This window comes from Amblyomma maculatum, chromosome 1, assembly GCF_055883805.1.
Source record: "Amblyomma maculatum isolate TAMU_Amacu chromosome 1, ASM5588380v1, whole genome shotgun sequence".
Lineage (NCBI taxonomy): Eukaryota > Metazoa > Arthropoda > Arachnida > Ixodida > Ixodidae > Amblyomma > Amblyomma maculatum.
In genome coordinates, this window is record NC_139344.1 from 237,690,551 (window position 1) to 237,762,639 (window position 72,089).

The 72,089-nt window shown below is 46.1% G+C and overlaps 2 protein-coding genes across 3 annotated transcripts; both read left to right on the forward strand.

Annotated features, from left to right (window-relative positions):
• Positions 1-5,285: 5,285 nt before the first annotated feature.
• On the forward strand, positions 5,286-11,857 carry LOC146205980 (uncharacterized). Its single transcript, XM_084608278.1, has 4 exons — positions 5,286-5,300; positions 9,963-10,090; positions 10,166-10,301; positions 11,393-11,857. Exons 1-4 carry the CDS (start codon positions 5,286-5,288, stop codon positions 11,546-11,548), a joined length of 435 nt encoding a protein of 144 aa, XP_084464404.1. The 3' UTR covers positions 11,549-11,857.
• Positions 11,858-12,812: 955 nt separating this feature from the next.
• Dus2 (Dihydrouridine synthase 2) lies at positions 12,813-54,546 on the forward strand. Of its 2 annotated transcripts, none has more exons than XM_084590636.1 (13): positions 12,813-13,098; positions 13,185-13,230; positions 13,487-13,578; positions 13,678-13,721; positions 14,005-14,065; positions 14,139-14,177; positions 15,236-15,393; positions 45,268-45,433; positions 45,514-45,635; positions 45,714-45,878; positions 45,938-46,025; positions 46,080-46,147; positions 54,413-54,546. In XM_084590636.1, exons 1-13 carry the CDS (start codon positions 12,982-12,984, stop codon positions 54,525-54,527), a joined length of 1,281 nt encoding a protein of 426 aa, XP_084446762.1. In that variant the 5' UTR covers positions 12,813-12,981; the 3' UTR covers positions 54,528-54,546. The 2 variants fall into 2 exon arrangements, with proteins under 2 accessions (XP_084446762.1, XP_084446761.1); XM_084590635.1 differs by having other exon boundaries at positions 12,815-13,098; positions 14,139-14,252.
• The last annotated feature ends 17,543 nt before the right edge of the window (positions 54,547-72,089 follow it).

Here is a 72,089-nt window from a genome sequence, read left to right on the forward strand (position 1 = left end):
AGTTCCAGGAATTGGAGGGTCTTGAATGAGTCCCGTCGGATCGAGATAGTGCATGTCGAAAGTAGAAGACAGACCAAGATAATGAGTCTTCAAGGTATACTGCGCACACACAAAACAAAGACGAGAAAGGTACACAACAAGCGCAGGTGTTGCGCTTTTTGTGTACCTTTCTCCTCCTTGTTTTGTGTGCGCGCAGTATACCTTGAAGATATGTCTGACCGACTCGCCCAACAACGCACTCTTTCAAGAGAATGAGGATGGAAGGATGTTTTGGCTCCGTGCGGTCGCATTTTTTTCCCACAACGTTGTTTGCTCCAGGGCATAAAATATGTAAGAAGAAAATTAAAAGGGGTAATAAATGAAATAAAAAAGGTTGGCTCTTCTTTGGTCGATGTTTTCCACCTCCTCCAGTTTCAAGGATACGAAGCATCAGCATTACTCCTAAAAAATGTGATTGGGGATCCAAACAAGCAAAACAAAGCATAGTAAAATTTATTGCATATCGTAGTAATAGCAATGTACTGCACATAACATTCAGGGTAATTCAAAATAACAGATACATTTACACATGCTTCTGTGTAATTAGAAAGAGAAAAAAAACATTAAACATTGATTACCAACACTGCATGCATCGCTTGGCACTAAGAAATGGGGAGGCAAGGATATTCCTTCCCGCTAAATAAAAAAATATATATATTACATTTGATCTTGAATAAATATGCAACTTAGAGCACCCTCTTAAGTTTCAGCACTTTCATTCTTCCCTGCTTAGCGTTGCGCTTACAGTTCTGGGCCTTAACATAGAAGTGCTTCCTGGTAAGAACATACAATTTGATAATTTTGCTTGAGAGGGACATACTGTGATTTTTTTTTTTTTTTTTTTTTGCGCTGGAGTTCATTTGTTCGGTGAAGTTAGGCCCTCACATTAACATGTCAGCAGCGTAACACATCTGGCCATAAACGAGAGATCACGCTGGCAGCCGCGAACAAACAGGAACGCTGCCGCACCGTCCATACACCGCGCGCGAACCTGCACACGCGCGCGATCGCGTGAATGCATCGCCAAGCTGACCGCAGCGCCACCGCGGCCTTCGCGGCAGCGCATGAACCAGAGGATCGCGCTTTCTCGGCGGATACGCCGGCGCTGGCGCCACCTGCCCCTTCTAACCACCATAATGGAAGGGAACAAAATGTAGCGCACCAAGACAAGGACAGAGAAAGAAGACACTCACAGCGCTAACTTCCAACTAATGTTTATTCAAGGAAGAAAGCATGGTTTTATACCACCGCGTATCACATGCGCCAAAGAACATGCGCTAGCAAGTCATGTCACTCAGATACGCAATCTCCTTTGGCAACAACGCGACGGAAGGGTTACTAATACAATCATCTTTCAAAAGAGTAATCCATTCAGCTTCAACTATTTCACGCGTTAACCGGTTTTTGTGCACTTTTAAAACCATACTTTTTTTCAGGAGAGGAATACAATTGCAAACACGGCAATGAGCCGACAAACCTTTACCACACCTGTTACTGACATCCCGGCCATGCTCACGAAGCCTATCATTGAGGCATCTGCCCGTTTGACCAATATATTGCTTGCCACAGGATAGGGGTATTTGATAGACTACATTTTGGATGCAATTAACAAATTTTTCTTTATGTTTCTTTGTGCAGTCTATCACCTTCTTGGCTTCTGACGAAGTTTTAGTGCATAGCTGATTCGGAGCCAAAAAAGCCACTCTAACTCCCGATCGCTGCGCAACTTTTTTCAGATTATGGGACAGCCTATGAATGTAAGGGATGACGGCAATTTTTTCTTTCTTACACGGGGCCTGTTGACTGACATCCGCTTTTTTCTGGCATACTTTCTTCAAAACGCCTTCCGATCCGCCATCCTAAGCGATTTATTTTTAGCCCGGCTGGACAGGTCTTTTGCTGTTACAGTAACTGATACCAATGTTATTAGGATTTTTAGATACGTTGACGACTACCTCATTGTACTTAACAGAAATGACGGTTCCTTCATGGATGACGCTTTTAATGTCCTTGCGCTGTTTCGTAACCATTTCAAACCTCTAGAATTAACATTTGAATTACCTGAAACAGGTGGTATTCAATTCCTAGATATTAACTTCATACTTCATCATGATCGGACGTGCTGGATGTTTAAACCTCGTGGCGAAAAACCATTTTTACCTTTCAATTCATCGCACTCTAAACTTGTGAAACGTTCCATTGCTCGCCTTTCATTTGTTAATTCTCTGAAGAGATCTTGCCCGTACCTCATGCATGACAGTTTTTCACAACAGTGTAAGCGTCTAGAATGTGCCGGGTACCCTTCCCATCTTCTTGTGTCCGTGGCCGAAGGCGTTTTGAAGAAAGTATGCCAGAAAAAAGCGGATGTCAGTCAACAGGCCCCGTGTAAGAAAGAAAAAATTGCCGTCATCCCTTACATTCATAGGCTGTCCCATAATCTGAAAAAAGTTGCGCAGCGATCGGGAGTTAGAGTGGCTTTTTCGGCTCCGAATAAGTTGTCAGCTATGCACTAAAACTTCGTCAGAAGCCAAGAAGGTGATAGACTGCACAAAGAAACATAAAGAAAAATTTGTTAATTGCATCCAAAATGTAGTCTATCAAATACCCCTATCCTGTGGCAAGCAATATATTGGTCAAACGGGCAGATGCCTCAATGATAGGCTTCGTGAGCATGGCCGGGATGTCAGTAACAGGTGTGGTAAAGGTTTGTCGGCTCATTGCCGTGTTTGCAATTGTATTCCTCTCCTGAAAAAAAGTATGGTTTTAAAAGTGCACAAAAACCGGTTAACGCGTGAAATAGTTGAAGCTGAATGGATTACTCTTTTGAAAGATGATTGTATTAGTAACCCTTCCGTCGCGTTGTTGCCAAAGGAGATTGCGTATCTGAGTGACATGACTTGCTAGCGCATGTTCTTTGGCGCATGTGATACGCGGTGGTATAAAACCATGCTTTCTTCCTTGAATAAACATTAGTTGGAAGTTAGCGCTGTGTGTGTCTTCTTTCTCTGTCCTTGTCTTGGTGCGCTACATTTTGTTCCCTTCGATAATGTACCAACAAGCCCAAGTATCTACCATAATGGAGTTTTCAGACGGCCAGTTCAGCCACCATGGGCGCTCAAAGCATCATGGGCCGGTGAGCTACCGAGTGCAGAACTACAACTTTTAGCCAAAACTAATGCAAAGATAAACGTTGTTCTACCGTAAATAATGTCCTAAGATTGAATATTGTGACTATAAATTGCAAAAAGAGAGAGAAACAATGCCAGTGTGAGATTTATCCAATATAAGCGATGGCCCTTTCTCCTATTGGCTTAGTTTTGAGCAGCACAAATACCAATATTTCGCACTTAATAGGCAAACTTTGAAATAAAAAATGTTATGAAAATATTTATCGTTGTGCCATCACTTAAGGAAGTTTTTAGTGGCATTTCGGGAAACAGAAACCATTTATTGGCGACGTCTGCTTTTGCGCCTTCGCTACTATGGCTTTCGCGGTCTATGTACGCACCTTCAGATGATGATGATAACAAAAAAGAAACATTGCAGTAACGCCACTCCACGTACTCGAGCAAAACCGACTGTCCCGCAACAAGTAGCACACCGGCCCATGATTCTTAGCGCGCCCATGGTGGCTGAAGTGCAGCGCCCTCAGCTTTCCCTCTAGTTAGTGTAAGGAACTCTACGGGTTGGGGGTGAAAACTAGGCTTAGCGCCCATAGGAATACTAGGACCCGAAAAATTTCAAAGCAATTTTCTAATTTTACGGCGCACCTATGATCTCGGTATTCGGTACAGAGCAACCATGAACATCCTAGAACAGATCACGAAAGTATGAAATCTCATTAACGAGGCGAAGTATTTTTAAAATACCGCGAAACGTATGCGGGTGCGAGTTGAGAGCGCGACCCATAGAAACACGTGTAAACACACCTTACCGCAACATTTATTCGGTTCAGCAGCGTTGAACCCTTCTCATTTTTGGTGAACGTCTTGTATCACGCCCCGACATCATGTTGCATGGCACACTATATTCCCTTGCGAGTACTGCAAGTCTGACGACTTGCGGGACCGTTCACAGCACGATAAACTGACCGCGCACATTTGCAGACGACAATGCACCACCGGCGCTGTCGCTAGCAGACGCTCCGGAGCTGGAGGCGGCCGCGGTGGGTATCGCCAGCTGCGATGTCGTCTGCTGCAATGCGCGAATCTCGTTCGGTCCATATTGTCATATGGCGTTTCACAACTGCTTTTTAAATGTAATTCTGTCTAGGACGTATCACTGGAGTGACAGTATTATCAAGCTTATTTACCCTATGCGGCAGCATATCAGACGGTAAGCAAGACTGCGCGATTCGCTACTCCCAGCTTGCCTTTTGGCGGTGTCTGGATTCATAACACAGGTTATTCGGGGAGTTTTAACAGTAGAGTGCCTCCGTAATGACGCACCATACTTTATCACACATTTCTTCACAGCGCTGGTCATTTAACGACCGGCCACCCTTTCTGATGTTCTGCGAAATGAGAAAAATGTTCTGGTAAGTTGTGTTTACACGTATTTCTACGGGTCGCCCTCTCAACTCGCACGCCCACATGTTTTGCGGTATTTTAAAAATACTTCGCCTCGGTAATGAGATTTCATATTTTGACGATCTGCTCTAGGATGTTCATAATTGCTTTGTACCGTATAACGACATCACAGGTGCCCCATGAAATGAGAAAACTGCTTTGAAATATTTCGATTCCATGTATTCCTATGGACGCTAACCCTAATTTTCACCCCCAGTCGGCTGCGGTGCCGCGAGCGCCCCCTTTGTTTGTAAACACGGTGTTGGTTATAGACCAACACCGTGTTTACAAACAAAGGGGGCGCTCGCGGTGTTGGTTATAGACGGGTGATGCTACATTCACACCAAATCGGTCTAGGGGCGGGGCCTCCGCTTTTCACGTGTTCAATGACGTCATGGCATTGGCAAAAAATACATACAATAAAAAAGCGCGTCCCCGTGTTCTTTTCGGCCGTCGATCCGCGCGCGCGCTTCTAGATCTCTATCCATTCCACTGTTTCCTAGCGACCATGAGTGACGCTCCTGAACGTCACAAGCTCATTTTGCGACGCTACCTCAGCAACATACATGAGGAAGGAGGCTACTGAGATTGATACTTGAAATGCGAAGAAGATTGTAAAAAGTTGGAGAGATCTCGGCTGACAACGTGAAGTAGCTGTGCGGATTTCATGAGAGTTCGATGCGTCACCCAAAGGTAAGTTCCTTTCACAGTGTCGGCGCTTGTAGCCAGTAATATATGTATGTGTATACGCATGCAAGCATCACTCGATTTTTCTTGTGCCATTTAGCTGCAGCACGGCAGCATTATAAGGAGAACTGTGCAATGCTGTAATGTGAACATTATACAGTAACTAAGAGCAATAATTTCGGTTTTCGTTTGTAGCAAGGATTGCGCAAAATTTATTTGCGTGCGCGCGAAAGAGAGAGAGAGAGAGAGAGTGTGTGCGCGCGTGTGTGTTTGTTTGTATGCGCGCGCGGGAGTCCTGATAAATGAGTGCCTCTTTACATGTTCTCCATAATTCATCATATGACCGAAAAATCCTTATGGACGTGCCTTTCCGGGTAGAGAAAGAAGTTGTAAAAATCTTCATCCTCGGCGAAGAATACTGGAAGAGTGACAACGCGGTATGTGCAACACACTGAAATTGATGATGGTTATACCTAGCTGATTTTCTTTTTTTTTTTTTTCATTCAACTAGCGTTAGGAATTTAGCCTTTCAACTGTAACCGCCTGTAACTAACTACATATACAAATCTGCATGCACATGCATATATATAGATTCAAGAATGATATCAGGGGCCCTATATATATATATATACATATATATACATATATATATATATATATATATATATATATATATATATATATATATATATATATATATATATATATATATATATATATATATATGTGTGTGTGTGTGTGTGTGTGTGTGTGTGTGTGTGTGTGTGTGTGTGTGTGTGTGTGTGTGTGTGTGTGTGTGTGTGTGTGTGTGTGTGTGTGTGTGTGTGTGTGTGTGTGTGTGTGTGTGTGTGTGTGTGTGTGTGTGCGCGTGCATATACACTCGGTATTTCGCGGTAGTTCGGAAGTACTCGGTATTTCTTTGTTGAAGCGCGCGCGGAGAAAATATTAAAAATGGTGTTGACGGCAGCTTAATGATGTTAATTGAATTTTGTTACAATATATATGTTGTAAAAGCGGTGTTATGCATATATTCATCGGCGGCAAAAATTTGCAGGACACTAGAAAATATTTTGTTTTCTGTAAAGTGCCGCATATATGTTGTGACATATTTGCGGGTCCAACTGTTATGTGTTTGACACCAGTTATATACATTCGTCTTCGATTCCATGACGCGCCCTGAAAAGTTTCGTCCCCGTTAGTACAACGAACAGAGCTTGATGCGAGGGCATCGACCGCGTCAACATTCCATGACCATAAACAGTTAAGAAAGAATAAACAGAAACCTCTGAGGTTGCAGTGTCTGAGCCAGCAGTTCCTACAGGGCCTTCAGAAATGCATAGAAAAATTGTGGAAGGTTAGGAAAAGTGCAGTTCAATTCTTTATCATTGTCATGACGAAGAAGTTAACTCCGAAATGAATTATTTTTTTACTATGCTTTCAGAAGGCTAGCCAGTTCTGTGCCAGAGAGTTCTGGCTTGCATTTACAAAGTTCACCAGTAAAGGAATGTTAATCTCTGAAGCCTCTCCCTAAACGAAGGCACCTGCACGACAAATGACACCATTACAATCATTGGCTTAGAAAGGCAAAGTTTTGCCCTATTTCTCATTTCACCAAATAAACTTCAACAAGACGTTGCGGGCTAGTTGGTTCATTGCAAGGGGGAACAGCGCAATCTACACACGGACAAAAGGGGAGGACGAAACGCATACACCAAATAATTCAGCAGGTATTTTTTTTTTAATTTTTAATGACGGATATAGGACGATGCCTCAGTAACCTGCGATTCATTGATAATGGTGCAAAGTAACTCAGGGGACGAATTTAGACAGGTAAGGAAGAGCAATAGGACTAAAATTTTATATGGAGAAAACGAAAGTAACACTTAACAGGCTAGGATCGCAAATAGGAGTTTACGATAGGTAGCAAGGACCTCGAAGTGGTTAGGAAATATGTCATAAATACAGGTATAGCAACCGCCTGTCTCTTCGATGGCAGTCAAATAACTAGAAGAATAAAATTGACTGGGAGTACATTTGGCAGGTACTAGCTCTCAGATCATGAATGGCAGCTGCCCAGTAGTATATCTCAAAAAGTAAATAGTATATCTGACAGCTGTATCTTTTTGGTACTGCCTATTGGGCAGCAATGAGAAGGCTAATAAAATGGTTTCAACATAACTTTTAGACAATGCAGACAGAAAACGATACATTTAACACTAAGAGACAGTAAGCGAGCAGAGAGAGTGGTCAGGAATAAACGTGAGTTATTAATATTCTAGTTGAAACCAAGAAGAAATGGACATGGCAGGGCATTTAATATTCAGGCAAGCTAGCCGATGGTTGCTATAGGGTAATTGACTGCATTTCAAGAGCAGGCAAACGTCACAGAGGGAGGCAGAAAGGTGGGTGAATGAGATCAGGAAGTTTGTGAGGACTAGGCGGGTGCAGCTGGCTCAAGACACGGTTAATTAGCTGATGTATATGGCAGAGGCCTTTGCCCTGCCGTGGGTACGGTCAACCTGATGGCAATGGTGTGCATTGAAAAGCACTCATAATAATTAAAAAAAAAAAAAAAGAGTGTTTACCATGTTATGCCATTATTGCTATGCATACATCTGAGTCACACCCACTGTATGCCGTGTGCAGATTATCCTTTCTTTAGCTGGTTTGTACAGACAGTGCAGACTATATATCTGGAAATAAAAGCATGTTTCTCATGTATTTTTTATTGCATGCATAGTGCATCTCTGTTTGTCTTTTAATTCCTGCACATGGCTTCGTTTTTTTGTTCTTCTTTGTAATGAAATTGCGTTCATTCCAATGTAAATAATGTGCATAATAAATAAACTTAATTGAATTTTCAATCACTTCGAAGTCTTCCCTGCATATCATGCCGTCTTCGAGAAAATGAATGTATCGATTGCTTTTACTTGCATATAAAAGTTGATGCATGGTGTGAAAGCTACAGGTACTGTATGTTCTGCTAAATTTATGAAGGGCATGGGGTTATGCTTTCAGTTCTGAGATTTTTTTTTTTTTTTTTAACTATATCAAGCAGAAATCTTCACCATTTAGGGTATAGTTTATGGAAAAATAGTCAGCTGGTTCCAGCTAGAGCCAGTTAGGTCTAGAATAGCCCCAAGAGCTTAACTAGCTGTTAAAGATTTTTGTCCAGTTAAAAAAATTGAATTTTTTAAAATTACAACGGTATGATCGAATGAGAGCAGGCATAATAAAAATGCAGCTTTGATGAATGCTGCTGTGAGAGACATGGTAAACATTACTGTTATAATTAGCTTATTTTCTTTATTTCTTTTTCTTACCGGTTTAATTATTATTGTTAATTAAGTGGAAGCAAAACATTTTTCTCGCCCCAGGATATGGTATTGAAGACTGCATGAAACACCTGAGCTGCAGCTAGAAGAAAATATGATGAGCACAGCATAAGAACGGACAAGGGGTATTAGGTATAGGACCGTATATACATATGTATAAAATGAAATAAATTAAGATCCCGAGAGTAAAATGGATGTGCCATTTTATTAGCAGCATATAATTAAGTTGCGTAATATGTACGTATAGATCGATAAGCCTATAATTTTGATGATCGACGTAGCTCCGCAAATGCACGGTTCGAATGATCACAATTAAAGGTATCGTTCAAGAACAATATCTCTAAGCTCACATCGAGTGCACATAGTAAGTTTGTTTAATCATCACTCACATTCCTGTTGCCGCAGCTATATTATAGTGTGAAACTCAACGAGATTCGTGCGCTCTTTAGGCGAAGATTTGCAAAAAAAAAAAAAAAAGTGAATAAATAGCTGGAAAGACTGCTTATGCTAGCATAAGGAATTTTAGGTTCCCGCTGCTGGCTTGCCACAACGAGTACAGGGTACACAAGCGGCCGTCATGGCTCAAAAGTTGAAGCAGGCGGGCGACGCTTTCCACGCAGCCGCCGCGCCGGAGCAAAGCTTTTTTTTTTTTTTTTTTTGTGTGTGTGTTTTTTTTTTGCCGACGCCATGACGTTTTTGGTCACGTGAAAACCAGAGGCCCCGCCCCTAGACCGATTTGGTGTGAATGTAGCATCACCCGTTATAGACCAACACCGCGAGCGCCCCCTTAAACACGGTGTTGGTTATAGACCAACACCGTGTCCAACACCGTGTTTACAAACAAAGGGGGCGCTCGCGGCGCCACAGCCGACTGGGGGTGAAAAATACGCTTAGCGTCCATAGGAATACATGGAATCGAAATATTTCAAAGCAGTTTTCTGATTTCATGGGGTACCTGTGATGTCTCTCTGCTGCGGCACTCTGCTGCGGCGAGAATCGCATCATGTGAAAGGCCGTTTCACATGATGCGATTCTAGCCGCAGCAGAGTGCGATTTCAGCCGCACAGCGACAGAAGGGCCCGCCACTTCCGTCGCAGAGCGGCTGCGGCAGACTTCCAACATGTTGGTCGCACGCCGCTCCCGTCGCAGCGATCGTTGCGAACGAGACAGCCGCCAGCCCATTGAGAAAGAGATTGGTAAAGAGCGGTCACTCGGCGAAAACGCCCCAGGAAATGACGCGCGACTTTTTGCGCTGCCGCCGATTGATGGATGGCGGCACCAACGTGCGCGGACGCGCGCGCGACGGCACTCGCTGCAGCGGCAGCAGCGGTAGCCCGCCGGAGCAGACGACAAGAAGGTGTCGAAGGGAGCGATAGTGTGTCCGTGCCTCGCCGCGCTTGTGCGGCACAGACATCTCGTGGGCTGCTGCGCGGAACGACAGCGGTTGGAAACGACGGCAAGGTGAGCCACGTTTTTTGCTTAACTACGCTGCATTTCAAGCAGTTTACGCTGACCATGCCGGCCGGTGCCAATAAGTTTCGCAGCCCGCCGGAGCAGACGACAAGAAGGTGTCGAAGGGAGCGATAGTGTGCCCGTGCCTCGCCGCGCTTGTGCGGCACAGACATCTCGTGGGCTGCTGCGCGGAACGACAGCGGTTGGAAACGACGGCAAGGTGAGCCACGTTTTTTGCTTAACTACGCTGCATTTCAAGCAGTTTACGCTGACCATGCCGGCCGGTGCCAATAAGTTTCGCAGCTCGTGAACAGGCGCGCCGGCTGTTCAGGCGCAGTTCGTTACGCCGTAACTCTGGCGGTTCCCAACCACGGCGAGGTGTAATATGTTGTGTTCGCGGGAAGCAGCTTCATTTCGAACAGTTTAGCTCGTCACGCTTGACAAAGTGGCATGTGAAGGCACCAAGGGACGCCGTTGCTCCAAAATGGCGTGTTCGCCGGCCGGTGCGGCCATGCTGACGCAGTTTGCCGAACGGCTATAGTTTTGCTAAGTGTCGCGTTTAGCAGAGCAACGGTAAAGTGAGAAGCGTTTCATTCTTGACTTTCTTGTTAAATTACGCAGTATTTCAGGCAGTTTAGCTCGGTACGGCGCTCTGCGCTTCACAAAGTCGCACGTGAACAGCAGCAAACAGGCATGACAAGGCGCTCGCCAATATGGCTCGCCGGCCGCGATGACATGTGACATGGCGTGAGGTTTTGCGAACGGCTAGTTTTGCGTGGTGTCGCGTTTAACAGGGCAACCGCAAGGTGAAAAATGTTTCATTCTTGTAAAACTGCGGGGCATTTCGGGCAGTTTAGCTCAGCGCGGTGGTCTGCGCTTCACAAAGTCTCGTATGAAAGGCAAGCCAACATGGCGTGCTCGCCGGCCGCGGTTTTGCGAACGGCTAGTTTTGCGTGGTGGCGCGTTACATTTAACGGGACAACGTTAAAGTGAAAAATGTTTTATTATGCGGCAAGCTTCATTGCTTCAGCTGTTCAGTGCTCTTGAAGAATATTGTTAGATTAGTGGCTGTTATTTCACGCTCTGTAGAAATGCATTTTCAGATAGGTTAGGTTAGCCTGCATTTCCTGACCTCTACGTTGCAAGAGTAGCTTTTGTATCAATTTTACGAATGACACCTTTTCTGTTCTGGACCATAACTGCTGCTGACCAAGTTTTCAGTACCCACCCACATGCACAGGTGTGTGCGCGGTGCAGTGGCCTTACATTTCATTGCAACCTTCTGCATAATGTTCATTCCTTTTCCAACAGCACTGCATGCACCCACGGACTGCAGCCGAAGCACGGCAGATGCGACGAGTGAATGGTGTGGCCTTCCCTCAAGCGTCAGTACTCCTCTCTGCCCTGGACAATACAAGTTACCCTTGCCAAGGTAGCCACTACTGGGACTGTGTAGTTTATGTATAATGCCTGGTTTGTTACATATCATTTGCAATAATTCGGAAATCAGTTATGCTATTTTTTGTCGCTACCTAAGTGCTGTTTCTCACCTTGTGTATATTTATTTTTCTGTATTGTGCACATCGCCTAATGTGTGTCAAGTATTGTCAATGCATCCGTCTATAGGGTGTTGAATATTTGGGGGCTGGGATTTAAAAAATTCCTTTGCAAAATCTACTGCCCCATTCGAGCTGAAATAACGTTCACAAAGTAGCAAAATATCGTCTACGTTATCTGATAAGTGATTCAACATCGGTACGTGCCTAGATTTTCCGAAATCGAGGAAAAACTGCTCTCGGCGGCGTGCACAATTTTCGCAGAAGAGAGTCGAAAAGCTATTTTGACATGATGCGTCATCTGTCGGGCAGCGAGGCAAGCGCGCCAACGGCCGGGATGGAGCTTGTCTCACTGCTCGACAGATGACGTATCATGTCAAAATAGCTTTTCGACTCTCTTCTGCGAAAATTGTGCACGCCGCCGAGAGCAGTTTTTCCTCGATTTCGGAAAATCTAGGCAAGTACCAATGTTGAATCACTTATCGGATAACGTAGACGATATTTTGCTACTTTGTGAACGTTATTTCAGCTGGAATGGGGTAGTAGATTTTGCATAGGAATTTTTTAAATTCCAGCCCCCAAATATTCAAGACCCTGTACATCTGTTGAATCTCGTGTTTTATATGCAGCAAAATAAATTCATTTCACAAAGCACTTGGCGTCTTTTCTGCAACACTGTTTTGCAAAGGCTGTGGCGCAGCTGCGTTGATGGCCAGTTTAGAGAACTGGGAATCTATTTTTCCTGTTGTTATGCATGCTGAAAATAAATAGAAACATTAGCAGATTATTTAAAACCAAAATAATGCGCCAAAAGGGCAGGGAAGGGCGCAGCGCATGGCTAGCATTTAAATCGCGCGCCCTTCAGCAAGACCGGAAGTAGTTGCCGCCGGCCGGTTGGTGCACTACAGTCAAACGGGCCGCTCTTTACCAATCTCTTTCTCTATGGCCAGCCTATGGAATTCAGCCTGATGTGACTGTTGTACGTAGTTGCGTACAAAACGAAAAAGTTAAAAATGTCTATTTTGCATAAAGTGTTTATATTTTGATAAAAAATATAAATTAAATCCTACATTTAATCTTACGCGTGTTCTACCTGTATTGTTCGTAAAATATGATGGTGCCGCCGCTCGTGCCGCATCCCGCATCGACAGAAATCGCTGGTGCCGCAAGCCCGCAAGCATTTGCGCCGCAACGACGCTGCGACTGGGCCGAAATTTTTCGTGCGCGTCGCACCATGTGTCTCTTGCGAGCTGATTACGCGTGCTAGAGTTGCACTATTATGGTTTACCATGATAAAGACTGTTTTAAATTCACGGTGATTGTTGACACAGAGGCAAAACAAACATGACATTAAGTATTGATTATGAGAACAAAGTTATACTGGCGCCCATGGTTAGGATAGGAACTTTGCCCATGCGGCTTCTTGCTTTGCATTATGGAGCCGACCTTGTTTACACGGAGGTACTTTGCTCGCTATGTCGCCGTTCGTGCTGGCAAAATTACCTTGTTTCTATAAGTTCGAGTTTAATTGACACGTCTTTTCTTAGGAGCTCATCGACTACCGGCTACTGAAGTGTCAGCGCATCGATAATAGTGAGTACTATACCTTCGCATTATACTTGCCAGTGTTTTGAGGCCTGCACTCCACTCTTAGTTTTATACTCGCGTTGACGACGGTGCAAGTACAATACAATGATTGCGAGTACAATACAATCGCTTATTCATTCGTTGCACCAGAACGCTTAAAGCGTCAGTGGTAGTGCTGATTGGCTCCCAGTGTAAAATGCACATGCTTTCAGTGCGGAGCCGGGCATGCTCACGTATTACTGTTTGCTCTTAAATTTTATAGAGGTACTAGGCACCGTGGACTTTGTCGACGATGATCACCAAATCGTGTTCAGGACATGTGAGAAAGAGAAAGGCCGCAACATCTTGCAGATAGTGAGTATTCGGCTGCTCAAAGTGGCATTACTACCATGGCTGCACGGCAGCTAAATAATGAGCATGTTTTAAATAATGCTATTTCTTACTGCCTTTTAGGGAACCTGCAATCCTGAACGGGCTGTGCAGGTTGCGAAGTTGGTGTGAGTATAGCACTTTCATTGGACTAGGATCACCACATGGGAGATCCTTTACTAATTTTGTTTAAATATACGGATTTGCCCCCTAAATCAGATTTTTTCGCGGAATATTGGGCATATGTTGTGATCCGTTGACCATGGTTATAGCGTAACAGTGCACAGCACGGAAGACAAAACAGTGCTATTGTATACTGTCTGTTGGTAACTATGGTAATCTCAAACCAAGTCGCCCGACAACTGGTTTTTGTCTGTTCGGTTGTATTGCTGACACAGAAATCTTTTTCAGTGAGAGAGACGTGGCCGGGATAGACGTGAACATGGGCTGTCCAAAGGAATTTTCCATTAAGGTCCTGTCAGTAGCATGAGAAACTATTAGTTAGAGTGTGGTTGGCAGATTTAGATTTTCCCAATTTTTTGCAGGGTGGAATGGGTGCAGCTCTGCTTACACAAGCTGAAAAGGTGAAAGACATCTTGACAGCCCTTGTTCAAAGCACTGACTTGCCTGTAACATGCAAGATTCGAGTTCTTGAGAAGGTACAGTGCTGACACACAGTGTCTTGAATTTTCATCTTTTGGACATCCTTCCTGCTATACAGTGGTCTTTTATTACAGAGGGACTGGGAACTTGTGGTCATATATCTTCTTTTAGAACGCAAGTGAGCACAGCGCTCCAATGTCTGTCGATTGCAGAGTTGCCTTTGCGTCACTGATTAGTTTTGTATTTTGCTATCGACATGCCGTTCTCTTTTCCCTTGCCCTCTGCATAATTGTGTCGGTCGCTGACTGTGCCGTCACTTTATCCGTCGCAGCCTGGTTCCAAGTGTTAGAAGTTCTCCTAGTCCTGGAGATCCCATTTCCCGGTTTGGCACCATGTTGTAGGAGCAGGCAATGACGACACGGAGACACTTTCTTGGAAATACATGACAAAACTTTTTGACCCTTTACAGGGGTCAATCAAGGGTATATAGCATATGGCTTCTGTCTTTCAATCCGCAAAGCATAGTGAACGTGATCCGCAGGCGAGCCTGTCTGTCTGTCTGTCTCGGAGGGCAAGTTCCCCTTTATGTCTAGACTTTCAGGCACCAGACCATGAGGTAGGCAGCAGAGGGGTCGGTTGTGAAGCATTATCTTACTCCTGCTCGGCTCCCACGCCGCGCTGCGCACAGGAGAAGGTAACACCCCCCTCACACACACAATGCAAAAAGAAGAGGGGTGAAGGCGATCACTGCACAGGCACAAACTTTCACCACAAAAGGAAAGAAAACTCAACACCATGCTTTCAAATTGTAGCTTGTGCAAGACAATAGAAATCTTGAACATTATCTTTTCTGTTAGAAAACAATACACCAAAGATACTGTGGCTGACAAGCTGCGTGTTCGCCCTATAAATTATACTGTCTTAATTTCGTGCACTTACTAACGTAAAATAAGATTGAGGATTTCATCACAAATGCTCAGGTTTTGTCATTGTGTTGAACATAGATTTTTCTTTTTGACCACTGTTTTTATTTATACAGCTTGCAGACACACTGGCTCTGGGCAAACTGATCGAATCTACTGGTGTAAAAGCTATTGCTGTCCATGGGCGTACAAAAGAAGAACGACCGCAGCATGCTAACAGAAATGCAGTTATTAAGGCACTGGCTGGGCACGTGGGCATTCCTGTCATTGCAAAGTAAGTTTGGTAAACTGATAAGTAATGCTTTTTTGAAATATTGCCAGAGTTCTGTATCTCTTCATAGATGTGTTTTAGCTGTATACTAGTGATCTTAACCTTGTGTCACCACATGGGCTGCATTTGCAATTTTGTTTCTCATGGGCAAATGCTTATAAACGGATGGAAAATATAGGGTATAAAGGAAGCTCCAGCTTAACCGGCAAAGTTTAACTGAGAACTTAGATTTGGGGAGGTGGAAATTACTGCTGCTTAATTTGCCCCCAAAGTATGTCTTGCGTCTAGCTTTTAATGTGCGGTGAGAAACCAGTTAGTGTAAAGCTATCAACAGTGATAAGAGGTGAGCACAGATGGAAATAAAGCTGAGATGCAATGGTATAGCTCTTTGGGAACAGTTGAGTTGAAATATCTTGTGCCAGTGGGTTGCATAACAAGCTTCATGGGCCACGTGTTTGGGACTCCTCCTGTATAACGGTTTGGTACTGGTCAGATCAGTGAAGTCTGTTGTGTACCAGAGCTGTGCTTTATTCCCAGTGCTTCCTAGCCGACTGTATTTAGTATTTAAGGAGCCACTTCAACATGGTAACTTCGTTTTTATTGTAATGGTGGAGCAGTTTAAAAGTTTAAGATCTGTGAGCTGCAGTTGTCTAGGGTTCTTGTTTTAACTGGCAGACATATTTGAAATGAGCGAGAACAACACAAAGTAATGTTTCGGGTCCTGTTTGCAAATTTTTTCTTCAATAGCCTTTGTACAGGCACACATACTAGAAGTAGTTTCGTGCCTCCCTTCCTCTGTTCCATTTATTCAGACGTGCAGTAATTCCCAGTGAGGTGTTTTTGGTACCAAACTTGTGTGGGGAGAGATGGCCATAGCGTTTGACATTTAGGCTTATATTGTTGCATGACAATATTATGAGCACAGTCATCTCACTCACTCACTTGTGTCTGCGAGTGTGAGCAAAAGTGAGATTTGAGTTGTTTCCTTTTGGGTGATGTTGAGAGAAAAGTAGATTGATGGTAAAACGCAAAACTTCCTTAAAGGGGTCATGACAGCTAACAACTGAGCATAAACTGATTATTGCATTTCACTCCTCACACGGTAAATTATAAATCTTCGAAATTTGATTCGAAATTTGAGCTCATTCCGTGCAGTAGATAATTTTAAAATTAAGTTTTATTATTATCGGAATCGGCTTTCTGGTCTGGCAACCATTGGCCGCTGACGTCACGTCAACGCTGACGTCCCCATGTCGTCTGCTATTCGTGGTGCCGGCTGCACTCTTGCATGCACGTCGTGAATGGTGGTCACAGAGGTTTTTTTTCTTTTTTTTCAGCAAAAATATTTTATTCACTTATTCTCTTTTCTTTGAGAAGCCTTCACTATAATATGTGACCTTAGAGATCCTCAGACTTGTTTTAGGCTTCGTTTAGAGATTGCTGAGGAGGCCAAAATCGACGGGCTCATGCTGTATAATTTAGGCATGTAATTAGAAGCGTATTATTCTTATGTTATGAGAGTTGGCTTGTTTTAGCAACAAGCGCTCCTGCTTATAAAAAGGTACTTGTCCAATGTTTCCTTAGGCCGTGTACATGTGTCGCGAAAGTGAACAGGGGATAGCGTTATGTTCCTGATTGTTGAGCTATTGCCGTTGTTCCTTGGGTCCAAAAACTAAAAGTAAATCTCAAACAAGCATACCTTGACGCGAGAGCATACTTTACGACATTAGAGGAGCAGCTAAAGCTTTTGAACGAATTGCTACCTCGTGACCTGATGTTACATGCTCGTGTTAGCAAGACTTAATTATTTTCGGCTGGTAAAGCATTTTTGCAAAGCTATGTTCAGTCTGGCCATGCCCAGCACACGAAAGCATGTGCCACCGCCGCCGCTTCTGTCCCGTCATCGCAAAACCAGATGCGATTTAATTGCTGTTCAGTGCATGCCCGCACCGAACAAGAGCCTCCCAGTCTCCGCCGTCTCCATCTCACCTTCCCCGCAGCCGCGCGCGATTGCGGCGGACTCCTGAGCCTCAACTTCTGTTTTTCTATTGCTTCTCCAGCAAATCACTCGTGAGTGCTTCAACGTATTTAGTGTGTGAATCCTAAATTCCCGCAGGAATGCACTGATTTGCGGATTGCGACTGCGCCCCCAGCGTATTTGTTTACATCGCTTTTGCAATGACTGAATGTATGCTGCTCATTCGCATGGCATAAAATGCAAGCTGAGCTGGCAATACCAAAACGATCCACTTCTTTTCGCATCAGTTGCACATTTATTTGTTCACAAGCTACAACTGCGCTGCAAGAAGCGCCGTGGATGCTATGTCCCCTGCCTGCGTTGGGTATACACACAAGTGGCGCTGACAGCTGCCGGCTGCGCTCACTAGACAAGGTCATATATATTGACGCTTCCCGCTCAATGTACACTTGCTTTGTGTTGTAAGCAGTCGTCGATTTGGGGTCGCTACTGCCAGAACTACACTCGATGGCCGCATGCAACCGTTAAGCTTGTGAATGCGCGTTCAGTAATCACCGAAACTCTAGACCCAAACCCCGCATACTCGCGCTAGGCCTACTCGTCGCTGAACGAGCTGGCAGTTCGGCGCCGGCTAACATTTCTGGTGAAGGTCATTGCTGATGACGAGGGGGAACATATAAAGTGTGGTCTCATGTTTTCCTTTTTTTGACACTGCTAAGCTACAGACAAGCACAGCTGTTCAGGCCTTTCACTCATCAGGTGTCAAGTCCTCGCTCGGCCTCCGATCCCACCAAAACAGATCGGACGACCGTCCGCTAATCAGTTCTGTCGGCGTCACGGGGCCGAAAACCTCACACTACAGTGATAGGTGACCGTTGGCTGTGCTGGCGTCGTTGCCGGAGTAATGAAAGATCAGTGCGTCGGCAAGCTAAGGAACCGTGCAGCCCACTGACTGTGAGCAGGCCTTATGCTGAAGAAAACATACCTTACTCTATATCGCTTTCGTGCGGTAATATCTTCATCAAGCACTTCTGCATGAGGGACAACCACTGTATCAGTTGTCCCAAGAAAAAAAATAAAAGACGTCCTTTGATGTTGCAGCCTGCATTGCAGATGACGCTCTGCCGCGTATCCTCTGTGACATCACATGAGCATTTCAATGTGGCGGTCGCTCTTGGTGGGAGGAGCTTCCGAATTCCGATTTCTATCGCGTTTGTTTGTAATATACGCTAAAACTTTGCTAGTAGGATCACAGACCTGTATATTATTCACAGAAGAATAAAACGGCAACACATTGAACGACTCTGTCATTGTCTCTTTAAGTTCGTTTCGCTGAATCCTTTTACTCGAGGACAGTTCTACAGTGCATTCCACTTATAACGATGCCAGAAATAGCGATACAGTGAAACCTCGTTATAACGAACAGTTAAAAAATCAGAAAATAGTTCGCTCTATCCATAATTCGTAATATAAAATTTCGTAGAAAATACACGCAAGAGCAGCGAAATTCAATCAGAGAAGGCACAGCAACTTGGAGGGTGCCTACTTGGGTCACGTCCATTTATTTACGCGCAAAGAACTGCATTATCACGGCCTGCTTTTTTGTGTTGATCGCGTTCCGTATCACGCCCTGTTCCACAGTTTGCAAACACTCAACAAGGGCAAACCCACTGCAATAGCACTGCAATAGCACTGCAGTGGCAGCGCAGTAAATCCAATGCAGCAAGCGCTTCTTGTGAAGTCGGAATGTTCTCATCGTCTGCAGGGTCAGCCTGAGCTTCGTCTGCGGGATGTTCAGAAACTTCCACAGCGATTTCGGCGTCCGCCAGTACAGCCGTGGTCGCCGTGATGTCTTCGCCGCCTACAAAGTCCTCTACAGTCATTGTTGCGGGCATGTCACCAACCGCATGTCAATATCCGTTTTATGCCGAACCGCGTTCGCTATGGGAAGTTAAAAATACATGTGTTTGACAAAATAATTTCGGAAGAGTTCGATATATTCAATAATTTGTAATATGCGTGTTTGTTATATCGAGGTTTGACTGTATATCACTTATAACGATCAAATTCTTGAGATTTATCATTTTTCCTATTGCCCCTATGTAAAAATAAACCAGATATAACTATTATCGGCGGTACATCGGATATGATAGCTTTATCGCCACCCGGTAGGTGTTTACCATGACAGTTTGACTGAATATTCAATAAAAGTTCAAATATTAAGAAGGCAATGACGTGAATACTTGACATATGCGGCAAAAACGGAAGGAAATGAGCACTATCATTATCGCAATCGCAGCCGCGCAAAGGGTGCTGCTGTGACCGTATTGTCATCGCCATAGCCGATTCTGCATCCGTGGAAGATTGCGGCGACCACATTGACGGACAGCGCGATAGCTCATGAGACGAATTGGCAGATTCATCGGGATTTTTGGCAGGGTTTCAAGGTTGGAAGCCTCTTGAAAAAATATGGATATTCGCACTCTACGATTTTAACAATCATCAAGGCTAGGGATGTCCTTCAGTTCATCCAGTTGCTAATCGGTCTTGTGCACGCAAAAAGGACTGCCGCCGGCGTAGTATGCGCTACTGGAAGCGATGCTCACAGCGATTATGAAGCTTCAGCTGCTGCTCAAGTGAATGCGAATTTCTGACTTTAAGTATGCTTAAGCTCTTTTATCGCTATTGATGTATACTGTAATAAAGTGTTTAGTGCTCTTTACGATGACTAGCTTTGTTCAACCCGATTTACTCATCGCTAGTAAGTAGGCAAGCTTACATGCATGGGAAAATACGTGGGTGGGCTTTTTTTTTCACCGGTCCAGGTATAATGATAATCGGTTATAACGATTGGATTTTCAGGTTTTCTTAATAAGTGGACTGCACTGTATTGTAAAGGTGACAGTTTGTTTACTATGGACACAGAAACAAGCGATGAGGAAACAGCCAAGTGACTGGTGTACAGAAAACCAGATGGAATTAGTATTGCAATTTAGAGTTCATCCAGTAATGATTATGGAAAACACCTCCCAAATGAGAAATTTTAACGTTGGAGGCACTTAGATCGCTCTTAAAGAGGTCCTGCAACATAATTTGTGCTCATTGTCTTGCTTTTTTGTTGCAGTTGGTGATTTCGGCGATGGTATTACCATCGCTTAAAAACACGCATATTGCAGTACTTAATATTTTAATTTGCTTGAGAACCAAAATCATGGTACTGATAGTGTTGGCACACAGTGGTGGTTATTTGCCGTGGTTATGACATCCACTGGAGAGCTTTTGACGATTGAATGAATAGCAAATGCACTGCCAACTGTGCCCATTAGGAAAAATATGTTATGTTGCATTAAGGACCTGTCACACTAGCGCGACACGACGCCGACACACACCCGACAACGACACCGACGGTTGGCCAACTCGTCGGCCGACCGTGTCTGCGGCCGACCAAGCTGTCACACTAGGCCGACGACGACGTCAACACGACCGAAAACCAAATGTCTTCCCAGTGTGACAGGCTTTGAGGCCGGGGACACCGACAAAACCAGTCTGCCGACTGTCGGTGACCGAGTCTACCCGAGATCGGCCGCCGAGCAAAAACTTTCTCGAAACGCAAAGCCAACTCAGTGCATCACGTCGACGGCGAATACTTTTCAGCACTAATATACGTAAAAAAGTAAAATCAATATATAATCCCTGACCGAAATGCGAGCATGAGCCGCCAAAATACTCGGGGCTGCCGAATGCGTGTGGAATATCAACGGCAGCGTTTTCTTTTCGGGGCGAGTGAATTCGGTGCGCATAGATTTGCGGCGCGCGTCGGGACCGTGAGCAATCTTTTCGCGTTCCCGAACTGCACAGAATAGTGGTGCAAAATGAACATAGTATGTGACAAAGAAATGACGAAAAGAAGCGATTATTTTCCTGAAGCCAGCAGAGATGCCGATCCTCCTGCGCACTTCGATCGTTGTGTTTACAGTCATAACGTCTAGCCGCTGCGTCGCTACTTCGCAAGCCAATTTAAACGCTACGTTATGCATCACGCAATAAATTTTTGTTCCATAATTGAATGTGTTTCAAAAATTGTGTGCGCAAAAAAGCGCGGAACTTGTGTAACTGATGTAACTGATTTGCTCGTTTTTCTTCTGGTCCCTTTTTTTAACTTTCTACTTTTTTCTCTTGGTTTTTGTCTTAAATGTTCGTACTACTTTTTTCCTCTTTTACTCCTGACTGACTGTTTTCATTGCTTTAACACAATGACGAGGCCTTACATCAAATAATGCTTTGCAATGTTTTTGCACATTTTTTGTGCAATTTTGATTTATTTTGCACAGTTTCAGTGTCCGTGGCTGTTTTGACATCTGCATACTATATCGACGTCCTTGTCTGTTTTGACATCAGATTGACTTTTTTGGCTCAAATTAGTTGATTACTTCACATCAATGAAATTTTGCACACACACATTTTTTCACCCTCTACCTCATACAACAATTTTTTTACTCATTAATCAAGTCGTTTCTCGACAGTGACGGTGTGACATCCACACGGATGCACAAATCGTGTCCATACTCATGAGACTATAAAACCTTAATTAGTCCTTAATAAACAAAAACCGTGCAAGTGTAAAGGCATCCATACCGCACATCCTATTTGCGCGCACCGCTCGTATGCTTTTTTTGCCTTCAGATGCCTACGTGGCTTTTGAAGTGACGTCATGCCCTGCTCATTGGCTAACTCTGTTGTCCGTGCAAAAAAAATGAGTCCTCCCTTGCCTTTGCTGGGCTTCTTCGATTGATGCAGCTCGCGGTCATGGTGCTTGCGGTCACCGTGCTTGCATTTTCCTGCCAAGCAGGAAAGCCCGTCATGATCGCGTGTGAGCGGTGTTGGCTGGCAAGCATTTGCGGCCTCCAAGCGAAGAGGGGCTGTTCGAAAGCACGTAAATATGACGTCATCTGTTAGTGTCTTTGGCGGCGTTGTCTGCTAGGAACTGGGTGCGTTTCAGGCTGGCTGAGGTCTGGTGGGCGGAGCTTCGTGCCTTGTCAGAGAGAAAAAAAAAAAGAAAAAACGCGAGGTAGGCTGAAAAGCGTAAGAAAAAGCCCACTCTGCATCATCATTTTCTTTTTTGTGTGTCCTTGTCGTTCGTGAGTGCATCGTTCAGTGTAGTCTCGTCTCATCTCTGCTAGTCGCTGCTAACTTTCTAGGATGTCACCGCCAGTGAAGAAGCGGAAGTTTCTTTTGCTAGAAGAAAAAAAGCTTGTATTATCTCTGAAGCGAAAAGTGGGAAGAAGGCGAATATTGCCACAGATTTTGGCATCGCTTTGAGTTGTTATCAACGATACTGAAGAGTAAAGAAAGCATTGGCAAGGCACTTGCGTCAGGCACTTCAGCTCAACACAAGGTGACGCAGGCCAACATATGAGGAGTTTGATAAGGCTGCCTACGCCTGGTTCGTCGAAATGCGAGCCAAGAACAAGCATTGTTCAGCAGAAAACCCTCAATTATGCCTACTTGCTAGGTCTGGATGACTTTAAGGCCAGCACAGGTTGGCTCAATCACTTCAAAGCGAGGCACAACATCGTGGAAAAAGTTTTGTGCGGTGAAGCAAGTTCCGCGGACACTGGCGGCACATCGGAATGGGTGGTAGACAACGTGGCTAATATTATGAGCGGCTACGTGCTGTCCGATATTTACAACGTGGACGAGACGAGCCTCTTTTGTGAGATGCTGCCAGCGAGGATGCTAAATTTTAAAGGGCAGCGTTGCCAGGGTGGCAAGCACAGCAAGAAAAGGGTGACTGTGCTGCTGCGCACAAACATGAATGGATCGGACAAGCGTCCCCCGTTAGTTATTGGCAAAAGTGCAAAATTGCGCTGCTTCAAGGGAAACAGAAGCCTTCCCATCAAGTACGTCGTTAGCGACATACTTAATGGGAAGGCTTCTGTTCTTGACGGGTAGTCGTGGATGACCCATACCATATTTGCTGACTGGCTTACGGCATTTGACTGTGACGTGAACAGGCAGAACTGAAAGGTTTGTTTGCTCTTTGACAATTCATCTGCCCACTGCATTGACGATGTCAAACTGTCAAGCGTCGAAGTGCGATTTTTTCCACCGAACTGCACTTTGATCATTCAGCCACTGGATATCAAGGCATCATCCGAAGCGTGAAGTGAGCTTATCGGGAGAGGATGATTCAGCAGATTCCCTTGAACCTCGAAACTGGCAGGGAGACAAAGATGGCCCTATTCATGGCTCTTCAGATGATGGCTGCTGCGTAGAATGTGACCCGGTCCACCTTGATCTACAACTGCTTCCAGCACGCAGAGTTTGTTGACCAGGAGGCGACCAGCACAGCTACAGCCGCGGAAGATGACGTTTCATCATCGTCGACTCCGGGGATCGGTACGGCCTCGGAAATCCCTCCAGGATGTAGGAAACATCCCTGGCGATATCGAGCTGGGCGATTTCCTCAACTCTAACGCGGATGTGCTTGTCTACGAAGAGCTAAGTGATGAGGACATCATTAAAAGTGTTGGCGAGCCGGAAGAGCCGCCGTCCGATGCTGAAGACGACTCCGCCCAGGATTCACCCGCCTTGGCAATCTCGTCGCAGGTGATGGATGCCTTCGATATTATTAGGAAGTTCCTGGGCTCTAACGATGATGACGTGATGGCTCTCTTAACAGAGTGTGAGAGTCGTGTGTCGCGTGACGCCGCTGCTGGCAGTGAAACGCAAGCAGACAAAGCTTACGGACTTCTGGAAATAAAAATTTTTTTTGCTCAAGTTGTCTGTAAATTATAGACAACAAAATTCTGCGACAACGAAATTTTTCGTACGCCTTGCTGATTTTGTTGTAGCGGGATTCTACTGTATTTTGAAACAGTTATAGTGAAAACTTGTTAATTCGAACCTCGATAATTCGTATTTTGAGATAATTCGAACTACACTACTTGGTCCGGCCAAGCCCCATAGAGATCTGTGTATGAAAAGCCCATTAACACTTTCCTGTCCACGGGAAAAGTAGTGGTTTTTGGGTGGTGTCATTAAACATTTTTTTTTACCAAAAACTTGTGTGGTATAGAAGTGTCTAGTATCAAATTGTAGAGGAGGAAATTCTCTTTGCAATGAAAATAGGTGAAATGAATATCTTTATGTAAGAATTGCCAAAAAAATGAAAACAATTACAAAAAGTAGTGAAAAATAAATGCACAAAAACAAAATGTCTTCACAAAAAAAACATCAAAAGAAATCTGAAATATATATACGTTTTGTAGGTCAGGGACCGGTCTAATAATGTATATTTTAACTGTCTAGATACAGTAGTAATGAAGTTATGAAAGAAAGTTACACCTAGTGGCCGTCGTGCTACCGCGCGAACGGCTCTTGAGTAGCGCCGAGTGGTACTCCGGTGCACAAAGCCGAGGTGGGCCCCTGGCTCTCTGTTTGCCGAAAACACATTCTGCACTGTCGGTGGCAAGTATTCCTGCCCGAATGACGTTGAGACCCTGCAGATAACAGTTATGACTTTAAGAACACTGATTTCTACCCATCAGCATGCAGCAAAAGCAAAACTTTGCGAAAGAAAACGATGCTTACCAGGGTATGGCCGTTGACATTCCTGGTCGGTTTGACGCAGTTTTGCTGTCGGTGCTGAAATCTGAAGAGCTGAAGTCATCTTCAGAATCACTGTTGCTGTTAGCATCCATAGATGAGCACTCAGATGCGTTGGTATCCGTGGAAACTGGCCGCTTCTGAGCAGCAGCAGCGCGCGACGTCAACGCCATTTTGCAAGCAAGGAGCGCCGGTTGCGTCACTCGGAAACTATAGGAACTGCCGTGACGTGGCGAAAAAAAAAAAACCGAATGTGAAATTGAAAAGAGTCTCCATTTCTCACTGGATACCGCCACTTGTCAAAGAGCGCTTCGGAAACGGGAAAATTTGAATTGTGAAACCATCGATAATGGGCTATCAATGGGAATAGGCGCGAACAGGAAAGTGTTAATTCGAACGTGCGTCGGTTTCACTACGGATAATTCGAACTATGTGCTGCCGCGTTTGGGTGGCTTGGCACACAGATGTGGCTCCCTCCCAAAAAAAGACATCTCCCTCCGCGAAAGAGTGGCATAGTTCAAGGCTGCGCACATCCGAAACAGGGACAGATGAAACCAGGTAAAACCATGGAAGAGTGGGTAAAGCCTAAATGACGCCGTGGCGACCGTCGGTGCCGTAGGGTACGGGTTGGTGGCTGCCTACTCTCTTCCGCGCAACCTTCAAAACTTGCAACTAAATACTCGTTAATTCGAGCCCTGTTAAATCTCAAATACAGATAAATTGTCGGCGCGGTCGCAGCCATCATCATCATCATCATCAGCCTGAATATACCCACTGCAGGGCGAAGGCCTCTCCCATATTTCTCCAATTGACCCGGTTCTGTGCTAGCTGCATCCACTTGACCCCTGCGAACTTCTTAATCTCATCCACCCACCTAATTTTCTGCTGCCCCCTACTACGCTTTCCTTCCCTTGGAATCCAGTTTGTTACCCTAAGCGACCATCGGTTATCCTTTCTTCGTACTACATGTCCTGCCCATGCCCATTTCTTCTTGATTTCTACTGGAATGCCACTAACTTGAGTTATTTCTCTGACCCACTTTGCACGCTTTCTAAGCGGTCGCAGCCAATGCCTATGGACGAGTGCTACAAATTATGCGGAATTTTTTTTGCAAGTCGTTCATTCATCCACTCATCAATCAATGGAAGCACGCGGTCAGTTGTGATCATGTCGGCTTTTAGCAGCGTTCGCTTCATATGGCGTCTGCTGTTATCGCGCATTCAAATGATTGAGTTGCAGTAGATGGCCCCCGCTCCAATCGCCCATGGTATGATAAGGCAAATGTACTGAAAACGAGGCTTGCACAGCAGGACAAGCGCTGGCCTTCTGCTAAGTTCGCTCCCCCCCCTCCCCCATTCTAGAGCTAACGTCAAACGCTAAACACACCGTGATGTTATCACTGCGTAGCATCTTGGTGCACTGGAAAGAAATGCGTTGTGGACCTTGATGGTGCAAAATGGAGGGAATCGCTAACGACTGACGCCTTTTTTTGTTTCAAATTCTTAGGCGAAAATAGGGGGTGGGTGGGTTCATTATGCGAGTGAGTTTGTTACGCGAGTAAATGCAGTACATTTACCGTAATGCATATGGTTCTTGTCAGTTTTTTCTAGGCTATTTGATAATTCGAACGTCAGATAATTCGAAATTTTCCCCGGTCCTGTAAAGTTAGAATTAACGAGCTTTTACTGTACTATGGACATTAAAGAGATGTTGGGTTGCATGTCGAAGAGAAAAAAGTAAACTGATGAGTTCAGTTCTTTAATATCTTTGCTATAATTGGTACAAGAGCTCAAATTCGGCATACAGGATCAATTTTGTTGAGGTATTGTTGTCAGGCTAGCTTTTATGCTGATGCTGATGTATGTAGGGGGATTGTTATATTATGTACCGAGCAGCCTGCTTTTGAACCCTCTCTACTTCGTCTATGGCATTGTTATTCTAAGTGATCCTCTTTAAAATGGTTTTTTCGAAGTTAATATAGAAATTCGCCTTGAACCTTTTGCACTGCACTATTCAGTGGTAGTTGATCCGAGACACTCCCTTGTTCTGTACAAACAACACCAGTATGTCCTGGTTCTCGAAAATCTTAAAAACATTGAACTTGAAAATTATATTTTCTTACCCGTAATATGCTTGATGCCAGATTTCAATCTTGGCATTTCGATGGAGGCGGCAAAACGTAAGGCGCCAGAGCATTGCCATGGTGGTGCAGTAGTTCGGGCGCTTGACTACTGTGCTCAAGGTTTTTGATGTAGGCGAAAAGCTAGACGCCTTTGTGCTGTACGATGTCAGTGCATGCTAATGAACCACAGGTGGTCGAAATATCCGGAGCCCTCCATTACGGCATCTCTCATGACCTGAGTCACTTTGGGATGTAAAACCCCAAAAACCAAAACCATACAGTAAGGTACCACATTACTGTGCAGTATCGGTGCATGTTAGCACTACTGGTGGTTGAAAAGTATCTGGACAAGTGCCTCTCATTGGGTCGCTTTGAGGCGGCATAATGTACGGCGCCAGAGTACTGTGCAATGTTAGTGCGCCTTAACATCAGGTGGTCTAAAACTATCCAGACCCCTTCACTACAGCGCCCCTCATCGGATCGCTTTGGGACTTGAATTACCATAAACCATGCTGTTTTAATGCTTGAAAGTCCTTGAAAAATCTTTGCACAAAAATGTAAATCACAGTTTAGGGCAAGAAAATTTCATGTCACTTAATAAGAAAGGAAGTATTTTTTTGGAGAGTATATTTCTTCAGTTTTGCTAGTCTGGTGGAAGCGACCTTAAAACTGGCTGCTGCCATGTTGCACTTCCTTTGTTTTGATGTTTCACTGGATGTGCACACTTCAGTTTGCTAAGCATTTGTGTAGTTCCTTGCATGTGGATGCGACTATGCTGCAGTGTAGAAGAATGCCCCAAAAGTAAATTTTTAAGTGTGTAGCTCGGTAATAGCAATTAAAAGGACTGGGTGACACTGAATGCTACAAATCCACATAGAGCGAAATGCAGAGCATGCGGCATACATATGCTTTGACCTTGCCATAAAAAACGCATGGAAAAAAAAAAAAAAAAAAAAAAAATCTGTGGGAGACACTTTAAGGTTAACTCCAGCAATTTTTCGATGCTTACTGATATTAATGAAATTTGCATCAGACGTTCTTCTCAATATCAACAGTCTGTGTTCCAAAAAGCACAGTTGAGGACGGTTTAGTTTTCACACAACATAATTTTAAAGACAGCGCACTGGGACACTCACCGCGCTGCTGGGCAGGAAATTTTTACGGCCAACACTGTGCTTGATGATGTCACAGTCATGCAGGGGTTTTCAAGCAGACGACGGCGACAATGCAACAGTCCTGCCGTACACGGCTTGTACGGTGTGGCGTCGCCTGTACAATCCTATGAGGTGCTGCTGGCACAGGGCAAGCCGATGGCGGCACTACTTGGAAACAGCCTGAAACAATGCAGGCACAACCGACAGCTTGCTTGCAAACAGCATAGATCTTGGAATCACTGTCTTGTAGTTTCAGCTCACACTTTAATGCATTCCTTTGCAGCGATGGGTGGTAGCTAGTGTTGTGTTGTTGGCTGCATAAGTTATTCTACGAAAAGCAACATGCTGAGTTACCACCAATTTGCCGGAAAAAAAAAAGCTTCGCAGCAAACTGAATCGTGCAATCCGGGGCCCCCTCTACACCTGAGAATGCATGTATACTCGGAACATTTCACGCGGGCCTGCTACTAACACAGGATGGTTCTGATAGAAGAGTTTGGCCTCGCGAGTACTAAGTGATTACAGTCGAACCCGGATATATTTCGAACACGAAGGGGGTCGCGAAATAGTTTGATATATCGATAATTCGATATACAGAAATCGGCTTGAAGCGCCACTTGTGATCGTGAAAAATAATACGGTATTTGTCGCGTAGTCAACCCACTCGCATAATGAACCCACTCCCCACTCCCCATTCCCCTCCCCCCCCCCTATTTCTCCACTTAACCCGGTTCTCTCCCCATTCCCCTCCCCCCCCCCATTTCTCCACTTAACCCGGTTCTGTGCTAGCTGCATCCACTTGACCCCTGCGAACTTCTTAATCTCATCTGCCCACCTAACTTTCTGCCGCCCCCTGCTACGATTTCCTTCCCTTGGAATCCAGTTTGTTACCCTCAGCGACCATATGTTATCCTCTCTTCGCACTACATGTCCCGCCCATGTCCATTTCGTCTTCTTAATTTCCACTAGAATGTCGGTAACTTGAGTTATTTCTCTGACCCACTCTGCACGCTTTCTATCTCTTAATGTTACCCCTACCATTTTTTGTTCCATAGCCCTCTGGGTTGTCCTAAACTTAAGTAGAACTCTCTTGGTTAGCCTCCACGTTTCAGCCCCATAGGTGAGTACAGGCAAGATGCAACTGTTGTATACTTTCCTCTTGAGCGATACCGGTAAGCTGCTAGTCATAATCTGCGAGTGCTTGCCAAATGCGCTCCAACCCAATCTTATTCTTCTTGTTATTTCCTTTTTATGGTCCGGATCTGCGGTTACTATCTGTCCTAAGTAGACATATTCGCCTACTACTTCCAGTATTTCGCTACCTAATGTAAACTGCTGTTCCTTCCCGAGGCCGTTCAACATTACCTTAGTCTTCTGCATATTGATTTTCAAGCCTACCTTTCTTACAAGCCTACAGGCCTTAAAATATGGTAGACATGCTCTTTGCTGCAGGAAGATTGACTGTACTACACTTGCATAGAATATGTTTTGTTCCGCTTTTTCCTTCACTCCGTGTTCTCCATTGTGCTGTCTGCTACGAATCTACTAACTTTCCCAACTTTTTTGCTAATCAGAGAGCCTGGAGCTTTGCAGTAAAAGACATCAGCTGCGATGTTTCAAGAGTGTATTAGGCTAGGCTTTTTTTTTTCTGTAGGCTTAAGTGGATCTGTGGAAAACTGTAAAATCATTCCTTCTGCTGAGCCTTGGCCAGGCAGCTGTTGGAAGAAGATTCAGTTTAGCCCCACAAGTTTCTGAATCCAAGGACAGTCTGAATTCAATCCGAGGCTTAGCGGCCGCTTTCAGTGGAGGTGAAAAAGCACCTGGTACCGTACGATGTCAGTGCATGTTAAAGAACCTCAGTCGGTTGAATAAACTGGAGCCCTCTACAGAGTCTCTCAACCTGAGTCGCATTGCGATGTCAAACCCTCTAAATTAAACCATGATGCTGTGTGAAACTATCTAATAGCAGGTAGACTGACTTTCGTTGAGCACAATAAAAATAATGCTTATATTTTTGCTGACATGCTTATTTGTTGAAATATTATAACATATAGGTGGTATGCACTAGCGCCCACATGGCACCCAACCACACTGCCGGCTGCCGTTTTTGCGGTGCATGTAGAAGACGAACTTTTGCTAGTCCTGCTCCAAAAGTGTGCTTTCACTGTCTTACGGCAAGGCTCAGTGACATTCATGTTATTGCTTAGAATCAGGATGCATTGGAAATCGCACCTGTAATTGTTGCAGGCGATAGCTGCATGAAAATGAGTCATAAGCATTGTTTAAACGCCATTTAAGGTTGGGTGCATGAGCTGGTTAGGAGCTGAGGTACGTGAAGAGAGCGCAGCGATGAATGATCGGGGATTCAATTTCTCTCTAGTCTGGAATGAAAGCTCAGACAACGGTGGCAACAGCTTTTCCGTGAACCTGGAAAGCTGCATATGGTTCAAGCTCACTAAAGGGGAATTGAGAGGATGCAACCAGATGGCTGCATGCGGACTGCGGGTTTACAATGCTCTTGCATTACTCTGGACTTATTTGCGTAGAACCCGCAATATCTATCTCCTGCATAAATGACTTGGACATAGCACTTCAGAGTTTAACCTCAGGGCCTCCTGCGATCAATTTTGGACAAAGTGCAACCAGAATAAGCACAGGAGGGGGACCAATTAAACTTTCCTGAAAGGTGTATGTATGAAATATAAGTGACCTCATCCTATTTTGGATCTTGAAATTAGTCCTTGGGGCATGCACTTCGTTTGCCGGGGGTGTTGTGGTCACCCTTGTGATGACGTTTTTTCTTTACTTATGCACTACTGGAAAGCTGTGCTTGTGTCCAGGCGATATTGCAAGCTCGTCGTCAAGCTCGGCAACCTACCATTTTAAACTCTGTCCCTGCACCGTGCATGCAGTGTGTTTACAGATGCCAACGTGAAAGAGACACACGACACAGATGAAGCGCGGACTACCTAGTATTGGCTACACACTTGTGTGTCAACTTTTGTCAACACTCAGTACACAGTGCAAAAATGACGAACTACCACCGTGCACTTAGCCCAGTTTGGGGCCTTGGTGACCACTGCAAGTGGACAGCCACCTTTGTGTAAAAAAAAATATTTCTCTAGTGTGGTAACGAGGCTTTCAATTTCCAACTCCAATTTCATGCAAGCACTGCGGCCACTGTCCATTATCTAGACTTTGAGTTGGCCGACAGCATCATTGGATCCGTTTCTCAATCTCAGCTCGAGCACCGCAGCTGCCCATTCGAAGGCGTGTTTATTTACGATGAAATTTCTTGCTGCTGTCACGCATGGTGATGGCTGGCCAAATCTATCATGCTTGTGAATTCCGAGCGGCAATCTGAATACACTCCGGGAGGAAAGCATGCTAACGAAGGCGTTCATCTGCTGTGTGCACAGCAAAATGGCGGCCAGCTGCATGGTTGGGCGCCATGTCAGCACTAGTGGATACCGCCTAAAGCTTCATAGTACGTCCCTGAAATATTCTTTCTGGTGACTTTACATTTACCAACACATTTATCAGTGTAACTTCTAATTTTCATTTGAATATTTGTGACCACATCATTAATATTAGCATATATTCCGGTGTAGTATAGAACACACTTTTGTATAAGACATGCCTGAGTTAGCACAATGGTATTTAACAATATATTGTTACGGAGCGAGGTATCGAGATGACGACGACGTGCTGGTGTGGTGTAGTGAAGAAGACGACGCTCAGGCTGAGCTGGGTTTGTTCTTTGGTGTGTGATGTGCGTCTAACAGTGAACTAGCGTTCACCGCTGCGTACTTTTCCTTAACATTTTGTGGAGGATTGCTGGAAGTACGTAAGTCACCAAACCTGGATCTCCGTAGTGGCCGCCAGATTGGTACCATCACTATGGAAAACGACGCGACACCTTCTTCAGCGGCACCATCAGCTCCCACCGTCATCATGACGCAGCCTCGTGATCCAGGCACCTTTTGTGGCACCGACCACTTCGACATCGAAGACTGGCTCGCTATGTACGAGCGGGTCAGCAAGCACAACCGTTGGGACATGACCCTCATGCTTGCCAACGTAATCTTCTATCTGGCAGGTATGGCACGCGCCTGGTTTGAGACGCATGAAGACGATATTACATCGTGGGATATGTGCAAGGAGAAGCTTTGAGATATATTTGGCAAGCCGATCGGACGCAAGCTCGGCGCACAAAAAGACCTTGCATCCCGTGCCCAGTCTTCGACGGAATCCTACTTGTCTTATATGCAAAACATTCTAGCCCTGTGCCGAAAAGTAGACAGTGCCATGTCCGAATTAGACAAGGTGGGCCACATATTAAAGGGAATTCCAAACGATGTTTACAATCTGCTGCTTTGCAAAGACTGTCCGACGGTCGACTCAGTCATCCAAGTTTGCCGGCAGTAAGAGCAAGCAAAACACTGCCATATTACCGCTTCGACCGCTTGCCAAACACAGCTGCTATGTCCTCGTGCGAAGATAGTCCAACATTGCAGCAGCCATTTCATCCCTCCAACTTGACCAAGATTGTTTGCCGAGAGATCGATGCTATGACACCAGTTGCGTTCGCTCCTCAGCCAGCTGATCCTACTATAGCCTTAATCCAATCTGTCGTTCGCCAGAAGTTCGCAAATGTGAGCCTCAACGCAACGTGGGCTTCAACTCTGGCCAGCCATCCCCACAGCCCTCGCTCCAACCTAATATTTTAGTCATAGCTGCTGCGACTCCTACCACGCCCTTTCTGACGAGATACCGCTACCGCAACCTGGACGAATGGCAAACCTCGGATGACTGACCAATCTGCTTCAACTGCTCACGCCACATTTCTCACCATTGCCACAGCCGTTGGGTTCCACCACCTCGACCTCGCTACTATCCTGATCGCAGCGCCGACTATGTTCCACACCCAACCTATGTCCGTGATACACGCTCTCGTGACTTTAACTCGCCAGCCCCGCGCATGTCCAGCCGCTCACCATCTCCTCAGACCCGGTGGTCCCTCTCGCCCCAATCTCGCCGTACCTCATCTCCCAACTTCTCTGGCTCTCATCCAGAAAACTAACCAATGCAGTTCCCGGAGGTAACGCTGCATTGACGACCCGGCCCGAAAATCCTCTGCTGACCCTCGCTCATCGCCGCAACCTTCTAGACATCTATGTGGATGGTGCCCTTATTACTGCCTTCATTGACACTGGTGCCCAAATTTCAATCCTCAGCTCATCCTTTCGCCGCCGTCTCAAAAAGGTTGTCACACCCGCCGCTTCATCCGCCGTTCGTATCGCTAATGGAAATGTCGCTGCCGTTGTGGGACTGCACTGCTCGCGTGAGTATTTCCGGTCGCACTACTCCTGTTCTTTTCACTGTAATCGACCGCTGCCCTCACGACGTGATCCTCGGCATCAACTTTTTAATGGCCCATTCTGCCCTGATTGATTGCTCACTGGGCTTCTTCGCTTAGACCTGCCCTTCTGCTCCGAAAACACTGATATCAAGCCCTGCCTCCGATCCGCTGAATTTGTTCGTCTACCGCCCGAAGCTGCTATTTATGTTCCGCTGGCCCCGTTTCCCCCAGTTCCTGTCACCTGCCCAATTATCGATGTTGCTCTCCGTCGCAACGTTATACTCCCTCATCCGTCGTGACTGTCACTGCTAACCGCACCTATCTTACCGTCCTTAACTTTAGCTGCTCGACCCAAGTTTTACCCCCATGGCATCGCACTCGCTGATCTGTTCTTTTGGCAGACTGCGAAGTTGCTGCCCTAACGAAATTGGGTTAACTGCGCGAAAAAGTAGGACAACAGGAAGAAACACATACGACACTTAGCGCAGACTGTCAAAAGTTGACAGCCTGCGCTTCTAAGTGTCATATGTGTTTCTTCCTGTTGTCCTACTTTTTCGTGCAGTTAACCCAATTTCAATATGAACCAACTAGCCCTGCAAATCTTGTTACTGCCCTAAAGCCTTAGCATCTATTGGAGCAGCATATATCGGCTTCTACCCCTTCGAACCTCTTTTCAGGCATGATAGCCGAGGATCTGCCAGATGACCAAGCCAGCGCTCTCTCGGACCGTTTGCTGTCGTACACTGATATATTTGATTTCGGGGACCGACCATTGGGCCAAACATCAGTTGTGACCCATCGCATCAATACGGGTGACGCCAGCCCCCATCCACAGAAGGCCGTATCATACCTTCCTTACTGAGCTGCATGTTAGACAGAAAGAAGTTGACAAGATGCTGGCGCAAAACATTATTAGCCGTCCTGAAGTCCCTGGGCGTCCCCTGTCATTTTAGTCAAAAAGAAAGACCATAGTTGGAGATTTTGTGTCGACTGTCGCCACCTTAATGCAATAACAAAAAACGATGTTTATCCTCTCCCGCGAATTGACGACGCGCTTGATTGCTTGCATGGTGCCAGCTATTTTTCTTCCATCGACATGCATTCAGGCTACTGGCAAATTGCTGTCGACAAACGGGATCGCGAGAAAACCGCATTTGTCACCCCCGACGGACTCTATCAATTCAAGGTGATGCCGTTTGGTCTCTGTAGCGCTCCTGCGACATTCAAACGCATGATGGACTCGCTCCTCCGTGGCTTCAAATGGATATGCTTGGGTTACTTAGATGATGTCGTCGTTTTCTCTCCCACGTTTGAAACCCACCTTGATCAACTTTCTACTGTCCAGGCCATTTTTCGCCACGCCGGTCTTCAACTGAACGCCAAAAAATGCAGCTTCGGCCGGCGCCAAATCAGTCCTGGGTCATTTGGTTGATGCGAATGGTGTCCAGCCCGACCCTGACAAAGTTCGAGCCTTGTGCGAGTTCCCTACCCTGCGTAGCTCAAGTGACCTGCGAAGCTTCCTTGGCCTTTACTCCTAGTTCCGCCGCTTCATTCAAAACTTCGCAGACATCGCTCGTCTGCTTACCTCTCTTCTGCAGAAAAGCGTACTTTTCACATGGGGTTGTGACCAAGCCTATGCCTTCCAATGCCAATGTGACCAAGCCTATGTCCACTGGCCGCTTAGGTCGCTGGGCCTTGTGAATACAAGAGAACGCATTTGCTGTGGTATACAAGTCCGGCCACTTACACCAAAATGTTGACTGCTTGTCCTGCCATCCCGTAGATCCTCCCGATTTGTCCGACCATACTGCTGACGACTACATTTTGTCCATCTCGGACTTTATCAATATCGGTTCTGAACAGTGTCGTGACCCTGCCCTGCAGCCAATTATTGACCAGCTGCGCAACAACCCCGATCCTTCCGCCAGCATGTTTGGGCTCCATAACGAGACATCATACAGGCGCAATATGCGTCCAGATGGCACTGACCTTTTACTGGTCGTTCCAGCTCATCTGCGCTCTAGTGTCCTCACCCAACTTCACAATGTCTCTACAGCAGGACACTTGGGAGTATCACGCACTTATGACAATGTGCTGCGACGCAGATTTTTCTGGCCTGGTCTCTACCGCTCTGTCCGTCGTTACGTCGCCGCTTGTGAGCTGTGTCAGCACCGTAAGACACCCTCGCTTCAACCTAGTGGGCCCCTGCAACCAATCCCAGTGCTAACTTAGCCGTTTTCTCGTGTGGGCCTCGATCTTCTTGGGCCTTTTCCAACGTCGACTTTTAGAAATAAATGGATTGCTGTGGCTACTGATTATACCACCCGATATGCTGTAACCAGGGCTATCCCCACCAACTGTGCCTCCGACGTTGCCGACTTTCTTCTGCATGACATCATCTTGATTCATGGCGCTCCATGTGAACTGCTTACACATCGTGGCTGCTGTTTCCTCTCTCAAGTGGTTCACCGCTCATGCACTACTCGTCACCAATTCACCACGGCCTACCATCCGCAAACAAACAGTTTTACTGAGCGCCTTAATTGCACACTGACTGACATGCTGTCTATGTATGTGTCTGATCACCATCGTGATTGGGACGTCTTCTTACCTTTCGTCACGTTCGCCTATGACTCCTCGCGCCATGATACCGCCGGGTACTCTTCCTTTTATCTACTCTTCGGCCGCGACCCTTTACTCCCCTTCGACACCTTTCTGCCTCTTGGCGACTCTTCCTGCAGCTATGCTTTGGATGCCATCGCCCACGCTGATGCCGCCCGCCACTTTGCTCAAGAGCGGCTTGGAGCGTCTCAGCACTCTCAAAAACGTTATGACCTTCATCACCATGACGTCCAGACTACCCTCCTGGTTCTCTCGTTTTTCTTTGGCTCCCGGCCCGCCGTGTGGGGATGTGCGAGAAACCTCTGCCTCATTACGTGGGCCCTTACTGCGTCTTGCGGCAAGTCACTGATGTGACCTATGAGATCGCCCCTCTACAGTCTAAGCATCCTTCCACAACCCCTCATCCAGAACCCGTGTATGTCGCCCGTCTGAAATCATATCATTCAAGTTCTGTGTAGGACGCACTGGGACGGTGCTTCTCCGGCACGGGGAATACTGTTACGGAGCGAAGCATTGAGACGACGACGATGTGCTGGTGTGGTGTAGTGAAGAAGACGACGCTCGGGCTGAGCTGGGTTCGTTCTTTGGTGTGTGGTGTACGTCTAACAGTGAACTAGCGTTTACCGCTGTGTACTTTTCCTTAACAATATGCTTGCGGAATGATCGTAAAATGCTGTCCTTGTGAAAACACTTCTTACTTGGTGCGACCCCCCCCCCCCTCTTCTTGAAGAAAACAGCTCGCACAGCAAGAGCGGCAACACTTTATTTTTACTCTTCAAAAGCTTCATCTTTTCCATAGGTGAATCATTTTATCGATAACATCAAAACAGCGTCCTGCTGTGCGATTTCCGCGTTCGGTAGTATAGTCGACATGTGATAACTTGAACTTCACTGCGTAGGTCTTCTGGGACTTTAGTGGCCTACTATAAGAGTCATGTGCAGTACATGCAGGGAGTCGAAAACACACATGCAGTAGCCACCAAAGCTGCAGCTAGCAACTGCGAAAAAGAGTCCGCCTGTCCTGGCCTATCTCAACTGTGTGGGCGGGTGAAGAGCTGGGATGTTGTAACCTTACATTTCATATTACAATTGCTTGAGGCTTCCGAGATGTCCGAAGGTTACGTTCACACTAAATCCCACCTAGGAATGTTACACAAAACGAACAAAAAGCATGTAAGGTGCAGTAGTGAAATATTTGTAACAGAACCACGTCTTATACTTTGGAAAAAATGGAAGTGCAAAAAACAATTTCCTAAAACAGTTGCGCGGGCCAGTAAAACCTACTTATATGAAGCGTGCAGAAAAACAAAACGTTGGGTTTGATATAACGAGCAATTGTAATATGAAAGTAGCAGTGATTTGAATATTTGTACATCGTAGCCTGCAAGTAAAACGGCGGGCTAGGCGATATAGTGCACACATTCAAATAGGACGAGTTATCTGATAACTACATACTGCGTACTAATTTGTAGACCTTTTCTACTTTACATTCTTTCCGGCAGAGGGAGCACATTTTTGCCTCTTACAGTTGCCTCTTACAGTTGCACGTTTCTGAATCGTAGCACATGGAAGGCATGTACAAGTTTTTTTTCTTGCTGTCCTGGTTATTCCTGTGTTGACATCGACATCATCAAGATCCTCCACTATTTCAACGTCATTGTTGTTGATGACCCCAGTCACCCGCTTGTCCCACGAGTATTACCAGAAATTTTGGACAGCTGTGTCCACAGGTCATCAGTAGTTGCAATGGTTTCGCCGAGCTCACTTGAGTTCTGCTTTTAAGGGTGTGATGCGACGGCAATAATGGTTCCGCTTGCTGGCTGCCCTTGCATACCTTCGTTCATGTCCATTCACTTTGCTATCCCTTTAATCAGTAGCCTTATTTGTGCCTCTGTTATGCTAATACTCATTAGCATAGTCATACGATACTCAGTTATGTGAAATACCCCGCGACATAAATGTTAACCCTGCTTTAACAAAGCAATATGAATGTGCCTGCATGGCCTAGGGACAGCCTGTCTAACTCAGAATAGAAGGGTCCTGGAAGGCTGGAATTGATCAGGCCCTCCCATCTTTAATACCTCTGTCACACGAACACTTTCAATCCTCATTGAACTCGATCTGCATTGTGGGGAACAATCTTCCATCGTCCACTTTAAAGTCTGCTTACCCCCGTGGCAGTTACCTTAGCTACCACAAGCTGGTGCCAGCGTGGATAGTTAATGTTACTATAGAGAAATGGCGCCAGCGTCACAGCAGCACGAGCGCCAAGGAAGGCCTCGTCCCTGCGCGTGTGGGGAAAGCAAGGTCTCTTCGGCATCGGGAACTTGACGTGAGCGGACACATCCTCGCGGCATTCTGCAGTCGCTGGCGAGGCCTCGGAGCTTATCCCCTGCCCTAGCGTGGGCGAACATTCGCCCGTAGCCCTGCTGGAGTCGGACGACCTAGATTCATAAGCGTGTTTTGTTGCTAGCTGGCGTTATCGTTAGTGCAGCAATAAATGCCTGGTTTTTGCCAGCACGTATTTCTTTATTCCCAACAGCACGGCCCGCAGGGGTCAGCGTGCGTCTGGTAGTGCGCGCGATCACTGGGTGGGGTTGGCGGTTTGTACTGTCAGCTGTGAGTAAGCGTGGAAAATGTATTTATCCCCCTATTAAACCCCACAGCATTCAACTAAATGCTGATTGAGGTTGTCATAGGGCAACTTTCAAGTGCAATCGAGCCTGAGCCTACTTGACTCAAAGCTGCTAAGCGCATTTGAGCGGGTACCACCACCCTTGACGTCACCTAACACGCGCGAAAACTCAACGATTATTCAGAACAGCCGTGTAGCACCAGATGCTTCAATCCTTGAAGACCTTAATGCAATTTGAGTTTAATGTTGATTGGAAGTGTTCGTGTGACAGTGTGTCACCTGCCAGTGACTACCTGCCAGAGCCATGCCAGTGACTTTTTACTTGCAACGCTGATGCTGGATTTTCTGGAGAACGGTTTTAAAAAAATTCTTAAGGAAGATTTGTATCTCTTGAAATTTTTTCCCTTAGCGTGCTGTATATCCTGCCAATAATGGGCACTGGCTCGGGGCATGTGCTACCCACAGCTCAGGTGCAACTTTCGTAGATTCTGGTTATAGGTTGGCTCCACATACAGGTCACTACCCAGCTGACCTATCAGTGGCAGTATTTGTTACACCTTTTATTTTGAGAATTCAGTCTGCTGTACAGATCATGCAGGTCAACTCTTCGCTCAAGATGTTTTTGTTTCTCAATGCTTCACAGCACTTCATCACCCTAACGTCATCTCACTAAGCTCTTAAGTGCCTTGGTCTTGTCACATGCTGCTGCTACATAATAAACGCTCTCAGGTTCTGACACCTCTCTTTTGCACTTGTTTTAGAAGCAGTGAACAGTCCCAAAAATTTTATATTACGAATAAAAGATAGTGCTGTGATAACTAGACAGTGTCTAGCAAACCACTATTTTCAAAATTCCTGACTTTTCCAGGTTTTCCCAAATTATTTCAGTGAAAATTCCCCGACGAGTGAAGAGGTTAAAAAATTAGCCGCTTATGAAGAGCATAGATGAATAATGCACAATAAAAAGAATAGTGAAAAGGCTGTCATTAGTGTTGACGGCCATTAAGGACGTCAAAAGTTTACTGAAAAAAGAGCACTGATGCCAACCTCTGAGCATGTGCGCCGTCTACTCTGCAAACACCCAAGCCAATCCAATATGGTTGTGCGTGCGTGCTTGGCAGCATGGGATTCAATTATTGCACGTCAACTCGTAAGGATCACGTGACAATAAGGGTGATGTAGAAACTACGTCGCGGCTCCGTATTGCCAATCTGGTCCTCCTTGCCCTCTCAGCACGTTTTTTCTTTTTGAGCTTTTTCCCTCTGCTTTTCCCCCGCCGTTTTGGTGACTGTTTGGGGAGAGTGGGGGAGTAGACGTATTCTTGCCCTCTGCACGCTTTCCTTTGGCGATGGTTTTTTCGCCACTAGCGATGGGCGCTCTGGCGCTGTGCTTCTTCTGCATGCTCTTTTGGTTTTCCTTTACATTTTTCCTCCTTTCCTAACTGCCGCAGATGGGCAGCTTCGAGACTCGGGGGTATCACACTCTTCTTCCCTCCCCCTAAAAATACTTTACTACTGTTTCGCTTCAACTCTGCCTGACGACCTGCCATTGTAAACGAAAAGAGGAAAAACAAAATGCAAGTTAGTGCGTAGGCGTTCCACCTTCTGGAGCTGCGCTCGCTGCTTGATTTCTGACATTGCTGTCCGTGCGTACTACTTCATACTGGGTCACTCAAGGAGGGGCAGGCCATGCGGTGGCTGCCACAGAATGTAAAAATGGAATTAACAGTGACTCAAGTTCCTCAGCGATTTTTCAGCAAATTTCAGCTAAGAAACATTAATGACAAATGAAATGCATGAAAGCCTACAAGGAAATATGAATAGAGGATAGGAAGCGCAATGCTAATTAATGCATTCACTGCTTCTGTATCTTTTTCTTTTCAATACCAAGCTTCCCATTGAGCAAGCGGAATAAAGTTGCCAAGTAAAGGCACCTGCTGAGTCCAAGTCATTGCGCCATTTTACCTTCGAGTTAATGTGTACGTGCTGAGCTGCACGTGCAAGGATGAGTGGGAGCTAATTCTGCGCAAATCGGTGAAATAAGGATGTGCAATCAACAACGGGGAGTGAGCTTTTCAGCGTGCGCACAGCACCTCCGAAACCTCTTCCCCGGCAAGCACGCGAACAAAAAAAAAAAAGGCGTGGAGGAGGAGCGAAGAGAATGTATTTTAACAATGAGTATGCAGCTGTCGCGTATGCTTCTTCCTGTACGCTTTACTGTACGCCAGGTGACCACTCCCCCATTTACCCTACCTGGTCTCTGAAAGGTAAGGAAAAAAGTTCTAAAAACAGAGGGGGCAAGGATTCGCACATTCTCCCGTTCCTTCACTGGGTCGTCAGACAGGTGGGGGAAAAGTTAAAAAATAAAAGCCTGCTGAGAGGGCAAGGATAACTAGGATCGTAGCCATGATGTAGGTTCTACGTCACCCTTGTCACCCGGTCAGCGGTACCGGCTGTGAGTGTCTGCTACGCTGCCGAGCAGCCTTTGTTTTTCTTCCTTTTTTTTGTGCTAGTTATGACAGAGTACAAGGACATCTTGAGGAATCGCATTACATTTAGACTGTGTTATAGAAATAATCATACGTAGTTATAACTCGGGACCAGCTATGATAATTTTTTCCTTAGCAAGCATTTACCTAGAGATACGCGGAGTGCGATTTGTTTAAAAATTACGCACCATAGCCGTTTTACTGACCGGAACGTTAGCAGAGGACACATCCCAAGTTGAATTTTAAAGATTCCTTCTACTTAGCTTTGTTTGATCCATCAAACAATTTTTCAGTAATTAAGCTCTGTGATTGTACAGATGTGTGCATGGCACCTTTGAGTGTGAAGCACTGTTAAAAATGCCTTGTTAGGAACTGTGTTTTGAAACACTGAGAAAGATGAACTCAGAGAAACAGTGCAGTAAAAGCTCGTTAATTCGGACTTCTAGGGATCATAAGATATGTCCGAATGTCCGAATTATCGAGAGAACAAAAAAAAAAAAAACATGCACGATTTTATCTCAATATACCTTTATTACTTGAAGTAATCACGGATGCTTGTCTGCTTTCCCGCAGAAACCCGCGCGGATACTATTTTCCTCAGTCCTTCCAGGTGCTCAGCAGCGCGCATGCCATCTGCAGTGCCCCAACAAAATTTCTCTAACACAACGAGAGCCTCTGCTGCTTCCTTCACATTGCGAGGGGGCCGAGGCTGCTCCTCTCGTAGCCCCTCTTCCTCCTCCGAATCTTCACTGTGCAGTACGCCCCGGACAATTTCTTCCTCAGTTAGAGAGCCGGCTGTAGCAACGCCGTCATCAATGCTGATGTAATCGGCGAGTGTCACCGCATCCGGCAGCACACCTCCGAAATCCGGGCAGTCATCTGCATTGTCGTCTGGCGACACTTCTGCCACTGTTTCATTGCAGGGCTCAGGCAAAACCTGAAGCCACTGTGTCGAAAACAGTTAGCGATGACGTGCGCAGGCGTGTTCTTCCAAACGTAGGCAAGAATGTTGACCGCGCTCAGAAGATCCACGTCGTACTGCTTACCGACTTCATTGCACAGTAGCATGCGTTCCAGCACTCGCCTGCGGTATTTAGTCTTCACATACTGAATTATACCTTGGGTCCATCGGTTGGAGGGCCGATGTAGTGTTGGGCGGCAAAAAAACAACTTCAATGTTGTTCAGTCCGGTGGCACTGTTATGTGCACTACAGTTGTTAAGGACAATTAACACCTTGCGGTTCTTCGCGGAAAACTGTCGGTCTAACTTTTGTATCCAGCCGCGAAAAATTTCCGATGTCATCCAGGCCTTTTATTAGCCCGGTACTCCACCGGAAGAGCAGGCACGTTCTTAAGCACCGTGGCTTTTGTGCCTTTGCAATGACGACAAGCGGCAAGCGCTCTGTCCCTGTCATGTTTGCGGCTAAAAGAACAGTGACTCGTTCTTTACTCCTTTTTCCTCCGATGCAGGGATCTCCTTTCATTGTCACAGTCTTGTCAGGCAATGCCTTCAAGAAAAGTGCTGTTTGATCAGCATTAAAAATGTCATTTGGATCATATGCTGCGATATGTTCCAGCAGCTGAGCGTTCTTCCAGTTGTTGGCAACATCTTCGTTGACGGCACCTCTTTCGCCGCACACAGTCTTGAAAACGAGACCATGTCTGTCTCTAAAGCGCGTACACCACCCTTCTGACGCTTTGAATCCATCGATATGCATCATCAGTGCAAACCTCGGCCTGCGTCATGATGGGGGGTCCACTCAATGGGAGGTTTGCATCACACGAGTTGACCACCCACCGAAGCAAAGCTTCTTCCAACTCCGGATGAGCTGCTGTTCGCAGACGCTTTCTTGACGCTTGGAACTTCTCGCTTTCTAACGCCTGAAGAGTCTGTTCTTCATTTTTTACATATGTGCTTAAAGTACTCCTTTTAATGTCATATTTTTTCATTGCTGCTTGTCGGGAGAGCCCGTTCTTAAGGGCCCGCAAAATTTCCACTTTGGTAGTCAAGTCCTTGGCCTCGTAGTTCTTCGGCCATTTCGCCGGTGTTGCCATCGGGGGCGAGTGCAGTGACACCAGCGCACAACAGAGAAGCAATGAGCCGCACTAAAGCGAGCAGTCTTCAATACAACAGCGTAGCGCACCGACAGCAGCAGAACGACAAAATGGCACCGCCAGTAACGTCGACTCGTGAAAAGCAAGAAAAAGCGCCCATCCAGCCACAAGTCGAGCCAAGTTGATTAATTGATGTCCATGGCGATGCTACTTTTGGGTATCACTATTGCGCCACGTTCATCTTATTTTCGTTTTCAAGCCTCGGTAGCTGCCCGAAGTTGTCCGAATTATCCGTTGTGCGGTCAAATCCGTCCGAATTAACGAGAGTTTCGTCCCATAGACTCCTATACATAATTCTGGGGACCAGGCGCGAAGGTCGAATTATCCGATTTTCCAAATTAACGGAAGTCGAATTAACGAGCTTTTACTGTATTTTGTTATACTTGAAATTCAAGTTCTTTTATTTTGTGTGGTATGAAGGCAAAAAACGTAACTAGTCAAAAACATGTCTGCAAACATACATACTTAACAGCAAATTTTCGAGCAATACACACAAGGCAGCAAAATAAAAACAGCAGATTAGCCTTAATTCATACAACGAATGTCTACAAGAGGCCCGAATTGAACTCATTTGTTCACTATCTTTTTGAAACTGGAGGAACGTGCAACTACACAGGAAAATGCAATAACTATGAATAAAATCAAGACTTTGATACTGTGTACTTAGCTATCTTGTTTTCTAGCATAGTCTTAGCTAGTTAGGCTGGGGGCACCTTTGCTTTTCCTTTCGTTGGTGAGCCCATTACGAGAAGCTCGGAACTTTCGGGCACGGCTACCACTATCTTCTGGAAAGTAGTCTGAACTAAATCTTTAATTTGAAGCAGTGTTTCAACTCAATGGCAATGAAAAATAAGGGAATTGCATTTCTGCAACTCTTCTATAATATTGCTTCGCTGTGCTGCAGCCATTGAACTAGCAGAAGGCGCTGGTTCAAACACTGGGTCCTCGGGAGGTTCTGCAGTGTTCATCTCGCCAGTATTGCTCTTAGTAAGGATTTTATCTGATTGCGTACAATGGTAGGGAATCCCACCTGAAGCAATGATCAGCGTTTATCTGGTTTGCGCACTGCTTCACGAAACACGTGATCATCCTAACTACCCGCTGAAGCTGAATATTGGGTTTGTACGAGAAAGTAAGTATGCTTCGGGCCCTTTAACTCGCCAATCTCAAAAGTTTGAAGATGTACTCTTAATTTTCGGTGATGGAGTTCTTGAAGAAGTTGATACAGCGACTTTTCCAGGGGCTAGTGACCTTTCAAAAAGCTTTAGATATCTTTGTCGGTTTGTATGTACCCTCTCCAATAGCCACCTTCGAGATGGGATTCTTGAAGGTATTTTTGGAAAATTAGTTGCTGTTGATTAGGCGAGTCACTCATCGTTCGATCGGTCGCCGAGGCCACGCACTCCACGATGAGTTATTCTTTTTTATCGCATACTACTCCCATGCAGCGCTTCCGCATATTTTATTGAGTACCCACCTCAGGTGTGTATTGGTTCTATTGTGGCAACTCAGCTATGTGCTGGCGTCGAAGTAATATATTGCGCCTCGTCTCTGGCAGCCATGCATTAGCAAGACAGCACAAGAAAAACATGAATGACATACTTAAAATGAAAATGCACTGCAAAATATGTCGTGCTATTTTCCCTGACTTGGCAAAAGTTTTGATGGTTTCCCTGACATTTCGCTGATCTTTCCCGGTGTCATATATTTCCCTACAATTCCCAGTTTTCCTATTTGCTAGACACCCTGCTAGAGCATGCATTGACCGTAGTCATCTATTTGGTCATTTCCAGTGGAGGATCTGGAGAAATAACCTGTTATGAAGACATTGAGCGGTTTCGTCAAGCCACTGGAGCTTCCTCAGTGATGTTGGCTCGTCAGGCAGAGAGCAACTGCTCCATATTCAGCAAAGAAGGCAAGAAACCCATAGACGACGTCATAGAGCAGTATCTGATCTATGTAAGTGCTTCTGCTGCTGTTTCAGGCTAGTAGGCACAGAATATGTGATTCATTTCTTCATTGTTTCTGCTTTGCAACAGGCAATCGAATATGATAACAGGGCAACAAATACCAAATACTGTATTCAGCAAATGCTTGGTTCTCTCCAGGAAAGTGACCGAGGCAAAGCACTCTTGGCCAGCCAACAAATGGAAGAGATATGGTATTTCCAAGACCAATTTTCTTAATACCCCGTTGTCTATACTGTGTGTATGCTTCCTTCTCAATGCTTATATTACAGTGTACTTTGGAATATGGAAGACAAGTATGCCTCCCGACAGCTGAAGCTCCAGGCACGGGCAAAGGCCTTGAGGGAGCTGAGCAATGGTGACCATTCAGAGCCAGTCCTGAAGAAATGCAAAGTCGGTGAAGAAGAAGTGTGGCAGATGGAAGCAAAGTTTGTCAGGTATGCAGTGTTTGCAGTATATCCAATTGGAGACACTTTCGTTTTCTTGTGTCCAACAGAAATATGTTTGGAATGGCAAATCTCCCAAAGACTGTGCTTATCAATTGGACACGAAAGAACAATTATCCGCATCCATTTTACAAAACAGTAAGTTAAACCCTTTTTAGGTTGGATGCGTGCTAAGTGATAATTTGATTTCAGGAATCTATGGAGAAGAGCTTCCGTTCTGTTGTATTGGTCGACCGAAAAAGATATTCCAGCACATACCTGTAAGTGAAACTTTACTGTGGGAATGGTAGTTTGTGGCACATATCTTCTATAAATTATACTGCAGCAGTGGCATAGCAGTATGAGCATCTGCCTTGCATGCGGGAGGTGCAGGGCCACTGGATGCTCACCACATAATACAGTAGGTACAGTCGAACCCGGATAATTCGAATTTTGGTTATATCAAACTCATGGAATATCCCCTTGAAAATCCCGTGTAAAAGTATAGGAAAGCTGTGTCGTATATTGAACTCAATTTCACCGCTTGTTTGATACCGTATTTACTCGCATAATGATCGCACTCGCGTAATGATCGCACCCCTGAATTTTGAGGTCAAAATTCCATTTTTTAAATTCCCCGCGTAATGATCGCACCCCGAACATGGAGCCGCCTGGTGGTTGATCTGCAGTCATCCCGCAGCGAATGCATTCCGACGAGTTCCCAACCTAGTCTAGTAACGTTGGAGTTCCCATGATTCTATGCTTTGCAGCGTTCGCCATTTTGCAATTCGGCAGCGTCGTAGCGTGCTTTGTGTTTTTGTGCGAGTTTACGCCATTTCACCATGGGGCGGTATGCCAGTTACACCGCCGCGTTCAAGCTCAAGGCTGTCGACTATGCACTGGAGCATGGCAACCGCGCTGCTGGTAGGCATTTCGGCATGGATGAAATGAGGATACGCTATTGGAAGAAGCAGCGCGAGAAGCTGATGGCTACGAATAAGACACGGCGGGCTTTCCGTGGACCCAAAACGGGCAAGTTCCCTCGTGTTGAGGAGGCGGTCCTAGAATATGTGAGGGACCTGCGCAAGGATGGTTGTGCAGCGTCATTAGAAATGATACAGACGCAGGCGTGCACAACTGCCAGGAAGCTGGGAATCGCCGCAAAGGATTTCCGCGCTAGCTCCGATTGGACGACTCGCTTTATGCGACGGAATGGACTTTCCCTGAGGCGGCGGACGTCGTTGTGCCAGCGGCTCCCAGCCGCGTATGAAAGCAAAGTGATAGACTTCCATCACTTCGTCACTAGGCTTCGCGAAAAATGCGGTTACCTCATGTCGCAAATTGGAAACGCCGATCAAACTCCACTGACGTTCGACATGCCCCGGAATACAACTGTGAACGAGAAGGGTGCTCGGAGCGTCCTCGTGAAGACGTCTGGCACAGAAAAACAGCGATGCACAGTCATGCTTGCTGTGACGGCCAACGGGCGGAAGCTGCCACCATACGTGATCTTCAAACGGGAGACTATTCCGAAGGGAAACTTTCCCTGTGGCATCCATATACGTGCACAGATGAAAGGGTGGATGGCTGCAGACCTGATGGTCGACTGGATCAAGACTGTTTGGGGAAGAAGACCAGGAGCATTTCTGCTATCCTCGCTCCTGTTTTTGGACAGTTTTAGGGGTCACCTTGTGGACAGCGTGCGTGCCAAGCTGAAAGAGCTGCGCACGGACATTGCAGTCATTCCTGGCGGCCTGACTTCGCTGCTGCAGCCTCTCGACGTGTCTTTGAACAAACCGTTCAAGGACAACGTTCGACGACTTCATGCTGAGTGGATGGCGATGGGCCAGCATGATTTGACGCCGAGCGGAAGGATTAGAAGGCCATCCGTGGAGATGCTGTGCTCGTGGATCACAGAAGCGTGGAGCAGTATTCCCGACGAGGTAGTGGCTAAGAGTTTTAAGAAGACAGGCATATCTAACACTTTGGATGGAACGGAAGATGACTTCTGTGGGATTGTGAAGATGCTCCCAGCGACGACACTGCCGTTTCCGATGAGTCGTGCAGCAGTGAAAGCGAGGATGGCGAGGATTCAGACTTTGATTAGAGTACTGACGAAAAAAAATAAATGGGCATTGTGCACTCCATGTGATGCTTAATGTGCGTGTTTATTGCGAAGGTAAGCCTTACTCAGCTTTTATTTTTGGTTGTAATCGAGATATATGTTCTAAGACGTCTGACCTGCAACTTGTTTGCGTTTTCGGTGCTCAAAAATTTTTTGTAGAAAATTTACCCCGCGTAATGATCGCACCCCGAAATTTGCGTCAGTATTTAAAAAAAAAAAGTGCGTTCATTATGCGAGTAAATACGGTATATTGACCTCCGCACCACTCACTGGAAGGTGCGTTCTTCCCCAAAGACGATCGCATCACCCTCGGCCGTTTGCTGCATTGTTTTCAAGCCACGCACGAAATGAATGAGAGGGAACAGTTTGGCGATGGCTGGTCTAAGGCAGCGCCGCGGCCTTTCCCCAAAGGTGCGCGCATCTGCGGTGATCGTTTGCCGTGCGCCAGCACGTGACGTTTGCTAGCCATGTGCGTGAAGGAACGAGAAGGAACTGGTTTGGCAACTGCCGGTACGGACTGGACGCAGCCAATGCAGCCATGGTGTTCGGGAGATGGGAAACGTGATAGAGTGAAGCGCAAGGGTGTGCCCTATTTTCTGGCGAGCTTTCTCTCTTCCTTTCTCTTTCCCTGTTTTCGTTTGCTGCAGCACGCACTACGCATGTGCCGATAAGCCAGCCCAGCTCGTGGCAGACAGGTCGTCGGACGCTTTCTTTAATGTGTGTTGTGAACCCTCTGTGCACAGCGGGTGACTTGGGATGCACGGCTTGTGTCACCATGCTGAAAATGCGGCGTAGCAATAAGCTATGGCAGCTGCGGATGTTAAGAGGTGGCAGAATTTTTTTTTTTTTGCAAGGATCGTCCATTCTTGCATCTATGAATCAACAAAAGCACGCGGTCAGCTGCGGTTAACACTGCTCTCTTCAAACGGCATTTGCAGCTGCTATCACGCTTTCCAATGATTTTGCGGCAGTGGACTACACCTGCCCCAAGCGCGGCGTGATAAATTGAACCAGGCTTGTGCAATCAAGCCGTCACGGGCACTCGGTCAAGTTCACTCTCCGCCACCGCAGGAGCTATCAAAAGATAAACGCACCGTGATGTTATCGCTAGGCAGCATCTTGGCGCTGCTAATAAATGAGCTGTGGATACGACGGTCGAAACGGAGAGACGTCACCGACTAATGGCTGTTTCACATGCAAGCGGAAACGCTTGCGATTTCTGTCACGGTGACGCAAAGACCTGTTTTGAGCTGTCGCGGCGGCTCGAGCGACGCAGTTGCATCAAGTTGGAAATTTTTCACTCTTTCGCTGCTGCTTGTTGCTGAGTTCACTTAAGGGGGTACATGGCTCTTAAAGCTATTTTTCTTAATTTTCGACCAAACTTGACAAAATTAGGTAGTCTGATTCAGTTTCTTGCGCTGATTTCAAATATGTAACTATTTTTCCAATTGGCCAATTAGTTCAAAAGGTAGATGAAATTAATTGTTCACAATTTCCAGAAACAATGAAAAAGTGAACACACTAAAAAAGTTCATATTGATACCTTGCTAAGTACGAGGAAAAAAGAGATTGGCTCTCTTTTAATCAAAAATGCCAAGAAAATATTGCAATATTTTGCAATGTAAGTGACTAGAAGGCACCAGAAGCGTGCTGCATGTCCGCAGTGGTCTTGCACTTGTTTGCAGATGCCACTGCTCGGCGATGGTCTTTCTCTGCCATGCGCTTCATGCTTGATGTCCCAGGGTTGAGGTGCAGCTCTTTCAATATTGCTGCAGAGGAGTTTTGGCAACCAGCATTAAATCTCATAACAGTGCCGTTTGTCGATTCCCGGTGGCTTGCATCGCGCGCGCAGCAAGGACGTTCACAACGAACGGGTTGCACTTCTCTTTTCTGTTCACACGGGGCGAGCTCCACGCTGACGCAACATCACCGCAGCACGCGTACTCGATAATAATCTTTATAGCGAGGCCATATTCACGTTCACCTTTTCCTACCGTGACGCTACCGCCGCACACCTTGCACTTCACATCACAAACGACATCAACGCGTTCATTGAGTCCAAACTGACGACAATGAAGCCCGTCTCGATGTCCGATGGCGCGGCCGCAACATCGTCAGCGCGAGTGAAAAAATCCATGTTTCGCTTGGTGGCCGGTGTTGAAGAAAGAACTTGTAGCTTTTCTTGGGCTTCCATTTCGCTCTGCAACAACTCTGTACGCTGCAATATTTCAGTGTTGCGCCGAATGCGGCTGCTGCCCGGAATGCATTCACTCGTCGGCGATCCGGTTAGGCCTAAGTCCACTTCGGTACTGTCCACGGCTTCGGCATCACTTGCTGTTGGCGGCAAACTATTCTCGACGCCGGCCGAAGGAACTGAGCGCTTCTTGAAGTTGTAGGCCGATAGTTTCTTTTTTTTTGCCAAACTTGTGACTTATGGCAAACTGGCGTTGCTTCCGACATCGTGCCGCACTCGTCACAACCCTACAACTGAACAAGGAGAGACACGTCGCGTGCGGAGGAGCAGACGACGGGAACTTTGCGCGGCCAATCACAGCGCGCTTTTCAATCACGTGTGCTAACTCGACGAATAGAACCAAGCGTTTGGACTTTTTTTATGCTCAGATTTCAACGTCACCAGTAAGCCGGCGGAGACACTTGGAAATGGGAAAAGAAAAGCCGCTCTTTCCAACGAGACCAAGATGGCTGCGATCGCGCCTCGGAAAAAAAACTTTTTTCGCGGATTTCAGCTGACAGTGATACTATAAATTGATTCTGTGGCCCAAATACTGCACCGCGAGATATAAAACCTGGTGAATTAAAGGAATAATAGCTACAGATTCTGAAAATGTCACTTTCAAAAAATCGACTTTTTTCGCGATTTTTTTCGTCTCAAAGAGCCGTGTCCCCCCTTAATCGCTTGCATGTGAACCAGCCTTAATGCTTTTTCTTTTTCAAATTCTTAGGGGTAAAAGTGGAGGGTGGGTTCATTATGCAAGTGAGTTGATCACGCGAGAAATACAGTATCATTTTTCACAATCGTAAGTGGCGTCTCAAGCAGATTTCTGTATATCGAATTATCGATAGTCGAACCGTTAAATTGCGAATTTCGTTACATTGAGGTTGCTATGTTTTAGCTGCCCAAATGAAGTAACAGGCTCATGGAACACTGCTGGGAGCATGTAAATTACGAATTCAGGAAATAAGCAAGAAATCCTAGCAATAATAGCGCTAACAAGGGCACTGGAAATTATCTCGTCTATCAGGAGCATATAATGAGTGATAACAAACGGACGCGAGCGCATAATTTTTCTCCGCATGCGCAAAGAGCGAGCGCAATGCCTAGTACTCAAAGCCGCCACCAGATGTTGCCATTGGTGTCATCATCATCATACGTTTGCAAGCGGAGACGAGGTAGTACGAGTCTCTAGATCAGCTGATCTAGGTACTTTGACGCTGTCATATTGTGGTGTGCTAGTCGTATGTCTGTATCACTCGCGCGGCGGCACGGCTACTTTGAGTGCGGCAATCTTTGTTCAGACTTCACATAGTATGCGTGCCATATTTACTTGCATAAGAAACCACCTCCCACTTTTGCCACTGAGAACTTGAAAAAAAAGAAAAAACGTCATAAGTGGGTCGTTTTGCACCGCCGCTGTCCAATGTATTTCTTGGCAGCGCGCCAAGGTGCTGGGCAGTGAGAACAGCACCAGATAACAGCACCAGAATGGTGTGTCTCGTTGCGTTAGCTTTAATAATGGAAAGGGGGGGATGCAAACTTGGCAGAGTGCCAGCGGATTTGAGAGGGTTGCCTGCAGGGTGGCCTGCTCAGCTGGCTGGACCCCTTGCTCAAGCCTGGCTTTCAATACGTTTGCTTTATCTGCTTTATCACGCAGCAGCGATGAGGTGGGCACCCTGCTACCTACCACAAAATTATTGGAATATGTGACAGCAGCAAGCACCTTTTGAAGGGAACGATGCTATGATTGCTGCTGACCCCACGCTTTCTTTGATGAACGATGGGTGGGATGGACAGCTCGTAACAAAAAAGAATCAAATTTTCCCGTGTATTGAACCCTCTCCTCAAACTCACGTAGAGTTTTTTGAAAAAAAAAAAAAGTGGGTTCATTACGCGAGTAAATATGGTATACTTGGTTAGCGCTTTTTCGTTCTGACTGTCCAGTTACGGCATAGCATAACGCGTCATAAAACTTCTGCACCGCGGGTTTTGTACGCGCACGACGGATTTTGTTTCACTTGCAAATTCCAGACTGCTGGCATACCGTAAAAACCCGCGTATAATACGAGTTTTTTTTCCAACTTTCAGCGTTCCAAATTTCCGCCTCGTATTATTTGCGGATCCCAACCAAAATGTCAAAGTTTTGCGAGAAGTTTTGGTTTCGTTGCCGCGTGGCTACGGCTTGGCTTTGTTATCAATGTGCGGCTACGGCTTGGCTTCGTTGCCCTAACGTGGCCGCACCCCGCAGTGGCCACGACGTCGAGGTGTCGTCTCTTCGTTGTTGGGTCGTCGAGTGCGCACAGCATCAGCGCATGTGCTCTCGTGCAAACCACGGTTCGCGAAAAAGTGCACGCTTTTTTCTTTAAGTGAACGAGCAAGATGCCAGGGTCTCGGAAACAGTACTCGGCTGCTTTTAAGAGAAAGGTGATTTTAGTTGCTGAAAACATCGGCAACAGTGCGGCCGGGAGGCAGTTTGGCGTCACCGAGGGAAGCATTCGCGGATGGCGACGACAGAAAGAAGCCCTTTTCGCGTGCAAGGGAATGCGAAGAAGCTTTCGCGGGCCAAAGAATGGCGCATTCCCGGAAATTGAACTCGCTCTGACGGAGTTCGTACGAGAACAGCGAGCATCGCATCTAGCTGTGAGCGTAGAGCTTATGCAGGCAAAAGCTAGGGAGCTTGCAAGGGAAAAGGGAATTCCGAGCTCCGCCTTCAAAGCAAGCAAGCACTGGATACATCGCTATATGTGCCGTGCTGGATTCTCGCTACGCCGGCGAACCTCGATTTCACAAAAGCTGCCCGAATCCTTCGAAGAGCTGCTGGTGGCTTTTCAGCGCCACGTGATTTCTTTGCGAAAGACCAAAAACTTTCAGCTGGGGCAAATAGGCAATGCTGACCAGACGCCGGTTTACCTGGACATGCCATCGCCCCTCACCGTCCATAAGAAGGGCTCTAAACAAGTTTGTATCCGGTCTACTGGAAACGAGAAGACGCGGGTTACAGTCATGCTATCGTGCACGGCAGACGGCCGCAAGCTCCCGCCCTATGTCATCTTCAAGCGCAAGACAATGCCGAAAGGTGAGGAGCTGCCGAAGAATGTCATCGTGAGATGCCATGAAAAAGGTTGGATGAACGAGGATCTTGTCCTCGACTGGGTGAAGTCAGTGTGGTGCAAACGGCCCGGTGCACTGTTGTCCTTTCCATCCATCCTCGTGCTGGACGCGTTTCGTTGCCATTTGGCCGACTCGGTGAAGAGGCTGCTAAGCGACTGCCGCACAGAACTTGTTGTGATTCCGGGTGGGATGACCTCACAACTTCAGCCTCTCGACGTTTGTGTCAACAAACCCTTCAAGGACGCAGTCAAGCGATGCTACGCGGAATGGATGCGGTCAGGTGAGCCTGCAGTGACGCCGGCCGGGCGGCTGAAGCGAGCATCGCCAGCCACGCTGTGCAAATGGATTGTGGACGCGTGGGCAAGCATCCCAGAGGAGCTTGTGCGCCGTTCGTTTAAGAAGTGCGGCATCTCAAACGCCCTCGATGGCACAGAAGATGAGTACCTGTGGGATGATTTGTCCGACAAAGAAATTTCCGAGGAAAGCGCTGCTGAAGATGAAAGTGATTGAAGTGTGAGGTCCGATTTCAATAAATGTCTTGTTTTTTTCTCTCTCGTATTATATGCGGTAAAAACTTTTTTTTCCATTTCGCGTCTCCAGAATTTCACCTCGTATTATATTCGGGTTCGTATTATACGCGGGTTTTTACGGTAATTAGCGTGTAAAAGGGCAGATGTAAAATGTGGTGCGTCAGGGCTGAAGCTTTAGTTCTCATCCGATTGTCAAGGTGGCTACTGGCACATGCATGCAATGCGCAAGGACTTTGTTAAATCGATTGTGTAGTATAAATTACTTTGTTAAATCACGAAAAAAATACATGGTTTTTAATGGGGCAGAGATCAGGAAATAAAAAAAATTAGTTACATTGTGAATTTCGTTACATTGAGGTTCGTTACACCGAGGTTCGACTGTATATCAAACTATTTCGCGATCCCCTGGCCCCATTTACCGTATCACTTCAGTAATCCTTATGTGGAAACGTGCCTCATGCCAACCTCATGGAGTTAATTACTGTCTAGTACAGCTACTTCTGTTGAGTAGTAGGAACTGATGCCATCTGTGAATTCTTTGCAGCGAGAAGAACAAGAAGTATGCTGAGCAGGCAGCTGCACTTGTGGCCCTCTATGCCCTTGGGCTGATTGATAGCTCTAAAATCAAGGGCAACACTGCAGGCATGCCAGTTGAATAAAGATTGAAACAGTTTTCCAGCAGAGTATATTGTATATTTTGTGGAAGTAATTTGAAATACACAAACTAGTTCAGGCAAGACCCGTGATAGGACGTTTTTTTTAGGTTCTGTTTTGAAATTTTTTCTTTATTTATGCATGAATAGTTGGTTGGACCCATAGCAATAATGGGTCCAACCAACGGCTAGTGATGGGTCCAAATACAAAACAAGTACAGTGTTACTATAGACCTTGTACAGAAAAACTTAAAATTAACACACACAATTCATTCCGACATTTCCGTGGAAATTAAGAGTTTTAAAGATATTCTTTTCTTAAACTTCATTTGGGACTTCATTCCACACATGGGTTCCACTATATTCTAGGAGTCTCCGGCCGTACACATTATAGCAAGGTGGTAAATTAAATAGGTTGTTAGTCGCAGCTTTTGTTTGTTTCCTTGGTAACCTAAATTTACTGAGGGGCAGGGGGTTGTTAGATTTTATTGCAGTGTTTACTATTTCAGCTATCTTCAGTTTATATGCCATTGATAGCGGTAAGATGTGAAGCTGCTGAAAGAGTGGCCTACTGGGGTATGTACTATTTGAATAGGTTGTAAAACAGGTATTCGGCTCTGATATGTTTAGCGCCTGATGCTCTGAAGAGAACGACAACAATGTTCAAAGCGCGTGACGGTCAGGAAAGAAAACGACAACGAAGCTCTCTCTCCGACGCCTGTGCGTGCGCTTACAGAAGTGCAACGACTGATCGCAGAACGTTCCATTGACTGTTGACGGCGTAGCGCCCTGTTCAAGGACTCCTATTACAAGTGGTGGAGGTGACAGCAATCCCCTCAACCTGGAGCTTCGCAGCCGAGCGTTGCCTACCACTTCCACGATGCCTGAGACCGCCAACCCCATCGCCTGTCATTTGTCCCGGTGCAGCGCGTCGGCGTGACCCAGCCATTTTCAGCAGTACCGATGACACGGATGTAGAAGACTGGTTGGCGTCGTATGAACTCGTAAGTGCGTACAAGTGGGACACCGTGAAGCTCACAAACGTCATTTTTTATTTGAGCAATGTTGCCAATCTATGGTTTCGCAACCATGAGAGTGACATCTCCACCTGGACGGCTCTCAAGACCAGCCTGACCGAAGTTTTTGGCCGTCCCGCTATACGTAAGCTTCGCGCCGAGCAACGCTTGCAAAGTCGGGCACAAAAAACCGGCGAGAACTTCACCAGTTTCATAGAAGATGTCGTCGACCTCTGCAAGCGCTTAAACCCTACCATGAGCGACGCCGAGAAGATCGGGCACATTATGCAAGGCATTGACGATGACGCCTTCCGGATGCTCGTCACCAAAAATCCCCAAACTGTGTCCAATGTTATCAGCTTCTGCCAAAGCTTCGATGAGCTGCGCAAAAGGCGGATTTCCACACGACGTGCTGGCCTTCAGCAGGCCACCCTTTCCAGCTTGGCTCTCTCCGGGGACGGTGCCGTGGACCAGCAGTCGCTCATTCAGCACATTCAACAGTTTGTTCGTGAGGAAGTCTCGCGCCAGCTTTCCTTGTCTACCTGCCTGCCATCACCTTCGCCTGCGCTGCCGCTCAATCCCACCCTTCAGCATGTTATACAAGAGCAGGTCGCTGTTCTGCCTTCACCTCCTCAGCAGCCCCTGGTGGCGGCTCCTCTCACGTATGCTGATGTTTTGGTGCGGCCACCACCCCCTGTCGCCCCTGTGTACAGCCGGCCTCCCCTCCTAACGAGCCTCAGGGACGTCAGCAAACTCAGCAACCTACAATCCCCCCTTATCATCCGGTTCTCCGCCGTCAATTACAGCCACAGCCTTCCAACTCCTGGCGCACACAAGACAACCGACCCATTTGCTACGCCTGTGGAGTCGGCGGCCATGTGGCTCGTTTGTGCCGCAATCGTGGCCCTCGTTCCTACGACTATACACGTGAGCCGGTGTACAATCTTCCCCCGTCCCCCTCGCCCGTGTTCCCTGAGCCTCCTCCGCAGTCCTCTTCAAGTTACGATTGCCGATCCCACCGCTCGCCTTCTCCTGGCCGTCATTTTCGTTCTCCGATGCTCCGCCGCCAATCAGCCGTTAACACGGAAAACTAACGGCCGCAGTTCCGGAGGCAAGAACTGCGCCATCAGGGACTAACACAAGACCTATTTCTGTACCAGCCAACATTATTACCGTATTCATTGAGGGAGTTCCTGTCGAAGTACTTGTAGACACTGGCACAGCCGTATTAGTTCTTAATTATACCCTCTGTCGCAAACTCAAAAAGGTAATGATGCCGCTTCCTGCCGTTTCTCTTCGCACCGCCAGCGCTCAGGACATTCGACCATTAGCCGCCTGCACCACCCGCCTTGTCATCGACGACGTTCAATACACAATAGAATTCCTCGTCCTCGCCCGCTCATCACACAACATCATCCTTGGTTGGGATTTCCTCCCCAATCATAACGCCATAATAGACTGCGCCCGTGTTCAACTTGAGTTATCACCCCTCAGTGACACTTCTTTCGACGTATCCGCTGCTGCTGCCGCTACCGTGCATGTCGCAGAGGACACCGACGTTCCGCCTTTCTCCTCAGTGCTTGTGCCTCTTTATTATGCTGCTCTTTCCGACGCCACTGTTATCTACACACCCTCGTTACGATGCGCTGACCAAAAATCTGTGTTGCTGCCCCATGCTGTGCTAACAATTTTTCGCAGCTCAAGTGCTATTTTTGTTTGTAACCCGTGCCCCTGCCCAACCACTTTGCTCCGTGGCCAGTCACTGGGTAGCGTTGCTTTGCTTGATTCCACTCCCACCTATCCCTTCGTCGATAACACCGCCGGCCTTCACATCAGCGTCATAATGCCTCTTCCTGTTGCCACTCCATCTTCCCTCGAAGTTTCCCACTGGTCTATCGACGCTGGCCTGACGCCCTTACAGCGAGCCCAGCTTGTTGCCATCCTACAGCGTTTCGCGGCTTCGTTCGACTCCCAGCAACTTTCGTTGGGGCGCACAACTGCCATTACTCACCGTATTGATACCGGCACCCATGCCCCTTTGCGCCAGCGTCTGTACTGTGTTTCAGCTGCTGAGCGCCGCATTATTGATGACCAGGTGACTGACATGCTCCAGCGCAACGTGATCCAATCGTCGCACAGCCCTTGGGCGTCTCCGGTCGTCCTGGTCAAGAAAAAAAACTGTTCCATCCGATTCTGTATAGGCTACCGCTGACTGAACAAGATTATGCGCAAGGACGTTTAACCTCTGCCTCGTATCGACGACGCCCTTGACTGCCTGCAGGAAGCTGAGTTCTTTTCTTCAATAGACCTGCGTTCCGGATACTGGCAGGTGTCGATGGCAGAGGCCGATCGTCCAAAAACCGCTTTCGTCACACCCAATGGGCTCTACGAGTTTAATGTCATGCCATTCAGACTATGCAGGGCCCCTGCCACATTCGAACGCATGATGGACAACCTACTCAGAGGGCTCAAATGGCACACTTGCCTTTGTTACCTGGACGACGTTGTCATCTTTTCCTCAGATTTTCAATCTCACCTCCAGCGCCTTGAGACAGTTCTGCGATGCCTGACCGACGCTGGCCTCCAATTAAATTTAAAGAAGTGTCGTTTCGGAGCACGACAGCTAACCATTTTCGGGCATGTCGTCTCCAAGGATGGCATTCTTCCCGATCCGGCAAAACTGCGCGCTGTGGCAGAATTTCCCAAGCCAACTTATGTGAAAGAACTCCGCAGCTTCGTCGGCCTCTGCTCGTACTTCCGCCGCTTCGTTCGCAATTTCGCCAAAATCATCAACCCTCTCACCAAGCTTCTGTCCAGCCACGATCTTTCAGCCTGATCTCCACACTGTGATGATGCCTTTGCAACACTCCGCCACCTTCTGACGACTCCGCCAATCCTGCGTCATTTCGACCCTTCTCCCACGGAAATCCACACTGATGCCAGCGGCGTCGGCCTCGGCGCAGTACTTGCTCAGCGGAAGTCTGGCTTTGATGAGTATGTTGTCGCTTATGCCAGTCGGACCCTAACAAAAGCTGAAGCAAACTATTCCGTCACCGAGAAAAAGTGTCTCGCTATCATCTGGGCAATAGCGAAATTTCGCCCATACTTGTATGGCCGTTCGTTTGATGTCGTCATCGATCATCACTCCCTTTGCTGGCTGTCTTCTTTGAAAGATCCTTCTGGTCGACTGGCCCGTTGAGCTCTGAGGCTCCAAGAATACGACATTAACGTCATCTATCGCTCTGGCCGTAAACATGCCGATGCTGATGCTCTCTCACGTTCTCCCTTGCCGTCTGAAGCCACTCCTGCTATATCCGTTCTACATCCCACCGACATGCCCACCGATACGACTTCCGAGCAACGCAAAGATGCATGGATCGCTTCACTCCTGGATGTTTTATCTGGCCGCGCTTCACGACCTCCTTGCACGCTCTCCGTCGCCAGTCTCACCATTTCGCCATCAGAGACGAGCTCCTCTACCGTAGGAATTACCTTCCGGATGGTAGAAAGTGGCTGCTTGTAATTCCGACCCATCTGCGCTCTGATTTGCTCCCATTACCACGACAATCCCCAGTGTGCCCACGCCGGCTTATTGAAAACCTTCACTCGCCTGCGACAGCGGTACTACTGGCGTGGGATGTACCGTTATGTTCGTTGGTTCGTCCAGTCCTGCCAAGAGTGTCAGCGCCGAACACACCCATCTCGCCAGCCCGCCGCTCCTCTGCAGCCGCTGACCTGCCCAGCTCAGCCCTTTGAGCACGTTGGAATCGACCTGTACGGCCCGCTTCCTAGCACATCAACAGGCAATCGCTGGATCATCGTTGCAATTGATCATCTCACACGCTACGCCGAAACGGCGTCTTTGCCATCTGCTACAGCCCAAGACTGCCTCCTTCATACTCCATCACATCATTCTTCGCCACGGGGCTCCCAAAGAATTGCTGAGTGACAGAGGTCCCGCCTTCCTTTCTGAAGTTGTCGAAGCTATTCTTCGAGAATGCAAGATCGTTCACCGCGCCACCTCCGCATACCATCCGCAAACAAATGGAATGGTTGAGCGTTTTAACCGCACCATGGGCGACATGCTGGCAATGTATATCGCTTCCGACCACTCCAACTAGGACCGCATTCTTCCATTCGTCACATTCGCTTATAACCCCGCAGGGGGCATCTGTTAAAGCAGATGTTTGCGTGTGCTGTGCGACACCACGGACCCCGAGCACCCACGCTTAGCCGTGCGTGGCATCGCCGTGTCTGGGGAAAAGGGGATCCTGGTGGTTGAGCCGATGCCGAGTGTTTTGGACCTTTAAGGCCCCTCGGCGGAGGCAACACACCACTTTGGCCCACGCTTCCCACAGACGGCACCTCCGGGCTGACCCACCCGGGGGAAATCGGCAGTCGCCTTTTCCTGTCCTCCCCTCCATCTTTCACTTTCCTATCCCCTCTCTTACAACTTTCCTGTCTTCTCTTACCTTCTTCGTTTCTTCCTACTTCCAGGCGGCGAGGGTTAACCTTGTGTGGCTAACCACACTGAGTTACGCCATATTGGGTTATAGTTACGGTGTACAGCTGGCGTGGGCAGGACTTGATTGCCAACTCCTGTCCCGTCCCCTCGTTGGGCTCCATGGTGGGTGGCTGGCACCGCAGCCGAACAATATACTTTTTTTATGGCTTCCTCTTCTTCAACTGATCGCCCTCCTTCGAAACGAGGGCGCACCGACCAAACTGCCCAGTTCTTTTTGAAAACGAAGAGCACCTTCCCACACTTTCATGTAGTTCATAGTGAGCACTCAGAAAAGACAGCAAGACAAGCCTCACCGTTCATTGTTGCAAAGACACTGACTGAAGCTATAGGCAAGGGTTACAAAATCAAGAAGCTTGCAAATGGAGACCTGCTGTTGGAACTTTTATATCATCATCAGTATGAGAAACTCTCAGGAGTCAGCGCTTTTGGTGACATTCCTGTTATGATTAGCCCACATCGTTCTTTGAATACTGTTCGCGGTGTTCTTTCTGACCAAGATTTAAAGTACATGACAGAGGAGGAGTTGCTGGAAGGGCTGAAAGAGCAACACGTGACAAATGTATACCGAATAAAAATAAGACGTGACAACAAAGAAATCGAGACTAAACACTTTGTCCTTACCTTTGCACTGAGTGTACTCCCCGAGTCTGTGGAGGTGGGGTACACAAAACTCAACCTGAGACCATACATTCCGAACCCACGACGTTGCTTTAACTGCCAGAAGTACGGTCACGGTGCTCAGAGCTGCCGAGGCCGACTCACTTGTGCAAAGTGTGCTGCACATGAGCACCAAACCGATGACTGTCAAGCTCAACCCCATCTCTGTGCAAACTGTCAGGGCAACCATCCTGCTTATTCGCGTAGCTGTCCGGTGTGGAAGACTGAAAAGGACATAATCACTCTAAAGGTAACAGAAAACATCACGTTCACCGAAGCACGCAAACGATATTCAATCCAACACCCTTCCTATTCCTCTGTGGCGCAGCAGGGCGCGGCACCACAGGAGTCTTCAGCACCTACCCAGGCAATGAAAAATGAGTCTGGGGTGGTGCCATCCGCGCCCCTGGTGGAAGTAGCTGGTGCTGCTCCACTACCCCCAAAACAGGCTGCGCTGACCCCCAGGTCAGCGGGCCCGAAGGCCTTGTCCCAAGGGGCAAGGCCTAAAACAAGTGCACCCGTGCCTTCTGCACGAACGTCCAACACATCTGAGGATGTGATGGACACATCTCCCTCCTCGCCGCCGCGTCAGCGGCGGCAAAGCTCTCTCGAGCGAAAACGAAGGGACAAAGTCCCAATAACAGGTCCAAAGGACCCAACTGCCTAGGTTTTTAAACATCCTCAACTAATATTTTACTATGGCATTTTTAGTTCACTGGAACTGTCGTGGACTTTTAAACAATTACACTGACATAACAGATATATTAGGTTCTTTTTCCCCAGTCGCATTGTGTCTCCAGGAGACAAACCTTGGACCACAGAATAAAATCCTTAAAAAGCATCAAGTCTTTCGTTGCGATCAACAGAACCCAAGCAGACTCTCAGGCGGCACTGCTATTGTGGTCCAAGGTGGTTTTCCAACCCGAAAAATCGACCTTAAAACCACATACGAAGCAGTTGCAGTCACAGTGCTCCATTTTAAAGCCATAACAATATGCTCCATTTACATTGACCCTCATCTAACCGTTACACTTCATGACTTAGAAACTCTTTTAATACAACTACCAGAGCCATATCTTTTAGTTGGGGATTTTAATGCTCACTCCTATTTTTGGGGAAGCAGACAAACCGACGTCAGAGGTCAGGTTTTAGAAAGTTTTATTCTGTGCAACAATGTCTGTTTGTTAAATACGGGGAAACACACATACTGCTCTCCAAGCACTGGCAAATTCAGCTGCCTAGATTTGTCTTTTTGTTCACCAAGTGTTTTTACCGATTTTAAATGGGACGTCCTTGACAACCCCTATGGAAGCGATCATCTTCCAGTCATTATCAGCCTAGCATCATCACCATCAATCACCCTAACAAAACCACGGCGCTGGAAGCTAAATTTGGCCGACTGGGCGCTCTTCCGCGAGGAAGCTGCCCTAGAAGAAATCTTTTCGGACAGTTCTGATGTGGATAAATTAAATGAAACTTTCACAGCACGTATTATTGCCGCTGCTTACCTAGCCATTCCACGGACTTCCGGTGTGGTGCGACAAAATCGTAAAGCATGGTATACGCAAGAATGTAGAAAAGCAAAAAAGGAACAAAATAAAGCATGGGGAATTTTACGCCGCTACCCAACACATGAAAACTTGATAAATTTCAAGAAGGCAAAATCTAAAGCTCGGTATATCCGCCGCACAGCTGAAAAGCAATCATGGCAGAGGTATGTATCTTCTATCAACAGCTCAGTTACATCCAAGGACATGTGGGAAAAAGTACATAAACTAGATGGAAAGTACTCCCCCTTCACAGTTCCATTTTTCACAACCTCTGGTGCACAAACCAGTATAGAAGAACAAGCAGACATATTGGGAGAATATTTTGCTGCAGTTTCAAGCTCTACGCACTATACACAATCTTTTTTAAAGTATAAATCAACAGTTGAAAAACAAAAACTCCCAGTGACTGGTAGCATGAATGAACCTTTTAATGCTTTAATTACACTAGAAGAAATACATAGAGTACTGTCAGCTGGCAAACACACTGCACCAGGACCTGATGATGTGCACTACGAAATGTTAGCCCATTTATCAGAAACCTCTGTAGAAGCATTGTTAAAACTGTTTAACAAAATCTGGATATCCGGAAAAATTCCTGAGTCCTGGAAGAAGGCCATTGTAGTGCCACTTTTGAAGCCTGGAAAGTCTCCAAATTCTCCAGGTAGTTACAGGCCAATAGCCCTGACGAGCTGTCTTGCAAAGTGCTTTGAAAGTATTCTAAATATAAGATTGATGTTTGTCCTCGAATCCCAAAAACTGCTTGACACTCACCAGTGTGGCTTCAGGAAAACATGTTCCACTACTGACCACCTTGTCCGCCTCGAAAATACAGTTCGAGAAGCGTTTCTACATAAGCAACACTGTCTTGCCGTCTTTTTTGACCTTGAAAAAGCCTACGACACCACATGGAGGTTTGGGATCCTGCGAGATTTGGGAGAGCTTGGAATTCGCGGCAGGATGCTAAAATGTCTAGCTGACTTTCTACATAATCGATCCTTCCAAGTACGTCTTGCTTCCGTACTTTCTAAAAACTTCACACAAGAAACTGGAGTGCCCCAAGGGTGCATTTTAAGTACCACGCTTTTCATAGTAAAAATGAACTCTATAGCTAAAGTAATACCGAAATCCATTATGTATTCAGTTTACGTAGATGATTTGCAAATTGCGTGCACATCATCAAACGTAACTACATGTGAGAGGCAGATTCAGCTAACTGTAAATAAGCTGGCATCATGGGCAGATAAAAATGGTTTCAAGTTTTCCACGCAAAAGTCTGTGGCTGTTCTCTTTTCTCTTAGACGAGGACTGCACACTGACCCCACCATCTACCTAAATGAAATCACACTACCAGTAAAACACGAACACAAATTTCTAGGTTTAACATTTGATAGGAAGCTCTCTTTTCTTCCTCACATAAACGTCCTGAAAAAGAAAGCTTCCAAATCTCTGAATATACTCAAAGTCCTCTCACGCAAACACTGGGGGTCTGACCGGACGTGCCTTTTACACATCTACCGCACAGTCATTCGCTCTTGTCTAGACTATGGCTGCATTGTATACGGATCAGCAAGACCTTCATATTTGAAGCGCTTGGACCCTGTACATAATTCAGGCTTGCGTCTTTCTACTGGTGCTTATAGGACATCACCTATCGCAAGCCTTTATGTAGACACCAACGAACCATCCCTAGAACTTAGAAGGACCATGCTCACATTTTCATATATCCTGAAAATACGCTCCCTACCAAAACATATATGCTACCCCATTGTCACTAAATGTGCCTCCAGAATATTGTCCAAAAATAGGCCTCAGTCAATCAAACCCTTGTTACTTCGATTTGAGGATAAATGCAAAGAATTAGTAATACTAAACGCCCTCCCCAATATTGCATCAAGGCAAAATTCACTGCCACCATGGTACAGCCTTCCTGTTGTGTGCGATTTCACACTAACTCAGTTTTCTAAACATAAAACACCACCTGAACACATCCTGCAAGAATTTCTAGCTCTTAAAGGAAAGTATGACAATTGCACACAATTTTACACGGATGGATCCAAGACAACAAAACACGTAGGAAGTGCATGGAAAATGGGAAAAAACTGTGAGATTACCTCAGTGTGCAAGTATTTTTACAGCTGAATGTTATGCTCTGGCAGTGGCTGTAAGCAAAATAGTAAACGAGAACATTACAAACAGTATTATATACACAGACTCCTTAAGTGTTCTCACAGCCCTTCACCACAAAAATGCAGTTGTACCACTACTCGGAGAAATCATACACAACATATCAACAGCCTCTGCTCGAGGACATAAAATAACGTTTTGTTGGGTCCCGAGTCATGTCGGCATTGGAGGCAATGAGAGAGCAGACTTTTGCGCTGCCCAGGCCCATGGAAAACGAATAAAGAACATAGACATGCCATACAGAGACTGTATGATGCTGGTGCACAACAAGCTAAAGGACGAATGGCAGTCATCATGGAGTAAGGAGGTAAATAATAAACTGCAGTTGGTGAAGCCCACTTTAGGGGAATGGAAATCATGTCGCAATCAAGAACGTTTTATAGAAGTGATTTTATGCCGTCTCCGCATTGGCCACACGCATATGACGCACAATTTTTTGTTGAGAAAAGAAAACAAACCTTTGTGTGAAGAATGCGGACAGCAACTCACCATAAACCACGTTTTACTTTCATGCACAAGATTTGAAATGCTAAGGAAAAAGTATTTTACTCGATTTTATGATGAACACATTCCTTTCCATCCAGTTTTGATTTTAGGTGAAAGCGGACTTGTCGATCTATCGTGTTTTTAGCTTTTTAAAGGAAGCAAATGTTTTACGGAAACTGTAGAATAAATAGTGTACGCCATTTACAGCCTGAGCTGCTTATGCGCCATTAAACCCAACACAACACAACACATTCGCTTATAACTCTGCCACTCAAGCAACCACTGGATTCTCGCCGTGCTTCCTCCTGTACGGTCGTGAGCCCTCTTGTACCATGGACACCATTCTCCCCTACCGACCGGATTCTTCCGAATTCACGACTGTTTCACAAGCTGCAACTTATGCTGAAGAATGCCGCCAGCTTGCCCGGTCCTTCACTTCTCACGCCCAGCAACAGCAGAAAACCACACGAGATCAATCTGCACATCTTCCTACTTACCGTACAGACTCTTTGGTCTGGCTATGGATGCCTTCCTCCAGTCCTGGCCTTTCATCCCAGACTTCTGAGCAATATCAGGGCCCCTACCGTATTGTCAAGCAAACATCCCCCATCAACTACCTCATTGAACCCCTTACGCCATCCACTGACCACCGTCGCCACAATCATGAAATAGTACTCAGTAACCGCCTGAAGCCTTACTACGACCCTGCCATCTTCACATCGCCATAATCCGCCAGGATGGCGTCTTTTCGCCCGGGGGAAGTTGTAAAACAGGTATTCGGCTCTGATATGTTTAGCGCCTGATGCTCTGAAGAGAATGACAACAATGTTCAACGCGCGTGACGGTCAGGAAAGAAAACGACAACGAAGTTCTCTCTCCGACGCCCCTGCGTGCGCTTACAGAAGTGCAACGACTGATCGCAGAACGTTCCATTGACTGCAGACTGCGTAGCGCCCTGTTCAAGGACTCCTATTACAAGGTTATCATACGAATAGCTCGTTTGAAGGCTATTCGTATGATGTTTCCAAACAATAGGATAACTGACTGTGCACAAAGGCGAAATACAGGATGCGTAAAATTGGAAGACCAAAGCAGTCCCTGGCCCTTAGTAAAACATGACAACCATAGGCTAATTTGGAGCACATATTATTTTGTTCTTTCCAGTGCATATCAGACGTGAACAGGACACCAAGATACTTGTATGGGGGTACCCTCAGCAGATTCATGCTGTCAGTAGTTAAAGATATGTGTTCGTAGTTCATGTTCTTTCTGTGCGAGAGAAACACGGTGTACTTTATTTTCTCAGTATTAACTCTCGCTACCACGCCATAGGCAATCGGGCGCATATGACCGATGTTTTGAAAATGCCGCCAAAAATTCATTCCGGAGCTTGGACACACTGCGCCATCTAGGTTGGCTTTATGGAACCCAGTTCATAGTTGCAGCTTTTGTTTTTAGTTTACAACGTGAGGGGGTGCCGTGAAAAATAAAACTGATCGGGCATAGCAGCGTCATTCGGCGAACATGGCGTCCACCTCAGCGTGCTCCACTCAATGACGAAAGGTGATACTGAGCACTTCGGCTGCTTGTAGTGCCGCTTTTAGCGATGAAAGTAGTAGTGATGAGTCGGAGAACGATGTGAAATCATCAGACTTCAGCTCAGACAGCGACAATTCGTCTCAGAGGCCCGGGAATTCAGCACGGGCTCGTAGGTAAAGTTCACTTTTTGTTTACGGCGTGTTTTGCATAGCACGTGGGGATTGTATAGGATGACAGTGCTTTATTCTTGGGCTTCAGGGTCTCAACAACATATGGGCAAGATAGTTTGCCCAATGCCGCAACCCGCATCATGTTTCAGCCTCGACGACAGCCAGGTGCCCATATCGGCGCATCACTGCAAAGCGGCGCTCAAAGGTTCGCTAGACCGCTGGATTTTTTTCTTGATGTTTTTTACTGCAGAAATGATTGGGACTTTGTGTGAGAACACCAATAAGTATGCATGGATTAAAATTTTGAACAGACCGACATATGCTCGGCGTGACGGCTTATGGGAGGAAGTGGCACATTGGAGATGCTAAAGTTCATTGGGATTATCATCTATATGGGCATTGTTGAAGTTCCGCAACTGCAACTTTATTGGAACACTGGAAATTTGTACTCTGGCCTTCTCCCACGAAAGATCATGCCTAGAAACCGGTTTTTTGCTTTGCTTGCCTTCCTACATGTTGCTGACCCGGATGATTCAGCGGCTGCAATAGCTATTGGCAAGACCTGGAAAGTGTCCTGGCTTTTGCAGCACATCAGTCAAACATCAGTAATTTTTTTTCAGCCAAAACGTGACCTCGCTGTTGATGAACGAATGGTCAAGTCCAAGGGGAGATCAGGAATTAGGCAGTACATACGCGACAAAGTGACGAAGTGGGGATACAAACTCTGGGTCTTAGCTGACTCCGAAACGGTATACTCTTCAGTTTTCTGTGTACACAGGCAAACGCGAGATCCCAGGACCACATGGTCTAGCTTTTGATGTTGTCAACAAGCTCTGCTCGGAATACCTGGACCAAGGGTACAAAATTTACATGGACAACTTCTATACGTCCACCAAACTTTTTGAGCATCTCCTCGAGCGCAAAACGCTTGCGTGTGGGACCACCCGGAAAGATCGCCGCGGCTTTCCATCTGAGTTGAAAGATGTCGCATGGGAGAGAAGAGCAGAGCATGGAGACGTCCGGTGGCTTCGGGATGGAAACATCTTGTATATGCAGTGGATCGACGTGCTGTACATCTAATGAGTACGATCCACACAGCCAACCAGCATTTTCCGGACAAACGAAGGCAGAAAACAGGAAGCACGTGGACTGTGAAGACGATCACGAAGCCGCTCCTTGTGCACGAATATAATGCAGGCATGTTGGGCGTGGATAAGTCCCACCAGATAATTGGAACCTACAATGTCCTGCGAAAATGCATACGTTGGTGGAAAACTCTTTTTTCACTGCGTGGATATTGCCTGCGTGAACAGTTTTATTCTGTATCAAGCTCATCAAAAGGAGCATCCAGATATCCCAGAACTTGCCCAAAATGCCAAATTTGACCAGCTTGCTTTTAGAGAGCAGCTCATTCAGCAGATTTTTGAGTACGACGAGGTAGAAGAGAGCCACGCCCCCAATCCTCTCGTAGAACGAATCCGCCACCAACCGAAAAAAATGGAAAAGAGCAGAAATTGTAAACTCTGTTACCAGAATACGAAAGTGGAAATCAGAACAAATGTTATGTGCAGCGCATGTCAAGTGTACCTCTGCTTCACATCCTCACGTACTGCTTTTCACTGTGGCTCAACAGACATGACCACTGACTTGAGCAACCACGGAAAGCGCAGTGATTTGTCTGCTGAGTTGAAACTTGCAAATGTGATGACTGAAACTATGTGCAACAGTTTGTATATTTCAGTTTTTCAATAATCAAGTTCTGGCTTCATGCGGCCGCTAATTTGTGTTTTGTTTGTGTTTACTTTTCACATTACTGCTTGTTCATTGAATAAAATTTCTAAATTCCTGCCACGCACAACTTTGCAGTCTGTACTAATAAGCTACAATTGCATATATTGCAATGTGCGATGTGTTGAGTACTTCTTCTAAAAAAAAAAATTTTCTTTATATACACCCAAAATCAGCCGTTTTTCTGCGGTAGCGAAAGAGTTAAGGGTTAGCCGATTACTTTTAAACCAATGTGAAACTTGATAGCTTGATAGTTTTTTTGGTTTCTTTCCTATACAGGAAAAAGCGAAGGGAAGGCTAAAGGGTGCTAGCTTGATGAAGCCTTCCCTCTGCATACAGTTTCGGCAGCATTACAGTGAGACAGTTTTAAAATACAATCAAAAACACTTCTCTGTCATGCAGACTTTCGTCTCATGGATATAATACAAATACAAGACTAATTGCCGTACAGGTGTCAAAAAACAACAAAAGGATGAACACAGACGCAAAGCTCGGTCATCTGTACAGATGTGTGCAGATAAAAAAAAAGTAAAAAAAAGGTAACATCAAAACCCAGGAAAAAAAAAGACAAACAAGGTTTTACAGAGGCCATGCAAGAATGGCAGGTAAAAGTCACTGGTGTCGAATTTCTCCATAACCAGTGCTTTTACAGTTTTTTCTTCATTCTTTTGCTCAAATCGACATCACGTGGCAGTTTATTCAAAAGGAGTGGAATTTGGTAATCTAAATGTTTACCATAATTTGTGTGCGCTCGAGGCTTTCTGTGCACTTGTCTGCGTAGGGTGAGCGTGTGTGTATGGGCAGGATTACCAGTTACATGGAGTTTGTTTTTGCACATGCTGAAGTAACCTGAAATAAACTTCATCGGCTCTTAGTAAAGAGTACTTCGCAAACAGGGGACCTGTTAACAGGTCTTGTGGGTGTCCAACATACCTTTCAAGAAACCAAAATATGTGTTTGTGTAATTTTAGTAACCGAAGATAATTTGTACTAGTTGTGCCCCAAACCAAAATGCAGTACGAAAGTCTGGAATAAAAGAGCAATAGAGAGAGATTTTCAACTACAAAGGTATAAGTGAACTTATTCTGTATAGGCACCCGAGAGTACTAAGTTCTATATTGAGATTGTCAATGTGGGTGTTCCAAGACAGGTTTTCCTGGAACCATACTTTCAGAAAAGTTTGCTTCTTGTTTAAGCTGAGTGCCACGGAAGGTGATATGAATATCTTTGTTCATGGGCTTATTAATTGGCGCGAATATAATGTATTTGGTTTTATTAGTATTCAACTACAACTTGGTATGTAGCCAGGTGGAAAGTGACTTCATATATTCATTAACGATCGCCTGCAACTTGGAAAGGGTGTGTGCAGTGAAGAAAATATTCGTGTTCGCATACATTATTAGTTTTGGAGAGTTATGGATGCTACAGAGGTGATTAATGTAGACTAGGAATAATAGCGGTCCAAGAATAGAATCTTGAGGAACACGTTTAATTACTGTTTTTGCAAACATTTCTTGATTTACGCTAACATATTGAAGCCTGTTTCTTAAGTAGCTTTCTATAAGTTTAAGGGTGACACTGCGGACACCATACTTTTTTAGTTAAACTAACAGCACTTCGTGGCACACTGAATCGAAAGCCTTCCATAAATCGACAAACAATCCTAACGTGTAAAACCTGTGCTCAAAATTATATAATGTCGTGCTTGATACTAAGAAGCGCGTCTTCTGTGGATTTACCTTTTCGGAATTCGAACTGCACGTCACTTATGACCCTATATTTGGCGAAGAATTTTTCAAGTCTTATATTAATGGCGCCTTCAAATACTTTAGAAAAAACAGGCACGACCGAAATCGGCCTATAGTTGTTGACATCTCCTTCCGCGTCACCCTTGTGAATAGGACAGACGCGAGCTATCTTGAACGAGTCAGGAAAGATCCCCGTCTCAAACATTTTATTAATTATATCTGCTATTACAGTGCATAAGATTTCAGACACGTTTTATTGGCATCGCTTTAATTGAATCAAAGCCACAAGAAACGTCATTTCTAATCCCATTAATCCCGCCGGGGTGGTGCAGTGGTTACGGCGCTAGACTACTGTGCCGAAGGACGCGGGATTGAATCCCGGCCTCGGCGGCTGCTTTTCGATGGAGGCGAAAAGCAAGGTGCCCGTGTGCTGTGTGATGTCAGTGCACGTTAGAACCCCAGGTGGTCAAAATTTCCGGAGTCCTCCACTACGGCGTCTCTCATAGCCTGAGTCGCTTTGGGACGTTAAACCCCACAAACCAAACCAAACCTAATCCCATTAATCCGATCAATAATTTCGCGAAGTGTAACTGATGCGAGTACTATGGAGTTCACTATCGTTGCGCTGTTATCAACCACGTTATTTTCCTCATCTTCATGATCATACACTGCTCTTGTAGTGAAATACTAGTTGTTGAGGGCAGTGGCTGCTTCAAGCCTGGTTAATGTACCTGTGAGTGTGACTGTTTTGAGAACGAAACTGCTTTCTTCCCAGTTAAATTTTTTACTTCATTCCATACTTTCTGGGGTCCTTGCCTATTTTGACAAAAACTTGTTCATAATATTCTATCGTGGAATTTTTAATTTCACTATTCAGCTTGTTTCTATACTTTTTGAAAGTGACGAAAATATCTTCTTGCGTTTTCAAAAATATATGAAATGGTTCTTTTTTTGTATTTTCTTGAATATGCTGTTAATCCATGGCTTCTGTATTCGTTTGCACCGCAGCCTACTTAGGTTCGTAGTAAACGCTAGATTGTAGCATATGACAAGTTTATCAAGGAAAATATTGTATGCCCTGTTAGGATCATCTTCTGTTAATACGCATGCCCAGTCAACTGCAGCAACCAGATTGCAAAAACATTCCGACTGATCATTTATTCTACGGATGATCCTCTTAGGTTCATGACAAAGTTTGACATGCAGAGAAGGGATAAAACAAAAATTTGGAAGGTGATCACTAATTTCTAACATCAGCAATCCAGCGGTACAATTGGTGTCACCTTGTTTCTTCAACAATGGTGTTTATGCACGCGTAAGACGTGACTAATTCTTTGAGTTGTCTCGAAGGAGCATTGTGCGATAACATGTCAATGTCGCCCATGATTACGAACGGCAGACCAGTGCCGATAAGATGCCGCAGTAAACCGTTTAGGAACTCAAAGAAATTCTTTTTGCTACCAGCAGGTGGCCTATAGACAACAGCAGTTACAGTATTTTCCACACGTAGAGTAAGGGATTCAACGTTATCAATAACAGAAAAATCAGAAAGAACTTCATGCGACATAGGTCTTTTTATGTACGCAGCTACACCACCGCCTCTTCCATGCGGCCTTACAATACCTTGATAAGCATAGTTTTCAAAGAATGCGGGTTGTTCATATGCTCTTAACCAAGTTTTTGTGAATAACAGCAAATCAACTTCGGGCAGGGAAGTAAGTCATGTAATCCTTGTTTATTTTGTATACTGCATACGTTTAGTTGGAGCACTCGCAACTGGTTATGAGCTGCCTTTGCCAAGGAATTGTAGGTGTTTATGGTATAGTAATGAGAAGAGTTGAAAGCTGCCGTCCTGATTGGTCTGCTGTTTTGCATGTGGGCAATCAGTTTCACTCAGTTTCCCGG

Excerpts from the sequence above, each read along its gene's own strand:
- LOC146205980 (XM_084608278.1), top strand. Across the intron at positions 10,091-10,165 it reads CGGTTGGAAACGACGGCAAG|TTTCGCAGCCCGCCGGAGCA; the intron begins GTGAGCCACGTT and ends GGTGCCAATAAG. Across the intron at positions 10,302-11,392 it reads CGGTTGGAAACGACGGCAAG|CACTGCATGCACCCACGGAC; the intron begins GTGAGCCACGTT and ends CTTTTCCAACAG.
- Dus2 (XM_084590635.1), top strand. The coding sequence starts at position 12,982 with ATGACATTAAGTATTGATTATGAGAACAAAGTTATACTGGCGCCCATG. Across the intron at positions 13,099-13,184 it reads CCGACCTTGTTTACACGGAG|GAGCTCATCGACTACCGGCT; the intron begins GTACTTTGCTCG and ends GTCTTTTCTTAG. Across the intron at positions 15,394-45,267 it reads GGCATTCCTGTCATTGCAAA|TGGAGGATCTGGAGAAATAA; the intron begins GTAAGTTTGGTA and ends GGTCATTTCCAG.